Raw genomic sequence first — 72,089 nt, forward strand, 5'->3', positions numbered from 1 at the left:
TGGCTTCTTATTTGTGCTTTACAATGTATAAGATTTGAAGACTTCTATTTTTTTCAATGATTTTTTTAAAACCATCGCATCTCTCCTTTTTAATTGTCCTTATATTTTTATCTTTTTAAACATTTAAGTGTTAAACTGTTTTTCTTACATGCTGAGGATTTTGATGGGGAAGAGTTACTTCTTTTATTGCTGTCACTATAAAGATAGCCTGGACACTCGAGGGTTAATCCTGCTGATTGACATGCTGGGTAGCCAGGATTTTGTGTTTCATGCCATCTAAGGGCCTCTGGAATAATTGGTTGTCCTATCTCATCAGCATCAATGGAGTAAGGAGGGAAACATAACATCTAGGCTGTGAGGGTGTTTTTGTTTTTTTTTTTTTCCCCTCTCCTTTCCTTGTCCTCTTCTTGATGATAAGGACACAGAGATAGTTAGAGGAGTGGATGGAGGAGGGGGGAATCAGGAGAGAGATTAAAAGAATATGATGAGAAAAGGATGTCTCCTTGTAGCCATTGCCATTCTATGCGGAGAAATCAGTTTTGATCTCAAATCCCAATCTCAGTTGCCTTGAGCAAGGACCTTAAACTCCTTGACACTAAATATTACTATTAATTAAATTGACTCCAAACATATCTATTGGTCCAGGGTCCTATACGAAATAAATAACATACTTGGAAAAGTTCAAGTGTGTTTGTGTTCAGCAGAATTACTTCAGGATAAATTCACATTTAGTAATTAACATTAATATTGAACAGCACTTTGGTTAGCAATTTTCTTCATAAGTGTTAATAATTTTACTAGTGTGATTTTCAAATGATAACCTCATGTAGCAATATATATTTCCAATTACAGGACAAAGGTAGTTTGGTAATTAGACTTCTTTGGTTTTCCACTTAATCACGTGGCTCAAAACATGTGAAGAAACATTTAAAGTGAACTTTCTTGCTTCTTAGAGTGAACAGCCTGGCTCAGTTTCTCTTACCTCTTCTGTTTATATCAAAGAGATTAACAGATCTATATTTAATGATATTCTAAATATGAACAATACATTGCAATTTCTTACCTCCTCTATTACATTGTCCTTCACATAAATTCATCTTTGGCCATATAAATATATATAATTAAACATTCTAAAGGATCAATTCCTAAGAAATACATAACCCTGAGAAAGAGAAAAAAGTCACTAGTTCACAGCTGAGAATCATCATGTTGCTGAGCCTCAAACTGTCTACTTTAGACTCAGCTTGAGTGTCATCATCTTTGGGATACTTCTCTGATGATCTTCCCTTTCCGCTATCTCAGCCAAGCCACCAGGTAGAATCAATAGCTTCTATTTTTGAGCATTCATGGGAAGCTTTCCAAACATCTGTCAGATCATTTATCATTATAGTTGGACATCAAGTACTAGAAAAAAATGCTCTGGATCTAAAGGTAATTTAGAAAAACACACTGCCCTCCATGAACTCTTCTTATCGGGGAGACTGATGAATAATTGTATCACAGGTAACAAGGAGTTTGTAGGACTGTATGAATTAGTAAATGAAATAATCTGGTGAAAGTTCCAAAATCAAATAATTTGCCCTGCATTTCTTAATAATAGAAAGTTAATATATATTTTCTGCTTCCTAGTTATCAGTTATCTTGTTACATGAGATAAACTAGTACCTTACAGAACATCATTTCAATTATTTCAACAACTGCAAAGTCAGGAAAATAATACCTGCTACTTTAATCTTTGGGGGAAAATGGAGACCCAGAGGTATTACAGGTTTTCCATATTCACACAATGACATTTAACACAGATTTGCCTCATGATGGAGCCTTAGATGCTAAACAAGGCATGAACTCTAATGCAACCTAACACAGGTTCATTTGAATTTTTACAATGACAATTTTTATGAGGATACATAAGAAAATAATAGAATATATATTGATATCATTTGTTGTCATTACAGAAAGGAGATATGTGGTCTCTTAAGGAGTTAATTTCCTACAGATTAACCTTAACGTTCTCCCTTCTCAAATAAATCACATGGTATAGGTTAAAGAGAAAGTGAGAAGAAATATCTGTCAATGTACATTTTTGCTATCTACCCAAATGGGTATTTGTTAAATACCCATTTAAATGTGTATTTAAATATACATATATAATGGTATATCAATAAATAAAATTTAAAAATAGAAAGAATAAAGGTAAACCCATAATACATTATTTCTTTGTAGATTTCTATGTAGTTTATATGGTCTACACGTTGAATGAACACAAAACTGTGTAATGTAACCAAAACCTTTTTTTTTTTAAGTAAGGGTTATCTATTTGTGTATGATAGAGGTTTCTTTTAATAACCTATCTCACTAAAGTTTTCTAATCTGAGCAAATTAGCCCCCATCCCGTGTTGCATATTTTTCTTTGCACTAAAAATCATAAAAGATCAAGAAAACAGTTTATCTTTTGTTATTAATGAGGTCTTCTTTGTAAGACAACATCATTTCTGTTCTGGTCACTGCATTATTACAATAGTCAGCATATCAAGGTGCCATCTTATTTTAAAATTCCACATAGTTCAGAGAAAAAACAGAAAGTTCTGGTGTTTTGATGAGTGTGATACCACTTTTTCCTTTCAGTTTTATTGAGATATAATTGGCATACAGCACTGTATAAGTTTAAGGTGTACAGCATAATGACTTGATATATGCATTGCAAAATGGTTATCACAGTTAAAGAACCCTTCTTTTTCTATGTGGAAGAAAGAAAGGAAGGAAGAATGGAATTAGTTAAGGAGTAAGAAAGGAAAAATAGAGAAGAAAAAAATTAATGCTGGATTCTTTTACAGATGATCAAAAGCCAAAATTTCTATTTGAAAGGGTATGAGTTATCTATTGATGTGGTAAATTACCCCAAACTCAGTAGCCTAAAACAACAAATATTTATTTTCTCATTTAATTTCTGAAGCTCTTAAATCTTCTAGGAGTTGTTTGGTTGGGTGGTTCTAGTATAGTGTCTCTCATGCGGTTGCCCTCAAAATGTCACTTAGGGTTGTAGTAGTATCTTAAAATGGCAGTCTCCATCGTCACTTTACCTGGGTTCAAATAACAGTTTAATATCACTAATTGTGTGAACCTGAAATATTAATTTTCTTGAGGTCTTAGGAATTACTAGATACTGTCACTTAATTGGGAAATTAATTCATGAAAATCTTGTTAGTACTAAGTGACATCATATATAAAAACAAGCAGCTCAATGCCTATAATATAGCAACTGTTCAACGAATGTCAGTTTTTATTATTGATACTATGAGATTTAGTATGAAGTAGATAGGAAAACAGCCATGGGAGCAAGGAACATTTTATTCATTTTAGCAAATGTGTAAAGGATATCTCTCTCTTGCGGTGACAGAAATGTCCTGGGCATTGTGGATAGAGTCACAAATGAGATATGTGTCCTCTTTCCCTTTAATGTTCATCTTACCTGAAATATAAGCTCTAGAAAAAGGGCGAAAAGTGAGGATTATTGTGGAGAAGGGAAGGGCATCATGCTCTACAAATCAACAGAAGAGAATCTAATCTAGTCTGGAGGCTTAAAAAAAGAACTCCCAGAAGAAGAAATGTTTTAAGTTGAGTGTTAAAGGATAGTAAGGCAAATTGCTGTGGGCAGAACATGAAAGGCAGTAATATTATGCTGTTCAAAGGCTCAGGGAAAAAAAAAAAGATAGTATACCATGATAAAGGAACTGAAAATGTCTAGGGATTATAGGGTTAGAGAAATCCCCAGGTGGTCGGCAAGACTGAACAGGCACTTCAAGTCCAAATGGAAGGTTATGTGAGTGTGTGCATATGTGTGTGCCCTAAAGGGGATTTTTAAATGTAATGATACATTTTTTTTATGACTATCAAGTAAAGACTATAAGAAATATGGAGATGATGTAATAGGAGATAGATCACAGATCAAATCACAAAGGGCTAACATTGCCCTGAGACAAAATCTGTCCTGAGAAAACATCATACTTTCTTCTAAATATCTAAAAACACAAATTTGGGAGTGACAGTCACTATTCTGTGGTCAGGCAGGAACCACAAGGTTATACTGGTTCCCTACTCTCTACTGGGTTTTATCATAGCTAAGGGAGGCAGGACAATGAGATGAAAACTCGAAACTCTACTTCACAATATGCCTCACTGGTAGCACACCTTGACATCCAGGAGGAAATATATTCTCTTCTCCCCAAATGTACAAGAGAAGGGACATGATAACAGACTTTAAGAATATCACTGGCTCATAAAACTGCAAAGTGGTGCAATGTGATTCAAGTCAAGGTCGTCATGATTCTAAAACTTGTGATCTTTTGCTGTTCTATGTTACCTCACCCATTTCAACAAGCTCTTATCCTGAAAAATGATCAACATGACTCTACCTATCCATTCTGCCACTGTTCTCCTAAGATTATATTCCCAGTTGTCAAGTGTTAAATAGAATAAAGGCTTCAAGAGAAGGACTACTAATTCATTAACAAGCAATCCCTCTGGAAAACACTCATATCATTGTTTGAGGATGGAATTTGTCAGACTTAATTCTATGAGAATGTGTCTGTGTGGTATTTGTGACCAGAGTATTGGATACATGCCAATATCACTTTCTTTTGGTACTTACAAACAGTTTAAACCAAATCATCAAATAAAGTCTTCTGTAGACATCTCACTCAAGATTGTATTTCTTAGTATAAATATCATACAGCACACATTGTTGTATAAATTACTAGTTCTGAACTTAATTTTAAAAAGCAAAAAATTGAAGAGGAAGCAACTTTGAGACATGATAAGGATAAAATGGTCAAGGCATTCTGAACATCTACAGTGTGTTAAATACTTTGTATTATTTTATTGCAGATCCTTTATTTCTCGGAAAATATGACTCATTTTTAAATTGCTACACAGATACAGAAACTGAGACTTAGATAATAGCTTAGTAGACAATACGCCCAAGATTCACACCTATGGCATGACATCTTCAAATTCCATGCGGTCTCCCCAATCTAAAACATAGTTACCATGCACACAGTAACAAAACAAGTACAGATAAACTTGCATTTTAAGGTCTTGCATATGTGAGACACTGTGCTTTTCATTATCATCACAGCCATCAAACTTATTGCATAGAATTCTCACCTCAATTTTATAGATGAGGAAACCTCGAAACAGTTTAGCGCACCTGTTCAGATGCCCATAGCCAGGAAAAGGCAGCAGGACATAAACTCATGCCTGCTTGTAAAGCCTGTCTACAACTTTTCTGCTGCTCCAAAATTTGAACTGAGCATCTGACATTGTTTCAAAATCAAGATACAAATTCGTCACAGCATTATCTTCTAGAGGTCAGAGTTGTCTTCTTCACTGAAAATTGAGATCCTGCCTCAAAACTAATTGTGATCCCATCTGTGTTTTTCATGGAAGTCTGTATTTGGCTAAACTAGTAAGAAACTTGGAGAAGGAAATGGCAAACCACTCCAGTGTTCTTTGCCTGGAGAATCCCAGGGACGGGGGAGCCTTGTGGGCTGCTGTCTGTGGGGTCGCACAGAGTCGGACATGACTGAAGCGACTTAGCAGCAGCAGCAGCAGCAGTAAGAAACTTACTTTGTTTTTGAGGAATATGCTGAGCTTTCATTCTAATGTATGTTCTCCAGTATGTTCTTCTGGACTCTGATACTTAGACCAACTTCAGAGGAAACTCCCAGCCACTATCCTGGTGTACTTGGCTTTATTTGATGGCTTAAATAAGAATTTTAGCCTACCCAATTGCTCTGACTCCCTATAGTCTGTCTTAAGGAAATATTAAGGCCTCTTGCCTTCTCCATAAGCTAAGGACCAGACAGAAAAGCAAAGAATGTTTTCTAAGAAGCCACTGGAGGTTTCCCAAAGAATTAAGAGTTGTCCTTGGATTGGGCTACTTTTGCTAAATATACTGCCAGACCACCAAAAGACAGAGGGCAAGTTTAAGCTGAGAATAGTTATGACTGGTTTTCAAGGCCAAATTGAGGTATTTTTGCTGGGAAGGATAGTCACTCAGCAATGTTTGAAGGAAGTGTGTGGTCATGTGATTTTCAGGCAGATGGTGGGAAGGGAAATGTCTCCAATTGAAAGAAAGATAGAAAGAAAGTGAAGTCGCTCAGTCATGTCTGACTCTTTGCGGCCCCATGGACTGTAGCCTACCAGGCTCCTCTGTCCATGGGATTTTCCAGGCAATAGTACTGGAGTGGATAGCCATTTCCTTCTCCAGGGAATCTTCCTGACCCAGGGATCGAACCCACATCTCCCACATTGTAGACACTTTACCGTCTGAGCCACCAGAGAAGTCCTAATGAAGGATTATAGCATATTTGTATTTAAATGCTCATATCTATATAAATGTCTGACTCACAGTAGGTCCTCAGTAGAAGATGGCTTTAATTAAACACTATTCTGTAGACTATAAAGGGGAAACTGCATGGTAAGTTATCTTCAGCCTTTTGCTATCTATACTTCTTGAACATGGTGAACCACAACATATGTTTTGTGACTAAAGGGAAATGGATGATTTGGAAAGAAAAATGGTGATAAGTGCCCTTAGGAATCTCCCTGGATATGTTAACATTGGGCTGCAATGTGATTTAACAAATATATTGGATTCTCTCTGATTTGTTAATAACCACAGTGACTCTGGTTATATATATGTATGGCTTCCCAGGTAGCGCTAGTGATAAAGAACCCACCTGCCTGTGAAAGAAACAGAAGAAACTGGGGTTTGATCTCTGGATTGGGAAGATTCCCTGGAGTAGGAAACAGTAACCCACTACCATATTCTTGAGTGGAGAATCCCATGAACAGAGGAGCATGGAAGGCTATGGTCCATAGGGTCTCAAAGAGTGGGACATGCCTGAAGCAACTTAGCATGCACACATGTATGTGTGTGTGTGTGTGTGTGTGTGTGTGTGGCTTGTAATGTCCAGAAACAAACATGTTCATGGATATACTACAAGAGAACCGAGCATTCAGATCCCTGTTTCTTATCAGACATAGTTCAGACCATCAAATCAATCTCCCTGCTGGTTACTTGATTCCAAGGATGCTCCTAGGAGTCTCTGTCATGAATAGATTTAGCTTACATTAAAAAAATTTAGTCATTGAATCCAAGCTCTGACTTTGAGGCAGCTAGTTCAGGCTTTTCCTTAATGGACCACAATGAAGGTATCAGCTTAGTTATGGTTTTTTCAATTCAGTTTTATCCATACCCTCATTCATTTACTCATTATTTTAACAAATAATTTTTGGCACCTAATATATGAAAGATTCTTATCACTCATTGATGAAAAAGTAGGGTCTAACAAGAAAAGAACAGCCAAATTTCAGGAAATTCTCTAGTATCTTGAACACTGTAGGTAACATAGAATGTATGATTTGTTTCTGTAATGTTGACTGTATGAAGAGACAATGTAGTTTCATTCATGTACACACAAAGATGCGCAGACCCCAAGATCACGTTATCCAGCCTTCTCACATTATAGTTAAGTTCAGGACTCAGACCAAACATCTTCTGCATCTCACATCATGAAGAGTTCTTTTTTCATCTCCTTAGGTATGGGCTTTCCTGATAGCTCAGTTGGTAAAGAATCTTCCTGCAGTGCAGGAGACCATGGTTTTGATTCCCGGGTCAGGAAAATCTGCTGGAGAAGGGATAGGCTCCCCACTCCAGTATTCTTGGGCTTCCCTTGTGGATCAGCTGGCAAAGAATCCACCTATATGTGGGAGACCTGTGTTTGATCCCTTGGTTGGGAAGATCCCCTGGAGAAGGGAACAGCTACCCACTCCAGTATTCTGGCGTGGTGAATTCCATGGACTGTGTAGTCCATTGGATCACAAAGAGTTGGACACGACTGAGTGACTTTCACTTAGGTATAAAGGATTAGTTTTCTTCAAGAGATGACCATGCCTCCTTGAACCTAGTCTACTAGTCTTAAGCAAAATCCCCAGGTGAAATATGTATGTTTTATTATACTCATGAGAGAACAGAAGATCACTTATATGAATGTCTACCTAATCATGCACGGGCTTGGACTGTTTTAAAAGGAAGTGGTTTTTGTCTTCCATGGTAACATACCCTGGTGGTGGGATCTACTGGACTGTGAATAGCAGATCAATGGTATCATACTGGCCTATTCATGCATAAGAGCAGGGTCATAGAGACTATCTTTGTGATAGATGTGCCCTTTTGAAAATCAGTGCTTGTTATGGCAGTTTAATTGATTTCAAGAGAAAAAGTTCACTTGCTTTAGTGAAGTGAAGTTTAGCTTGAGAGAGAAATTTGAAAAGGAATGATAGAAGAACAAGTAGAAGGAGGTGGGGGAAAAGAAGAAGAAGGAAAAAGGGAAGAGGAAGGGAAGAAGCAGGAGAAGAACAAGAAGAAATGAACAAGGTTTATTAAAAGAACACAATCACAAGTCTGCCCTTCTGGTTCTCAGATATTGTTTTTACCTGTAGAGATAGCTGATTTTCCCACAAGAGTATCTCAAATTTATAAATATTTCTCAATACACATTTAAAAACTCATTTAAATTGCGACATACTTTTTTATGATTAAGGGAAATGTTGGTGAATGATAAATTCTTGGTGACTATGATGACTAAAGTATATGTGCAGTCTTGAATATATATGATATATATATTTATATATTTTCTCATCTTCAGGTAAACCCATTTTTAAAACATTTTGTGAAAGTAGAATATATATACAGAAAAGCATGCATATTATAAATGTGCAACACCATACATTTTCACTAAACACACTCATACAGACAGCATTAACATTAAGAAACAAATATTGCCTGCATGCTAGAATCATTATCCAGTGTGCTTGCTTCCCGTTTCTAAACCCTTCAGAGCTACCACCATTCTGACCTCTTTTGCATTTTATAAGAATAGAATCATATATACATTATCTTTAGGCCATAGTTGCTTGTGTCTGGTTTCATCAAACATTATGTTTGTGAGATTCATCTATATGTCTCTGTGGGCTCATGAATTGTTGATTTTCATTGTCATACTTTTCATTATGGCAGTTGACATAGCCGTAATTCAATTATTTTAATATATTCAAAATAAAATCTGTGGCAAATTCATTTATTTCCTATAAATTATGACCTACATATTAGAGACTAAAATGATGTTTTTATGATCATAGTACTATTAAAGAGTTAAAAAAAACATATCTAAATTTTAGAAATAGAGTTAAACTACAACCAGGCTCCCTACCTTTCAGGTAAATCATCTTCTGCAAAAATACAGTTTCACTTTTAGAAGTTACTTTTTCTACTTACCTTGCAGAATTCTTAGATAAAGCAAAACCTAAAATGGATCATGAAATACCTTTACAATCAAACATGTTTCACTCCATTTTCAGATAAGTGTATGAAATGAAGGGTTTAGTTGTTTGCAAGGGCATCACTTGGTTAAAATAAGGCGACAACCTAAGTTGCTTTTCCCCATGCATGTATGTCTAGTCGCTCAGTAATGTCTGACTTTTTTGCAACCCCATGGACTGTAGACCGCCAGGCTCCTCTATCCATGGGATTTCCCAGGCAAGAGTACTGGAGTGGGATGCCATTTCCTCCTATAGGAGATCTTCCCGACCGAGGGATCGAACCCACATTTCCTACATCTCTTGCATTGCAGGCAGATTCTTTACCACTGAGCCGCTTTTCCCCAGTGACATTCAAACTCATCTATGCTCATATTTCACATAGAAGCTGAATGATATAATAGATTAAACTCAATGAGTTTAAATTAAATTCACTGCAGGCAAACACATTTTCCTTCCCAATATTACTCTTTCCTTATAGCACAGTGCTAAGCTCACTGCTGACCACATTAATTCTAAATGATGAAACTGAAATCATGTAACTTTTGGTGGATAAGTATGGTAGGCTGAATAATGATCACCAAAATATGACTATGTCCTAATCCTCAGAGGCTGTGAAGATGCTGTATGTCATTTGGGGGGATTAAGTTTTCAGATGGAATTAAGGATGATGATCAGCTGACCTTGAAATAGGAAGATTACCCTGAATTGTTCAAGAAGATCCAAGGTAATCACAGTAGCCCTTATAAATGGAAGAGGGAGGCAGAGAAGGAAGTTAGAATCAGAGAAATATTTGAAGATGCTAGACTTCTGGCTTTAAAGACAGAGAAAGGGAGGAAAATGGGTATTCTCCCTAGGCCACTAGAAGAAACATACCCATGCTGGCACCTTGATTTAGCCCAGTGTGACCTAATTTTGGATTTCTGAGTTCTTTTATCTATAAGACAATAAACTTGTGTCACTGACTTTGTGGTAATTTGGTACAACAAAATAGCAAATTAATGTAATAGGTGTGAGTAATTGACTCACAAAATTCTTTTTTTTCCTGAACCAGGGGAAAATAAGAGTGGAGGGGATGGGCAATAGATAAATCTTGTCTTTTTTTCTCAGAATGTAATGATTGTTTTACCTTCTTCTACAAAGCAAGTAGCAGATGATTCTTTAGCACATGCTTCTCTTTAATTCTTGAGTAAGGTGGCATTTTTTAAATGAATGCAAATCTACTTCTGTCTCAGCCTAGAGAAAATGTATGCATGACTTGAAAATCAAATGTGGACATGGGCAAAACAAAGGTTTTTTTTTTTTTTTCTTCGTCCTTGTCCCAAATAAGCATTTTTTGATATACTTACTAAAGATATAAGATCAAGTTGATAGGGGTGGGAGAGATACCTCTCTGACTCTGGGACCCCCAGGTGCCTGCTAATGTAGGATTTGCCTTCAAGGCCACTTCTCCAGAATACATCCCAGAGAGTATGTTAAATATAGTTTCTCTACTTAAGTTTAATTATAACTGTTTTCTCATGTTCCCATAAGAAACATTTCAGAATGTGAAAATCTGGTGCATATGGAAATAGGAAATTCATAGGAACTTCTGGGTACCTTGCCTTCACAGTACTATAAGGAGCCTGTTTCATTTTGAATGCCAAAATTGTTCCAACAAATCTGGAGTTTTGTCACTGAGTGAAAAATTAGAGTTAAATACTCTGAGCTGGGAATGACATTGAAACACATAGATGGAAGTAACCAAAGAAGGAAGTGGATCTATTCATAAATTATAATAGACTACAAAGGCTTTTAAACTCAGCTTAAAAAAAAATGGCTTGGAATTTTTTAGGACTCCTCCTGTCAAAGGCTGGCTGAAATTTGCAGAATGGCTTAATATACTTTTGTAATTCTAATAGCCATAGGAATAAACACCTGTGGCAGAGCAAAGGCTGCTAACACCAAGGAGAAGGGCCCATTCATGTACATAGGCTCATCGCTCATCACATTATTCTTGGTTTTATTCTCGGGCTTATTCTCATCCCTCATTAATAGACTCATACACGATTCTGGTATGCTTCTGTCCACATCAATCTTTGCAAATGATATTCTAAAGAGTCATTGTGCTGGACTCCAGATGAATGTGCCAGAGAGGGAAGTGTTAAGGGGAGGGTATAAGATACTTTAGAAAAATAACAAATTCCCAACTTTGAATATCACGAGGCCAGTTTCCTTTTTTCCTTCCTATCAGGGAAGAACTCTGTCTTGAAAAACTTAAGAAAGTGAATCGAGGCAAATTAGAATTCAATGAGCACACACTACATGTCAGTATTCATGCTTGCTGAATTTATCCTTAATCTTGTAGCACTCTGGGTTAGCATTATCACCCATTTTCCCAAAGAGGTATACATGCAGAAGACTTCACCTACTCCCAGTGACTGCACTAGTGAATTGTAGAGCTTGACAAAGAACCCAAGAATTCCAAATCTCAAAGCATGAATGTCTACCTAACTTATCACTTTGACTTAAATGTGTCTGTGATTTTATCACACAGAGATGATCACAGATCTATACCATTCATTCACAACATACATGTAACATCTATAATGCACACAGATCTATGACATCCATTTCCTTTTGTGTTTTCTAGTTTCTGATGATTTTCTTTATATTATTCACTTGTATAATTAGATATTATGTATTTATTTAAATATTCTTTGCACCTCAGCTAGCATCAAGGACAGTGCCTACCACAAAGTCAATATTTGGTGACATTTGCTGACCAGAACAAAAAGAGTCTTATTTATAAATATGAATGATCCAAGGATTTCAGGTATAACTGCATTACTGGACTGACAGGGCTTGTTTCCTCTACACAGTCTATGATCAAATATTGTGGTTGAGAATGTGAAGCCTGGAATTCCTTGGGTTGAGTAAGATTTCCCTTTCTCATGCTTACTCATTGGATTCTGATAGGCAACATCCATATCCTCTCTCTGCCTCTGTTCACATCTGTAAAGGTTTGCAACTTGAAAGTTCTATAGAAAAGGGACTTACTGTATTACTACCATCATATCCATGTCTCATTCAAGTCTCACTGATTATCTCACCATGTTCTTCATGACAAAAGCATGCAATGAACCATCACACACTGTACCTTGCCATGCTTTCCTAGGGACCTTCAAGGTGGAATTGTCCCAAGAAGAGCTGTCATGGGTTTAGGGCCACATAGCTAGTGAATCTAACTTAAAATTCTGTGCTCTGCTTCCTCCTTTTTTAAAAAATTTTGAAGATGGGAAGTCCCAGAGGAGTTTTCTTGCTCCCCAATATGTGATAAAGCAGATCACGCTGCCTGGAGTGTGCAGGCAAGGGCATTGAGTGTAGCCAGGGAGGCAGGCTGCACAGACAAGTGTTTGTGGTAAGGCCAAGAGTGGCCCAAATATTACAGTAAGCATTGGAGATTTAGATTTGATCACTGTAATCAAGGTATCTGTTTATAAATTCTCAAAACAGCATTTGGAAAGTGTGCACTTTGTTGACTAACTCAAAGTAATATCTTTTGATCCCTAGAGAGTTTCGTTTAAGGTCTCCCAAACTCTCTCCCCATAGCTATGTTTCCTACTTCATGTGCTTCTTTATTGCTTTCCTCATCTATCAAATAATTACTTTTGAAAAATATATTACTTATCTCTCTCTGCCTAACATTATTAACAAAACTTAACATGTTAAAGCAATGTATATTAATTATCTTATACATGTTTGTGGGCTAGCAGTCAAAGCACAGCTTAGCCAGGTCTTCTTTTTCATGTTTCTCAAGGTTAAAAATCAAGGTTTTGGCCATGGATGCAATCTTAGCTAAGGCTGGACTGGGAAAGGATCCATGTACAGGCTCAAGGGGTTATGGGCGGCATTCAGCTTCTTGTGGGCTGCTGGATTGGGAGACTCAGTCTCCTGCATGTACTCTGGTTAACTGCAATACACCCTGGTTCCTTGCCACAGGGGCCCTCCCAGCATAGCTTTTTGCTTCCTCCAAGTGAGAAAAAGAAAGTCTGTCAGCAGCAAGGGAACAAACTGTATATAATATTATCATGGATGTGATATCTCATTGTCTTTGTCCTATTGTATTTGTTAGGAGCAAGTCATAGACCTTGCTCACACACTGGGGAGGGGATTACACAAGTCATAAATACTAGGAGGTGGAGGTCATAGGAGCTGTCTTGGAATCTATTTGCCTTAAAAGGCAAGAAGAAAAGCAATTTTTGAATATAAGCACACAGAGCATTAGAAATTAACAAGGTATTTGTACACAAGATGGAGGAAGATCCCATTTGAATCTGACTCTGGCATTTATATATTATTTTGTGTCTCTTTTATTTAACTAATGAGCACAATATTTATCAGTCTGTGTAACAAATCAGACTCATCAAATCCTCTAGCACTTGCCTCATGAATACAGGTAGTGCTGTGGTAGAGTCTGCCTGCCAATGTAGGAGATGCAAGAGATGCAGGTTCTATCCCTGTGCCAGGAAGATCCCCTGGAGGAGGAAATGGCAACCCACTCCAGTATTCTTGTCTGAAAAATTCCATGGACAGAGGAGCCTATAGCCCATGGGGTCACAAAGAGTTGGACATGACTGAGCACGCATGCTCACTTAGTCACTTACTGATCAGTTCACTCGAGCAAAGGAAATAAGGAAGATACCCTTTCTTCCTGGACACAAAGCAGATAATGGTGTGATCCAGATTTGGAGAGAACATATCTAGGATTTAATCTCATCTTAAGCATTTATTATTTTGGTGTCCTTATTTTATACATGCACATTATACAGATATGAGCATGAAAACTCGTAGTATTAAAATAGGGGGAAATGTGCTAGGCATTATTGTTGGGAAATTTAATTATGAGATTCCTCTAATACTAAGTATTAAGCACTAGTTATTCAATGTTGCTAAGAAGAAGATGGAAACTCAAAGTGTGGCTTTAGATTAAATGATTTGACTCAAGTTTTTTTTTTTTTTTTAGTATGTTTGACCATGGTTTCTTGGGTTCCAGAAGACAATTACTTCAGCTCTCTAAGGAGCTTTCTAACTGCAGCTGCTAAGACATTTGTGTGGTTTGGGACTATGTTTTGGAAGAATTTCTGAAGAGTACAACCACAATATAAAAATATATTCATTTTATTTTCTTCAACTATCCAACAACAACGGGAATATGGGGCTTATTTCACTTGTACTTAGAATGTAAAATTCAAGTGGGAGACCTAAGTGAAAATGGGAACAATTTTGGTCATAAAAAATATCCTGTGTCATACAAGAGGCAGATTCATTCACCATACTTGACTGTCACATTAAATTCTGAGCTTGAGAATTAAATGTGATTAAACCTGATTCTAAGACTTGGTACTAAGCATTAGATCTCAGAATTCTCCTCTAGGCAAGGAGGCAGATCTTATTTTCTCAGAACACCAGGCAAAAGCAGAAGGAAAAGAGAATAAGAATAAGGGGCAAAAGAAAGAGAAGAAGGAAAAATAGAAAGCCGTACTCTGGCTTCAGTATACAATTGTTATAAAATCTCCTCTCCTTCTCCAAAACACATATCTTCTGTAGGACATGCTCCATTTTTGTGGTTCTCCATGGCAGGGATTTCAAAGTGAATGATGAAATAGAAGAGAGTATTATGTTGAGATACGGGCTACGTAGACCCAGGTTCCAGCTTTGCTCCTGCTAAACTGAGTCACCTGGCATGGTGTATTGGACCTTTCTAAATGTCAGTTATGAAGTGAGTAAAGTATACACATTGCTCAGTTGTGTCTGACTCATCGTAACCCCACGGACTGTAGTCCATCAGACTCCTCTGTCCATGGAATTCTCCAAGCAAGAATACTAGAGTGGGTTGCCATTCCCTTCTCCAGGGATTGAACCGGGGTTTCCTGCATTGCAGTCAGATTCTTTACCATGTGAGCCACCAGGGAAGTCCAGAGGTCAGTTATCACTGATGGCAAATAGGATGGGGTGAAGTACACATTAAGAGTGGCAAAGGATGGATCTTGTATATCTTTTGCAATAGTTGAGCACATCTATCTAGAAAGCCATGTTATGACAGAGTTTGACCCACACAGAAATGCAACGAGGGAGATTTCAGGGGCCAATTAATGATGCAAGAGCATGGGTGGAGCAGCCAAGAAGCATCTTGCTGGATAGATGTTTGCCATCCCAACACTTCACTCTCTTCCAGATTGAATATTCTAAATGACTATGACTCACTTTCCCTTGCTCTTGAATAAAGTAATTTATTTTGGAATTTGAGAGCAAGTTTAGCCAAAGCTGGAGCAATATTTAGGCACTGTCTCTCTCCTTTTTTTTTTTTTTTAACACTAGCCATAAATTTCACAGCAGCGAAGACTATGTTCTTTTGGTTCTACATTGAATCCACAGAGACTAGCCAAGTATTGGCACACAGTAGGTATACATTAAACACATTGTCGAACCACTGAATTCTGCAGTACTGCTTCTGAGAAAAACACATACTGCACTCCATCTCACACTGGGTTCTCCTGAAAGAGGTAGTTCTTAAACTTGTCAGACTAGAGTGTATTCAAGACAAAAAATCAACAAATCAAAACACAAAACATGCATTATAAAGTTGATTCATCAGGAATAAATGGCATTAAAACAAATAAGGGGGAAGGAAACAGAGTCCAGGGATGTTTATTTTTTTTAATCCTACGACTATTTATAGGGTCTTCTCTAGGTAAAGTAGAAGAAGGCAATGCCAACCCACTCCAGTACTCTTGCCTGGAAAATCCCATGGATGGAGGATCCTGGTGGGCTGCAGTCCATGTGGTCGCTAGGAGTCGGACACGACTGAGCGACTTTACTTTCACTTTTCACTTTCATGCATTGGCGAAGGAAATGGCAACCCACTCCAGTGTTCTTGCCTGGACAATCCCAGGGATGGGGGAGCCTGGTGGGCTGCTGTCTATGGGGTCACACAGAGTCGGACACAACTGAAGCAACTTAGCATAGGTAAAGAATCCGCCTGCCAATGCAGGAGACACGGGTTTGATCCCTGGGTTGGAAAGATCCCCTAGAGGAGGGCATGGCAACCCACTCCAGTGTTCTTGTCTGGAGAATCCAATGGGCAGAGGAGCCTGGGAGGCTACAGTCTATGGGGTTGCAAAGAGTAGGATACAACTGAACATGTGTGCATGCATATGCATGGACTTTTGTAAACAAGTGTCTAACAAGCTCATTCACTCCCTGAGCACCCTAACTTCATAACAGACAGTGTCTTCCCTCACCAGCTCCCAGATCATTTTAGTCCTCTCCTCATAGCTCAGGGTCACAAAGCTGGTGCATCTGGAAGATAAGCTTATAAAGGTAGAGAAAAAGACATAGTGTAATCATGTCAGCCTGTCAGAATATCAAGCTCAAAGGAACAAAAGACAGAGTGTCCAGTTTTAATTGGCCCATAAGCAGTTTTGTTTTTTTCCACTCTCAAAATGCCCTCAAGAAAAATAATTCCTAGTTTTGGGCTGCTATTATTAAAACACTAAAAAAAAATGAGCATTTCCTGTTTATTGAAGATTTATAATGTGCATAAATCTTGCATTTTTACCCTGACCTTCACAACAGTTCTTTCTGGAATATTTTCCAACTCAGTCTACATTCCTAAGTGTCTGTGTTTAAAAGGGTCCTCCAGTTCTCTATATAATGGCTGGACTTCTATTACAGGGCATTAGTTTTACATTAAGAACTATTAGGATCCTGTGGATGACCCCATTATAACCAGTTTCTGCCATTCACATCAGCACCTGCAGGAGACTGATGTGATCATAGGCAGACAATGTCTGGCTTTAACATCAAATAAATGATGGTTCACACCAAGTGACTTTGGCATCTAGGGTGCTCACAGATATCTTCTTAATGGTCCCATGTTTTTCCATTTGAAAAACATAGTTGGAAAGATCATTGTTTTTGAAATTAATTAATTCACAATTTTTATCTATGTGATCCTGAACCAGTTATTTAAACTCTTTTACCACTGCTTCCTCATCTATAAAGTGGGGGAATTAGCATTTACCTTTGAAGATTGTAGTAAAAAATAAATAATTTTCACCAGCAATGTGCACGTGCTCCATTTCTTCCACATTCTTGCAAATGCTTGTTTGTTTTATATATATATATATATATATATATCTGCTAAGTTGTTTCAGTCGTGTCTGACTCTGTGCGACCCCAGAGACGGCAGCCCACCAGGCTCCCCCATCCCTGGGATTGTCCAGGCAAGAACACTGGAGTGGGTTGCCATTTCCTTCTCCAATGCATGAAAGTGAGAAGTGAAAGTGAAGTCACTCAGTCGTGTCTGACTCTAAGCGACTCCATGGACTGCAGCCTACCAGGCTCCTCCATCCATGGGATTTTCCAGGCAAGAGTGCTGGAGTGGGGTGCCATTGCCTTCTCCATATATATATATATATATATATATATATATATATATATATATTATAATAGCTGTCCTGACAAGGGTGAGGTGATATCTTATTGAGGTTTTGATTTGCACTTTCCTGGATTAATGACATTGACTGTTTCTTCAGGTATCTATTAGTAATTTGTATGTCTTCTTGGGGAAATATCTATTCAAGGTCTTAGCTCATTTTTTAAATTGGGTCTTTTTTCTGTTGAGTTGTAGAATTCCTTATATAGTTTGGATATTATTAATTATTTGAAATTATATAATTAACTGCTTATCAGACATACGGTTTAAAAACATTTTCTCCCATTCCACAGGTTTCTTCTTTGCTTTGTTGATTATTTCCTTTACTGTGCAGAAGTAATTGTATAGATTTTATGGAAAACAGTATGGAGATAACTCAAAAATTAAAGATGGAACTGCTATAGGATCATGCAATCACACTTCTGATTATTTATTCAAAAACTTTGAAATCAGAATCTCAAAGATGTATTAACACGTCCATATTTATTGCAGCAGTATTCGTAATAGTCAAAATATGGAAACAGTCTATAAATCCATTGACAGATGAACAGAATAATTATGGTATAAACACATAGAGGAATACTGTAGAAACTTAAAAAAGAAGGTCTCCAATATGCTGCAACATGGATGAACCTTGGAGACATTATGCTAAGTAAAATAAGCCAATCACAGAAAGACAAATATTGGATGATTCCACTTAACACAAGATATCAAAAACAGTCAAATTGATAGAATCAAAGAGTGGAATAGAGGTTACTAGGGGCCAGAGAGAAGAGTGAATGGGGAATTACTAGTCGATAAACATAAAGTTGCAGTTAAGGGAGATAAGCTCTAGAGGTCTGTTGTAACACGTACCGTAGTGTGCACTTAAAATGTTAAGAGTGCAGATCTCATGTTTCTATTCTTTTCACACTAAAATAAATGGTTTTAGTTAGATATATTAAGACATATCATGTACTTAGAATACTGTCTGATATACAGTTGTTGTTGGTATTTACTTGCTAAGTTGTGTCTGACTCTTTTGCAACCCCATAGACTGTAGCCCACCAGGCTCTGTTCATGGCATTTCCTAGGCAAGAATACTAGAGTGGGGTTGCCATTTCCTTCTCCAGAGATCTTAGTGACCCAGGGATTGAACCCACATCTCCATCACTGACAGGCGGATCCCATACCACTGAGCCACCACAGAAATCCCTAATGCAGAGTTAGTAGACATTAAATAATAATTATATCAAAATGCACTATGTCTGTCAATGCAGTAGAAAGCATCCTTTATGCTGCCTGGAAAGAACCAGCTGATGGATAGAAAATGCCAAGTGATACTGACAACTACTATCATGTATGAAATTATTAGCTTGTATAAAAGGCCCATTGAATTTTTTCTGTGAAAATTAAGTTAGCAATACAGAAAGAAATGGGAAAGATTGCAAAAATGACCTCTGACTTCAGCCATTTACAGTCAGTAAGCCTAATGAACATGATTGAAGACTCATGTGTTTATGCTGATTTTACTTCCTCTGCAACATCTACAGGTTTTAAAAATAACCCTTCCATCTTTTCATTGAGAGTGCTATGCTAATTATTATGCAGGTTTATCACATGCTTAAATAGCATCAGCGGTGAATGCTCATAAAATGTTTATTAAGAAATATAGAAGTATTGAAAACATTAAAACATTGGCTTCAAACATTAAAATATATTTCTAGGAGCTCTTTGGCCAGGATTTTATTTAAAAGTTTTCAAAGTTTTGTGCTGGGAAAATCCCTAGGCAGTAATTTTATTGTTGGAAGTCATTTAAACTAATATTTGATATTTTACAATCTCTTCATGATCCATTATGATTTGTAGCCTTTGACTATTTTACTGTAAACTCCATTCTCATTAGTAACTGCTGCAATTCCAAAATATACTTTCAGTAATTTAGAAAATGTCTGCAGTAACATTCACTAAAGGCATTTACATTAACATTCCTTATAACATTAAGACAAAGTATGGTCTCTTGAAAATAAATTTAACCAAATGGAGAGGTTTTTGAAAATCAATGTATATATTCTAGGAGTGGACTGTGGAAATAGGTTCTGAGGTCACTACAATGACCCATAAAATTTTGAAGTACTATTTGGCCAATAGTCTTCATTACTCACACTTTCTATGAATGTGTGAGAAACTGAGGAAAGCAATCCAAAAACAAAGGATTATGTACAACTCTTTATTTAAAAACTCCTGTGTCTTTTTTAAAACTCTGTATGTTAGATATAAAAACTCATTATGTCATTTTCATCAAACTGGCTTAAGGAAAAAGGGATTTATTGGTTATTGTAACTGAAATTTCAGCAGACGTTCTGCCTCCCATCATTGATATGGGGTCTTAGGAAATTATACAAAGTTTGTGACTTACTTTGATAGGCATTCAAAAACTTAAATGGGTTGGTAATTGGAGAATGGGATGAATAGATGGTTGGATGTATGAAAAACCAACTATGGCATAATGCTAATTTTAGAACATTGGTGGCAGGTAATTAGGTGATTTTGGTAAAATAGCTTCATCTTTTCTTTATATATAAAAACATTTCATGACAAAATGTTGTAGAAATTGTTACCACCCTAGTTTCTCCCTCTCGGCTCTCCTTACTGTGTTGGTGTATCCAAAAAAGTACTAGCCTAAGTGCTTTCAGGTAATTTTGGCAGCAACAGTATGAAGTCATTCCTGTCAGATTCAAAGAAAACATTTTACTGAGTTTGGTTGGCAATGGCCAGATCACATACCCACACCTGAACAAATGACTGGGGTGAGGAGGTTGCAAAGTTCTGATTAGCTAGGAAAGAATCACATGCTCCACTTGTGAAGATGGGCTGAGACTCCTCCCAGAATGTAGGGCTGAGAATTCGAAACAGGGGCTTTGGGTGGCTTAAAATTTCAATTCCTGAAAAATCATTCAAATGTGATATGTAGACCAGCAAATGCATGATGAAATGTAATTCCTGATGTTAGAATGAAAACACCTGCCTAGTCACTAAAAATTATCTATCCTTTTAACAAGTTATGTGTTGTAATGCAAATTAATATAATCGTAGGCATTTTCATTTGCTTTTGGAAGGCAGTGGTGCTCCTAGAAAAGCTGCAGTAGATGAAAACAAGAGTATTCCAAGATTTTTGTGTATAAACACTGGCTCAGAGAAGGAAAAAAGAACGCAGTGAAACACGGTTGGGTTCACTGAATTTATGTAACAACTAAGCCGATTATTCCTAAACATCTTTATCTCTCGTCTGCTCTTCAGTGAACACTCTTCTTAAAGTTTTGTTTTTAGAAATAGAGCCTGACTCCCAAGTACCACTCAGGTGTGCAGAAAGGTTTTTTGACAAGACTTCTAGGATGAAAATTTATGTTGGAAAGTTGTAGCTTCATAATTCCTACAGTACTGGCTGACCAACTTACAATCTTTGACATCAGTTACCACAACAAATAAAATATAACCTGAATTCCTGAAAAAGAAATGTGGCTGACTCTCTGTTATAAGATACAGGTTTGAATCAAGATTAACTTGGGCAAAAAAGCTAAAAGTAAGTATTCTGATTTTAATGAAAGTTGTACCTCAGATGATTATTAGGAAATCAAGGAAATTTTGTATAGAGGTTATAGAACCTCGTATGGAACTATATTATATTACTTTAGGTATACAACACACGTGCATGGTAAGACACTTCAGTTGTGTCTGACGCTTTGCGAACCTATGGACCATAGTCCGTCAGACTCCTCTGTCCATGGGATTCTCCGGGTAAGAATACTGGAGTGGGTTGTTGTGCCCTTCTCCAGGGGGTCTTCCCAACTCAGGGATCAAACCTGTGTCTCTTATTCCTGTGTTGGCAGACAGATTCTTTACCACTATCGCCACCTGGAAACAGGTGTGCATTAAATATAGATACAGATGTGAATAAAGATATAGATACAGATAGGCAAAGAAATTGACATTCTAAGCCTTGAAGTATAAAGAGTTAATTTAGTTGTTTCATTGATATTGGGATTTGTGTTGACATTTTAATCATGAATTATGCCTCTGCATCAGTCCTGTGAACAAGCCTTGATAAATAAATTTAACCTCATTTTGCAAATGAAGAAACTGAAGCCTTGCAAGTTGCAGTATCTTGCTGAATTCTACTACCACTAGTATAGAGTAGTAAGCTGGATTTAAACTAAAATCTGAATAATTTAGGGGATCAAAAGACTATGGACATAGGTTGTAGGTATTTCATTAAAGAAAATCACCCCAATTTTCAATATATACAACAGATTTTCTCTGACACCAAATGGAAAATTAATTTGAAGAAGAGTCCAAGTCAATTATTGTGTGTCTTTTGACTCCAAGGCCTCGCACCCCCATGACCCTGAAGCATGGCTGTTAAGAAGATTGCCCTCTTTGGAGCCATGGGAGGACCGGGCTCACCACCTGGTCAGGCGGTGCAGGTAGGCTCTGAGATGATAGTGCTGGTGTGGAACACCTCCTCCAGGCTGCCTGCAGAGGGTCCCAGCCAGCCCACGTGATAGAGGGTGATGTCCAGCAGGTGGCTGACATGGCTAGACTGAGGCTGGAAAGAACGCCATCATCACGCCGCTGGGCACCAGCAGTGATCTCAGTCCTGCCACAGTGATATCTGAGGGTGTCTGGAACATTGTGGGGCCATAAGGGCCCATGACATGGACCTTGGCCTTCCTACTGTGGGACCCATGCAAGGTGCCCCCAAGACTGCAAGATATGACCAATGACCACAGTCGGATGCACAAGATACCGCAGGAGTCAGCCTGAGTTTCATGGCTATGATGCTGCCACCTGAAGGAGAACAGCTGCTGAGTGGGGCCCCTACTCAGTGACCCTGGATGAATGAGGGCCCTCAAGGTCATCTCCAAACATGAATTGGGCCATTTCAGGCTGTGCTGACTCACTGCCAATGAGCACAATGGGAACAGCAACTGCTACTCCCACCAGTACCAACTCTTTCTTGCAGGACAGCACCCAATCAGTCTTGAACCAAGAGCTTCAAATTAAAAAAAAAGAAAAGAAGAGACCCAAAATGCAGTTAGTACCTTCCTTTTGTAACTAGTACCTAGACAAAGCATACTCTTAAATCTCATGCTATTCAGTAGCCCCAGAAATATAATATCTATTGATAATAGATTTTGCCAATTTATTACAGTCAATTTATCACCATGATTAACGATATTAAATGTGGTATCCCATGCATTAAATGAGCCCTCCAGATGATCAGAATGAAGCCTGTGGGAGGAGGAACACACTCTATTAGTTATCTTTTTCTGACACAGTGCTGGCATCAATATCTTCAGAGTATTTGCTGCCATGCACGGCTTCGCTTCATCTGCACCAAAACACTTATTTTTCTTTCTTTATGCTCAGTTTGGTTCTTAGTTCAGCTAGACATTTTTTTTTTTTCTTTCTTCCCCAGCAATAGACATCAGTGGATTGGTTACAGAATTAAGTCTCAGAAGCACAAGTACAATACTTTTTCATTGAATCCACAAGACAGAAATATTCATAGCAGTTAATAGATTTCTCCAAATTTTACATGTAGTCTGGCTCTAATCCACACAGTCAAAGGCTTTCCTGTAATTAGTAAAGCAGAAGTAGATGCTTTTTCTGGAATTCCATTGCTTCCTCTATGATCCAGGGAATGTTGGCGATTTGATCTCTGGTTCCTCTGCTTTTTTTAAACCCAGCTTGTACATCTAGATATTCTCGGTTCACGTACTGTTGAAGCCTAGCTTGAAGGATTTTGAAGTAGCCTTACTAGCATGTGAAATGAGCACAATTTCTGGTAGTTTGAACATTGTTTCGGCACTTCCCTTTTTTGGGATTGGAATGAAAACTGATCTTTTCCATTCCTGTGGCCACTGCTGAGTTTTCCAAATTTTCCAAATTTGCTGACATATTGAGTGCAACACTTTAACTGGTGCTGGAGAAGACACTTGAGAGTTTCTTGGACTGCAAGGAGAACAAACCAGTCAATCCTAAAGGAAATCAATCCTGACTATTCATTGGAAGGACTGATGCTGAAGCTGAAGCTCCAATACATTGGCTACCTGATGCAAAGAGACAACTCATTTGGAAAAGACCATGATGCTGGGAAAGATTGAAGGCAAAAGGAGAAGAGGGTGGCAGAGGATGAGATGGTTGGAAGGCATCACCAATTCAATGGAAATTAATTTGAGAAAACTCCAGGAGATAGTGAAGGACAGGGAAGCCTGGCATAGTGCAGGCCATGGGGTCACAGAGTCAGACACTACTAAGGGACTGAAAACAAAGTCTGGCTGTGACCACTCTTTATAGTCATACTTGGTCACTTAGATTTAGGATGCAGCCCTCAGGCAAAATTTGAAGAAGCAATACATGTTTTTTGTTCTCAATTTTGCCTTGCTCCAGCAACACACTTTCTCAACTGTTTCATTTCAAATGAGTTTTAACTAAGGGCCCTTTTCTATATGCAGACAGTGGAAGAGCAGATGGCACTTTTTCCAGAGTATCTTAGCCAAGATCCCACTCTGGAAACACAGGCCGTTCTTGTTCAATAGCCCTCAAAAAAATTGGTACAGTTCATCTCACTTGATTTCATGTCAACTATGACTTAGAAAAGCCTTGAACACAAGTTCATTTTTCATTTTTGGTAATAGTGACCACTGAGTTCTAACTTTACACTAGGTTTTTAACATTCTTTATGTCAAATGTGACTGGAAATCTACTAAGTAGACACTCTTAATACCTCCATTTTATTTTCCTCTCAGTCTCATTATTTAGCTTCAAAGAGATTGAAAAAAAAACAAAAACAAAAAACCCTAGATTCTAATTGATCTCTTAATGATTAAGTGAGCTCAGACAAATAAATATTTTACTTTGAAATCTTTGCAATGGGGATATATGACAAGAATTAGGAAAAGCCAAAACATCAAGCTAATACTTCTGTTTTCCCTTCTTTTACCCAAAGCAGATATTGTTAATCATGTACTGCACTCTTTCTCTCCTAATAGTACTTAAAGACACATAGCTCTTTGGGAAGTTATTCTTACTTTACAGACCTTGAAAAGTTAGATAACATATATTTACATACCCAATACTTGGCTACCTTAGACATCTCTTCCAAAATCTCACATTCTGGATTTCAAGGTATGTCTGCCTCTTAGCTTGTTTACTAATTGAAATCTGTCATTATATATGAAGGGGCTTCTCTGGTGGCTTAGACAGTAAGGAATCTACTTGCAAAGCAGGAGACCCAGGTTCAATCCCTAGGTTGAGAAGATGCCCTGGAGAAGGGAATCACTACCCACCCCATTATTCTTGCCTGGAAAATCTCATGGACAGAGAAACCCGGCAGACTACTGTCCATGGGGTCGCAAAAACGTTGGCCATGAATGCCGTCAAATGTCTTTCACCTGTCTTGTCACTGTGATGGGTGTTTAAGTTGTGTGTGTGCCAAGTTACTCAGTTGTGACTGACTGTGACGCTGTGGGCTGCAGCCCACCAGGCTCCTCTGTCCATGAGGATTCGCCAGACAGGAATAATGGGGGAGGGTTGCCTCCTCCAGGGGATCCTCCTGACCCAGTGATCGAACCCAGATCTTTTTATGTCTCTTGCGTTGGCAGGTGGGTTCTTTATCACTACCACCATGCAAAAGTCAATAAAAGTCTCTTGCCTCAAAGGTATATCTAGTTATGACTTTCTTTAAACAGCTGATTTTCATTAAGGCAGGAGCATGTTTGAATTTACTCTTTAAATTTATGTGAGGAGAGAAAAATCTTTGCTCATTTGAATTTTGAAGCATATATTTCCTCAGTGAAAGATTTTCATGAAGGCAGACACAGCAGGCAGAACCGCTGCCCCAAAAGATATTTTTGACTTCACCCCTCATGTCAAGCATGACTGAAGTGAAGACCTTCATGCTTGCAGCTACATTTTTTTTTTTCTGCTAACAGTCTTTCTCCTTAAGTACTGTGACTGCGTATCTCCATTTCCTGCCTTAAGGATTCTGAAAGCATCCATCTGTCCCTCTGCTTCATTCCCTATTCACTGTGCCCTTAACACTACCACCAAACTTGGTCAATTTATAGCAGAATTGCATAGAATCCACGCTCAGAATAGTCCCTGCAATTGAGTGACAAAAGGCTAAATTAGTTCATCTCTTGTTTCTCTGTTTGGCTTAAACCCAGAAGTTTTCTGGGTACCCAGAATCTCAGGAGTAAGGTCCTAGAACTGAAACCCAACCCAAGGGCGGTGCTTAGCAAAAATATGGGGTTGCCAAAGCTTAGTTCAGGCTTAGCAAAAAGCTGTCAAAACAAAGGTCATTTGGAAGAGTTAGAGATGAGAGACAAAAAAAACCTATTGGAGTGGGACAGATGCTTGAGAGTAGTTGAAGCAGTAGGTGATGGGAAGAAATCCAGTCAGGCAAACAAAATATTAAGTAGGTGGCAAAAGAGGATATAGCAACAGCAGCCAGCGTGGTAAGCAAAAGGAAAAACTTTTGGTAAGTCACTTACTGTATTTATTGAGCTTGTATGTTTTCATTTTTTCCTACTGTATGGTAAGCTCCTTTAGGGCAAGAGGTATTAATATATCTAGTCCACTTTTAAACTCTATTGCTATGAATTAAATTTCTATTACTATGTTCCCATGTAAATGCTTCATAGATGTTTGATAAATTTACATAAGAAATAAATGAATGGTTGGATTCCATCATTAAACCATCTTCAGACTCCCATATTTCCTTCTTTATGTTATCTTTCAAGTTTTTACCACTTCAATAATTTTAGGATTTCCTTTTCATGAAGCTTATTTTACTCTTTAAATTTTGTGTAAAAAGGATTATTTTTATTATGAGAATGATAAAGAAAATTAACATAGTCTATGTATCAGGGCAACCTAATACAAATACTAATACAAAAACAAATGGTCAGAGGAATATTTTAAGATTAAAATTAACAAAATGAATGGGAGATTGTGAAAGATGAATGGTGGCAACTGCTGAGAAGCACAGCATTATGTTATCAAAGTACTCAGACTTGTGACTTATTATCCAATGCCAAATGTTAACTGCAAAGATGCCAAAGTATTTAAAAAGTATGGCACATTTAAAGGCCAGTCTTATCTATATTACTTGGGCACATTTAAAAAAATTATCAGTCATTTTCAAAATCTCAAGGGCCATTAATGCATTTAAAATGTATTAAGGAAGTGGCTTGGTACAGTGACTTTGACAGTTTATAAGACGTCTTATAACTGGGGATATATAATAATTTTTCTTTAACACACACAAAAGGCTTCGAATAAATTGCCTTGCCCAGTGGCTAGAATACAGTGAAAGTGAAAGTGGCTCAGTCATGTCTGACTCTTTGTGAGCCCCTGGGACAGTACAGTCCATGGGATTCTCCAAGTCAGAATACTGGAATGGGTAGCCTTTCCATTCTCCAAGGAATCTTCCCAACACAGGGATTGAACCCAGGTCTCCCTCACTGCAGGTGGATTCTTTACCAGCTGACTCACAAAGGAAGCCCAAGAATACTGGAATGGATAGCCTATCCCTTCTCCAGTGGGTCTTCCCAACCCAGGAGTCAAATGGGGGTCTCTTCCACTGCAGGCAGATTCTTTACCAGCTGAACTATGGTCGGTATTCTGCATCTTTTTAGATATTCAAGAATGTAGATATTCAGGAGTTACAGGTAGATGCCTTGGAAAGTGGTTGAAACCGTTAATGTTAACATAATGATCAGGTGTGGAGTTCAAAAGCAGACCTCCAAACTTGAGGAAGATAGTCCCAAAAATTACACAGGAATATAGCATCCTACCTGAGTATATAAATGAAGCAGTACCCTGTCCTGTGGCAACCCACTCCAGTGTTCTTGCCTGGAGAATCCCAGGGACGGTGGAGCCTGGTGAGCTGCCGTCTATGGGGTTGCACAGAATCGGACACACCTAAAGTGACTTAGCAGTAGCAGCAGCACCCTAAATTTATGGTTATTGACACTAGAGGATTGGATTAGAAGATAAATATTCATTTCATACCAAATTGCAAAAATACAGTGCCCTATGATTAGGTTTCCTAGAAATAATTAGGAGAGAGCCTGATTGCCATGTAAAGGGCCAAGTCCAAGAATTTATGAATAGGAGTATTTTTTTAGTCACTCTTTAAATTTATTTGTAAATGAAGGATGATTACAGTATTGTGCTGGTTTCCGCCATACATCAACATGAACCACCCATAGGTACACATGTGTCCCCTCCCTCGTGAGCCTCCCTCCCACCTACCCTTTCCCATGCTTCTAGGTTGTTACAGAGCCCTGATTTGAATCCCTGGGTCATACAGCAAATTCCCACTGGCTCTTTATTTTACATATTTTAGTATATATGTTTCCATACTCCTCTCCCCATTCATCCCACCCTCCTTCCTATCCACCCCTTGTGTCCATAAGTTTATTCTTTATGTTGTGTCTCCATTGCTGCCCTGCAAATAGGTTCATCAGTATCATCTTTCTAGATTTCATATATATATAGATATAGATATAGATATACAATATTTGTTTTTCTCCTTGTGACTTACTTCACTCTGTGTAATAAGCTCTAGTTTCATCCACCTCATTAGCACTTGCTCAAATACATTTGAATAGGAGAATCTTTGAAAGTGAAAATCACTTAGTTGTGTCCGACTCTTTGTGACCCCATGGAATTAGTCCATGGAATTCTTCAGGCCAGAATACTGGAGTGGATAGCTGTTCCCTTCTCCAGGGGATCTTCCCAACCCAGGGATCAAACCCAGGTCTCCTGCATTGCAGACAGATTTTTTACCAGCTGAGCCACTAGGGAAGCCCAGGAGAATCTTTAGCAACATAAAATTAAGCTGTCGAAACACATTGGTATACAGAATTGATTCCTCTGGATTCCAGTTCAGAAGAATAAACGTTATATCTAATTAAGTCTGCACAATAATTCTGTGAGTATCTCCATTTTAGAGCTAAAGAAACTGACTTATACACCAAAGGAAACACAGTGGCTTAAGAATCCCGTAGTTCCATCTATTCATTATGTACCTGTAATTATGTCCCTTTCTCTCTGCATTTCATTATTCCTATCTGTAAATGGAAGAAAAATAAAATTCACATCTCAAAAAAGTATTCATCCTGATCTATCACTAAATATAGGACTAGGAGTACACGCAAAAAAGGGAAAGAGAGAAATGGATGATTCAATATAATAATTGTATCCCTCAATTAATTGGTTATAAATGTAAGTTCCCTGTATAAAAACAAGTTTAATGTTGGAATTTTGAGCACTAAAATCCTGTTTCTATCTTTTTCTTCAAGTAAATCCACACACAAATGCTGGGGATTTAGTATAGACCATACAACACAAGTTTGCTCTTGCCCCCTGCTGAAAATTTGCTTCATTTCTGATCTTGTCTGCAGTCTGTACCATTTATCTCAGTGACAGCAAAAGAAACTTGGGATTAGCTGTTAACCAGTAAACAGTATAGCCCCCAAGCTTCTTGGCAGTGCCACCTGGAAATACAAATAATCACAGACTCCCTAGAGTAGGAGACCATGTCCTTGGTCAATGAGGTGAGAAGAGGACAGAGGGTAATGAGCAGACGGCCTAGTATTTTTCTTATTTTATTCCCCTGCTGTTCTAATGTGAAGCCAGGTTAAGGACATAGGACACATTTTAGAGATTAGTTATAGTTAAAATTATAACAGCCAATAAGATTTAATGCTTAAATTAGGCCCATATCATTTATTAATTTATTCATTCATCCATTCAGTCATTTGAAAAAATATCTACTGAGCACCTTCTTTGTGTCAAGTTTGGTCAACAGCCACGAAGGACACAGAAACAAATAGGGTTTCTGGCTTCAAGAAGCTCATACCATAGAAGGGCTGTGCACAGTAAACATTTATCCATTTTTTCACAAATAGTTTTATGTGCCTAATAAATCATAAATGGTCAGTGTACAAGCTCTGAACAAAAGAGACCACGTGGAGTTTGGAGTATGAATTCCTACCTAATGAAGCTATCAGTTTGTGGAATGTTATGAGGAGTCTACACTGGTTTTCCATCAGCTCCTTTCAGTTCAATTCAGTTCAGTTCAGTCTCTCAGTTGTGTCCGATTCTTTGTGACGCCATGAATCGCAGCACGCCAGTCCTCCCTGTCCATCACCAATTCCCGGAGTTCACTCAAACTCATGTCCATTGAGTCGATGATGCCATCCAGCCATCTCATCCTCTGTCATCCCCTTCTCCTCCTGCCCCCAATCCCTCCCAGCATCAGGGGCTTTTCCAATGAGTCAACTCTTTGCATGAGGTGGCCAAAGTACTGGAGTTTCAGCTTCAGCTTGTCAAATTCATCCTCATCCTCAGGGCCTTGGCTTTTGCTGTCCCCCTTATCTGGATTGCCATTCTCCACCTCTTCATGTGATTGGCTCTTCTCTCATATTTAGATCTCAATGCAAATCTTACCTTCTCAGGGATTAGATTCCTGGCCAGCCAATGCAAAGCAAACGTTGCCCCTTCCCTTGATTGTTCTCATTAAACTTGGTTTCCTTGTTTTCAAAGCATTTAATATAAGAAGTGTCATGTTTATGTATTTTTTGTCAGTTTATTTATATGTGTTCCCTATAAATACATGTTGCTTGAATGGATGGCTTGAATAAATGAATAGTTCAATAAGGACATGGGAAAGGAGCATCTTATCCTGCCTACGAGAGAAAGGAAGACCTCATGCAAAAGAGTGTCATCTTCCATGAGAAAAAGTTATGTTAAACCAGAAACTGGCCAAAATAAAGGTATTTCCAGGCTATAGAAGCACAATGTTCAAAGGCATCACATACGAGGCAGTGTGTGTCAAGGTGTCAAGTGTCCCTGGACTTGTGATTATATGTTTGGAAGTGACAAAGGAGGCTGGATAGAAGGCAGTGGGAAGACCATGACGACACCAATTTGCTAAGCAGCCTGGACTTCATCCTGAGAAGAACAGGGAGCCACTGAATCATTTTAGATGAGGTAGCACAAACACAAGACTTGCATTTCACAACAACTGATGTAGTAGTAAGAGGAGTTTCCTAGGTGGCACTAGTGGTTAAGAACCCACCTGCCAATGCAGAAGACATAAGAGATGAGAGTTCGATCCCTGGGTTGGGAAGATCCCCTGGAGGAGGGCATGGCATCCCATTGCAGTATTCTTGCCTGGAGAATCCCATGGATAGAGGAGCCTGGTGGGCAATGGTCCATAGCGTCTCAAAGAGTCAAACACGACTGAAGCCACTTAGTATGCCTTCATGCAAGGAGAGGTATGTTGCTAGAAGGTAAACATGCAACAGGTGACTTTAAGTCTCTTTAAATTGTACTTGAAGCTAATGCCAAGGGAATGAATTAAAACTCTAGAATGGTGGAGATAAGAAAATGTGAATTCATTTATTAAGAATGTAGATATTATGTCAAATGGTAACATTGTGGGAGTGAAAGAGAATAATGATGACCACAATTCTACCTGGAGTATTGTGTAGTCATTTGGGACATTATAGTTCATAAGCCATGGGATTAGAGTAAATGAAAGAAAGCAGATATTGGGATTGCGGAAAAGAAATTATTCAGTAGAAACTTGCTCTCTTTCCAGTGGCCTTAGGATATTAAAAAGAAACTGGCATACATTTATCAAAACTGTAGAGAGTTCATATTTGGAATTAAATTTGGAGTGAGTATGATAATTCAGTTTACCCATTGAAAGACAAAATAGATTCTCAGGGTGCTTTAAATCTCAAACTGTCCCTTAAGTATGATGGCAATACATTCTTATTACCTAAAGATTCTTATCACTTAATTTATCACTATTTTAGAAAAGGTCTGGTTAGGTCAATTTATCTCTAATTCTGAAAGTCAGTAATTGAGTAGGAATTTTATTTCTGCGTCAACAATCATCATATGAAGGATTGACTAAAAATATACTTATCAGTGGAAATTATAAGGGTTATGGCAACAGGCAAACCTGGGTTTAAACTGTGCTTCTCTTTCTGTCACTAGATAGATCTTCTTGGACAGGTTTGTTTGTTTTTTCCTTTTAAACTCCTCTGTGCATGTATTTTTTTCATTTTAGCACAAGAGAGATAGTAATGAATTTAGAGTATTGGTACAGGAAACCCTGATAGCATATATATGGCCCGATGCAGAGTGAGATAGTCAATAATGATTCTTAATTAATTTCATGATCATAATGATGTCATCATGTGGTTCAGACCAAAATCTTCCTTGGAATAATAAAAGTCAGCTCTTCTGGCTTTTAACAACAGCATAGCAGGGCGTTTCTATTCCAGTCCTCATTCACAGAGATGGGCCCTTTGCCTTTTGCAAAAGGGAATGCCAGAATGAAAAGGCTGAATGACTTTTATTTTCCTATTTCTGTATAGCACGAATGGTGTAATGTTATCAGTAGAGATAATACTGCCTGTAAATAGCCCTGAGTGAATTTGGTTGGCAAAATCGCGGGTGAAGATTGACAGGATCTTAAACAGCAGTAGTCAGGGAGGCCGGGGCTGGAGTATTGACAGCGGGTGATTTCGTGAGTAATGAAGAAGGTTATATGATTAAGTTTCCCAAAGCGTGCAGCGCCTGCCGTGAGCACTTGCTGCCGATCACCACCCTTCTGTGCTGCTGACTAGCCTCACTGCTTTCCAGGCAGGATCAATAGGATTAGAGGATTTGCACAGAAAGCTTGCCTGTGGCTTCTTGTTAAGGGTGTAGGGTGCCTTATAGCTCTCCTCTCTGGCGGTTTGCAACCATTCCATGTATTAATCGCATACAGAGTCATCTTTTGGCTCTACTTTATGACTGTTTTTCTTCTATTACTTTTTTTTTTTTTTTTAGAACTTCAGACTTACCTTTACCCCCCCTAAAAATAAGATAATGCCCAAGACAGCACCCAATATGGCCAAATCCTATGCATTCTTCTTCAAGGCATAGCTCTTTTTCACCTCTACCAGGGAGCCTTGAGGTCTTGGTTAGAATGACACATTGTGTTCCTAATTCTTTGTACATTTGCCACCTGGCAAATCACCTGCCCATACTTGTTTTCCTCACTAGATTGTTAACTTCTCTGACAACAGTTGTGTTTTATTAATCTTTGTAACCTCTCTACCTGATTATATATATCCCATAGCATATGTTCAATGAGCATTTGCTCATTTTTTAAACCATATGCTAAATACTGTAAATGAAATTAATTTATTCATTGGTGAAAGAAGAAATATCTCAGTACCAACCCCATGGAGTTGTTGTGATGATAAAGTAAGCTTCAGAGAGGTTTTTAAAAACAGGAGCTAATGACAGAGGTAAGCAGTGAGACCAGTATTCAAATATCAGATCAGATCAGATCAGTAGCTCAGTCGTGTCCGACTCTTTGCGACCCCATGAATCGCAGCACGCCAGGCCTCCCTGTCCATCACCAACACCCAGAGTTCACTGAGACTCACGTCCATCGAATCAGTGATGCCATCCAGCCATCTCATCCTCTGTAGTCCCATTCTCCTCCTGCCCCCAATCCCTCCCAGCATCAGGGTCTTTTCCAATGAATCAACTCTTCCCATGAGGTGGCCAAAGTACTGGAGTTTCAGCTTTAGCATCATTCCTTCCAAAGAAATCCCAAGACTGATCTCCCTTAGAATGGACTGGTTGGATCTCCTTGCAGTCCAAGGGACTCTCAAGAGTCTGCTCCAACACCACAGTTCAAAAGCATCAATCCTTCGGCACTCAGCCTTCTTCACAGTCCAACTCTCACATCCATACATGACCACAGGAAAAACCATAGCCTTGACTAGACAAACTTTTTTTGGCAAAGTAATGTCTCTGCTTTTGAATATGCTATCTAGGTTGGTCATAACTTTCCTTCCAAGGAGTAAGCGTCTTTTAATTTCATGGCTGCAGTCACATTCTGTAGTAATTTTGGAGCCCAGAAAAATAAAGTCTGACACTGTTTCCACTGTTTCCCCATCTATTTCCCATGAAGTGGTGGGACCAGATGCCATGATCTTCGTTTTCTGAATGTTGAGCTTTAAGCCAACTTTTTCACTCTCCTCTTTCACTTTCATCAAGAGGCTTTTGAGTTCCTCTTCACTTTCTGCTATAAGGGTGGTGTCATCTGCATATCTGAGGTTATTGATATTTCTCCCAGCAATCTTGATTCCAGCTTGTGTTTCTTCCAGTCCAGCGTTTCTCATGATGTACTCTGCGTATAAGTTAAATAAACAGGGTGACAATATACAGCCTTGACGAACTCCTTTTCCTATTTGGAACCAGTCTGTTGTTCCACGTCCAGTTCTAACTGTTGCTTCCTGACCTGCATACAAATTTCTCAAGAGGCAGGTCAGGTGGTCTGGTATTCCCATCTCTTTCAGAATTTTCCACAGTTTATTGTGATCCACACAGTCAAAGGCTTTGGCATAGTCAATAAAGCAGAAATAGATGTTTTTCTGGAACTCTCTTACTTTTTCTATGATCCAGCGGATGTTGGCAATTTGATCTCTGGTTCCTCTGCCTTTTCTAAAACCAGCTTGAACATCTGGAAGTTCACGGTTCACATATTGCTGAAGCCTGGCTTGGAGAATTTTGATAATTACTTTACTAGCGTGTGAGATGAGTGCAATTGTGCTGTCGTTTGAGCATTCTTTGGCATTGCCTTTCTTTGGGATTGGAATGAAAACTGACCTTTTCCAGTCCTGTGGCCACTGCTGAGTTTTCAAATTTGCTTGTATATTTAGTGCAGCACTTTCACAGCATCATCAGCTCAACTGGAATTCCATTACCTCCACTAGCTTTGCTCGTAGTGATGCTTTCTAAGGCCCACTTGACTTCACATTCCAGGATGTCTGGCTCTAGGTCAGTGATCACACCATCGTGATTATCTGGGTCATGAAGATCTGGGTCTTGTGAATTCAAAGTCTGTACAATTGACCATTTTCTTCTAATCTTTCTGAAAAAGCCACATTGCATGACTTAAGTATAATACATTTATATATTTTTAAATCTTCTTTTTAAAATATTTAAAACAGTCCGCATTACACTCCTCTGAGACCTAATTTACCTACCTCTGAATTAGGTAAATAGCTGTTCTTCTGCACGCCTGTAAAGGTCAATGACTTGTCCCATGGTTAAGTAAACCAGAAGACAAGGCAAGTTGAGAAAAGATGAGTGACTGTGAATTAGTCTAATCATTCCATCTCATTCTGCCTCTGCCTGGGAAAAGGCTGTCTTCATATAAACACGGCACTGGTAGTGTTAGGGGAAGCACGCTGATTGAAACCGCCCACCCTGACCAGGCACCATAGTAACCATTTGCATGAGTTGTTTTATGACAGGAGATCCTGATAAGGAATAGGGAACTAATAAGCCACCACCAACCGGAAGAGTTCTTGAAAGGTCTAAAGGAGACACTGCGTGTCTGTCCACTTCCCAGAATCCCTCTCGCCAGCATCCATCTTGGCTGAGTGATGCGTGCACCACCAGGAAAGACTCTGAATTAGAATGATTGGCCAAAGATCACCCGTAAACTAGCCCATCACCATAAAACCTGAGATGCGGCAGAGCAGTTCTCCTGGGTTCCCTTACCCTACTGTTCTCCACCCTGGAGCCCTTTCTCAATAAAATCTCTTGCTTTGTCAGCACATGTGTCTCCTCGGACAACTCATTTCCGAGTGTTAGACAAGAGCCCAGTTTCGGGCCCTGGAAGTGGTCCCACTTCCTGAAACAATAGCAGATATGTGTCAGTGTCTCAAATTGCATTCCCCTCTTTCTTGCATATCCCTAGGTATTGATGTTCATTATGCTTAGGCATCGTGGGCCAAGTCTGATTACTCTCACAACATCCCTTCCCCAGATAGTCCAAATTCAGCAACCCAGTTGCCTGCATTTTCTCTGGATGCTTGCTGAGCCTTCCACTGTCTTCTTAAGTGCCTGGCAGGTAATCACAGGTAGAGAGAGATGAAAATAATGTTTGTTTGTTTGTTTTTTTAACTCATACACCTATATTATTTTAAAGCTTCAGTCTTAGAGAGGGAGGAAAGTACACTTAAGCATTTATAATTCAGCAGACAGGGCTTATCTGGTGGCTCACTGGTAAAGAATCCACCTGCCAATGTAGGAGATGCGGGTTCGATGCCTGGGTCAGGAAGATCCCCTGGAGAAGGAAATGGCAACCCACTCCAGTATTCTTGCCTGGAGAATTCCATGGACAGAGGAGCCTGGTGCTACAGTCCATGGAGCTGCAAGTCAGACATGACTAAGCAGCTAAACAACAAAAATCCAGCAGACAACCCTCATCACACACCCCAATCTATTTTATGCATTGTATTTCCTATGTTTGTTCCAAGGATAAGAGTTTCTGCATAACTGTGTCCGATATTTGTATCAGATTGATCAGTTAATTAGCAATGGCAAACATTTACTATGAGAGATTAAATGAATTTTATAAGCAAATCCCTCTTATTAACATTACAGGTTTATAATAAATACACAACCAAACCTATCTCTTCTGAAATTGTTTTGGCTTAATGAAACAGTGTCTGTCACAACTCCGAAAATTCTGTAATATCCAAATTAATGTGTAAACAAGATCCAGTATTTTTATTTTGTCAACTATAAAAAATCAATATTTAACTCACAGAAACATTTAGAAAACAGTATTTGCTGCAACAAAGTCTGTTGTATTCATTTGTATTCTAGACCTCCAAGGCAAGGTCTAGAAAATGCCTAATATTTATTTGTATGTATGCGTGTTTGAATATTTGCATTTTGTAGGGAAAGAAGTAGTTACTGAATAACATATAACATAAATAAGTATACAAATAATGTTTCATATTTTAAAATAAATAAAAATTAATGAATGGAGAATTAATGTAGACATATGATGATATAGAAGGGAGTTTGACCTGATAATATGATATTTGAGCAGACATCCAAGTGAATTGAGGAATGTGGGCCATGAAACTATTTGGAGAAATATTTCTCCACTGAAATAAATAAAGTTGGAGGTAGATATTTAGAGAAGAGAGAGAAAGTGTGAGTCTGAAGTGATACTCTTTCATTTTCTCTTTTATTTAAGTAGAATTGTCACATAGGTCATCTAGTGTGTACTCTTCAGAAGTAGGGATGGTTACCGGCTCTCCTCCTCCCTCCTCTCCCCAACCCCTGACATAGTTAGGGAACATTGTTCTGGACTGCTTTAGTGCTGGTGGGCTTAACCAAGTGAGAAGAACTTGATTGGTCTCTGACAGAGGAAAAGGACTGTGTTAGAACTGGGTCTGTGTCCATTTCTAGAGCATACAGTCAAATGAAATATTGGATTCTACCAGAGGTCATGGATACTAAGTGCTGTGCTTAGTCACTCAGTCATGTCCAACTCTTTGTGACCCCATGGACTGCAGGCTGCCAGGCTCCTCTGTCCATGGGGATTCTCCAGGCAAGAATACTGGAGTGGGTTGCCATGTCCTCTTCCAGCATGGATAATATAGTGGGACTATATTGCGGAATTCAACTCCTATTGAATTCTTTTTACTTTCACTTGTAGAGTTGCATATAACGTATGATATCTATCAATTCAACATAAAGTTGACTTTTGAGAAAAGCGAATTAGAACTGTACAGGTCCACTTATAGACAGATGTGTTTTTTTTTTTAATAGTAAATGTTACAGTACTGCCCAGTCTGTGGTTGGTTGAATCCACAGATATGGAGGAGGCATGAATACAGAGGGCCTACTATGGTTTACATGTGGATTAACCCTCGTGTCGGGCAAGGGTCAACTGTATAATCATGTTTTGTTTTAATGAACTTACATGTAATTTCTTATAAGTAAAATTATTTTCAGTGTTGGTGATTGTCTACTACACAGGGTTAATAGCATCCTTCCAAGATTTATGTCCTTTTGCAAACCTCAGAGTGTAACCTTATTTGAAAATAGGGTGTTTGTAGATATGATTTAGTTAATATGAGGTCATACTGGACTAGGATGGGCCTTTAATCCAACAAGACTTATAAGAAGAGTCAAAGAGTCACAGGCTCACGTGTTGGTGTGGAGTCAGAGACTGGAGTTACATAGCTGCATGCCAGGGAGCGTTAGGAATTGTCAGCAGTCACTGGAAGCTAGAAGAGAAGCATGGGCAGATCCCCCGCTGACATGTGAAGAAGGAACCAAACTTACCCATACCTTGATTTCGAGCTTCTTTCCTTCTAAACTGTGAAAGAATGTGTTTCTGTTGTGTTGTGACTCCCACATTTGTGGTACTTTTTTACAGTGGCACTGAGAAACAAATATTCTATTACCGGGTCTTAGGCTAGCTGTCTTCACCAGGACTATTTCGTATGGTGTGTTGTTCCCACCCATATACAAAAGTATAAAGTTATATATATGCTATTTATTTAACAAATGTTGGACACCTATCATAATCTTCGCAGTCAGCTAGGTGTTAGGAATACAGGTGTGAATGAGAGAAATGAAGTAATGCCCCTATGGAGATTGATTATACAGTAATGTTTACCCATTCTTGTTACAGTAGTAGATTGCAGGACTTTTGACTTTGGAATGCAGAAAACTGGAAGACAAGAAGGAGCTTGGCAAGAATTATTAAAACCACATGAAAGTATCAGGATTATATAGAGTACAATGGCTTCCTATACAAATAAATATTTATAATTAAACTAATAACCCAGAACTCAATAATGGTAGGATTCTGACAAAAAAAATTTATTTCCTCATCCTTAGTTCAGTTCAGTTGCTCAGTCGTGTCGACTCTTTGCAACCCCATGGACTGCAGCACACCAGGCCTCCCTGTCCATCACCAACTCCTGAAGTTTACTCAAATTTATGTCCACTGAGGCAGTGATGCCATCCAACCATCTCATCCTCTGTCATCCCCTTCTCCTCCTGCCCTCAATCTTTCCCAGCAATCAGGGTCTTTACCAATGAGTCAGTTCTTCACATCAGGTGGCCAAAGTATTGGAATTTCAGCTTCAGCATCAATCCATCCAATGAATATTTAGGACTGATTTCTTTTAGGATGGACTGGTTGGATCTCCTTGCAGTCCAAGGAACTCTCAAGAGTCTTCTCCAACACCACACTTCAAAGCATCAATTATTCGGCACTCAGCTTTCTTTATAGTCTAACTCTCACATCCATACATGACCACTGGAAAAACCATAGCCTTGCATACTAGTAAAGAATTGCTCAAAATTCTCCAAGCCAGGCTTCAGCAATATGCGAACTGTGAACTTCCTGATGTTCAAGCTGGTTTTAGAAAAGGCAGAGGAACCAGAGATCAAATTGCCAACATCCACTGGATCATCGAAAAGCAAGTGAGTTCCAGAAAAACATCTATTTCTGCTTTATTGACTATACCAAAGCCTTTGACTGTGTGGATCACAATAAACTGTAGAAAATTCTGAAAGAGATGGGAATACCAGACCACCTGACCTGCCTCTTGAGAAATTTGTATGCAGGTCAGGAAGCAACAGTTAGAACTGGACATGGAACAACAGACTGGTTCCAAATAGGAAAAGGAGTAAGTCAAGTCTGTATATTGTTACCCTGCTTATTTAACTTCTATGCAGAGTACATCATGAGAAACACTGTGCTGGAAGAAGCACAAGCTGGAATCAAGATTGCCGGGAGAAATATCAATAACCTCAGATATGCAGATGACACCACCCTTATGGCAGAAAGTGAAGAGGAACTAAAAAGCCTCTTGATGAGTGTAAGAGGAGAGTGAAAAAGTTGGCTTAAAGCTCAACATTCAGAAAATGAAGATCATGGCATTCGGTCCATCACTTCATGGGAAATAGATGAGGAAACAGTGGAAACAGTGTCAGACTTTATTTTTGGGGGCTCCAAAATCACTGTGGATGGTGACTGGAGCCATGAAATTAAAGACGCTTACCCTTGGAAGGAAAGTTATGACCAACCTAGATAGCATATTCAAAAGCAGAGACATTACTTTGCCAACAAAGGTCTGTCTAGTCAAGGCTATGGTTTTTCCTGTGGTCATGTATGGATGTGTGAGTTGGACTGTGAAGAAGGCTGAGCGCCGAAGAATTGACGCTTTTGAACTGTGGTGTTGGAGAAAACTCTTGAGAGTCCCTAGTCAAGGCTATGGTTTTTCCTGTGGTCATGTATGGATTTGAGAGTTGGACTGTGAAGAAGGCTGAGCGCCGAAGAATTGATGCTTTTGAACTGTGGTGTTGGAGCAGACTCTTGAGAGTCCCTTGGACTGCAAGGAGATCCAACCAGTCCATTCTGAAGATCAGCCCCAGGATTTCTTTGGAAGGAATGATGCTAAAGCTGAAACTCCAGTACTTTGGCCACCTCATGCGAAGAGTTGACTCATTGGAAAAGACTCTGATGCTGGGAGGGATTGCGGGCAGGAGGAGAAGGGGATGACAGAGGATGAGATGGCTGGATGGCATCACTGACTCTATGGACGTGAGTCTCAGTGAACTCCAGGAGTTGGTGATGAACAGGGAGGCCTGGCATGCTGCGATTCATGGGGTCGCAAAGAGTCAGACAAGACTGAGCGACTGAACTGAATTGAACTGACCAGATGGACCTTTATTGGCAAAGTAATATCTCTGCCTTTTAATATGCTGTCTAGTTTGGTCATAATTTTCCTTCCAAGTAGTAAGCGTCTTTTATTTTCATGGCTGCAATCACCATCTGCAGTGATTTTGCAGAGCCCAAAAATAAAGACAGCTACTGTTTCCACTGTTTCCCCATCTATTTCCCATGAAGTGATGGGACCAGATGCCATGATCTTCGTTTTCTGAATGTTGAGCTTTAAGCCAACCTTTTTCACTCTCCTCTTTCACTTTCATCAAGAGGCTTTTGAGTTCCTCTTCACTTTCTGCCATAAGGGTGATGTCATCTGCATATCTAAGGTTATTGATATTTCTCCCAGAAATCTTTATTTCAGCTTGTGTTTCCTCCAGCCCAGCATTTCTCATAATGTACTCTGCATATAAATTAAATAAGCAGGGTAACAATATATAGCCTTGACGTACTCCTTTTCCTATTTGGAACCAGTCTGTTGTTCCATGTCCAGTTCTAACTGTTGCTTCCTGACCTGCATATAGGTTTCTCAAGAGTCAGGTCAGGTGGTCTGGTATTCCCATCTCTTTCAGAATTTTCCACAGTTTATTGTGATCCACACAGTCAAAGGCTTTGGCATAGTCAATAAAGCAGAAATTGATGTTTTTCTGGAACTCTCTTGCTTTTTCCATGATCCAGCGGATGTTGGCAATTTGATCTCTGGTTCCTGTGCCTTTTCTAAAACCAGTTTGAACATCTGGAAGTTCACGGTTCACATATTGCTGAAGCCTGGCTTGGAGAATTTTGAGAATTACTTTACTAGCGTGTGAGATGAGTGCAATTGTGCTGTCGTTTGAGCATTCTTTGGCATTGCCTTTCTTTGGGATTGGAATGAAAACTGACCTTTTCCAGTCCTGTGGCCACTGCTGAGTTTTCCAGATTTGCTGGCATAATGAGTGCAGCACTTTCACAGCATCATCTTTCAGGATTTGAAATAGCTCCACCGGAATTCCATCACCTCTGCTAGCTTTGTTCGTAGTGATGCTTTCTAAGGCCCACTTGACTTCACATTCCAGGATGTCTGGCTCTAAGTGAGTGATCACACCATCATGATTATCTTGGTCGTGAAGATCTTTTTTGTACAGTTCTTCTGTGTATTCTTGCCACCTGTTCTTAATATCTTCTGCTTCTGTTAGGTCCATACCGTTTCTGTCCTTTATTGAGCCCATCTTTGCATGAAATGTTCCCTTGGTATCTCTAATTTTCTTGAAGAGATCTCTAGTCTTTCCCATTTTACTCTTTTTGTCTGTTTCTTTGCACTGATCACTGAGGAAGGCTTTCTTATCTCTCCTTGTTATTCTTTGGAACTCTGCATTCACTCTGTCTATAATTCTGTTTTCTGTTTATGTTGGACACTTTCATTCTCACCTCCATTTTGTTTAATAATAATTTTTATCTTTCCTCCTTCTTTTTATTTCACTGTGATATATCGAATCTAATTTACTCAAATATATTTTATTCTACTTCTCTTCTGCTGGATCTGTGCTGTGGCTTAATTCGTGCTTGTAAATCTTAGTTTTTATTGGTTTATTTGCCTCTTTTCTTCATAGAATTTTTTTTGTTTGTTTTTATTCTTTCTTTTTTAAAAGTTTAAGTCAAACATGCTAGTCTACAGTCTTTTTGTTGCTATAAAAAATAGTTGTATTATCTAATATTCTTGAGATACTAATCCTCCCATATGTTATATCTGTTTATCCTCATTTGTGGCAGATGGTTATCTCATCTGTTTTGTAATGAGAGAGTGTGTGCTCATCTATACAGGGCTTTTTCAGTGAGAACAACCTAAACTTTTTAAGAGTGAACTTTAAGTGAGGTTTACATTTGTTTTATCAGGCATCCTAAAATTATCACCAATCTATGACCATGTTTTATGCTAATTTCTTAACTCCTGCATCCTGTACCATATGGGCAGTATACATTTAGCCTGTGTGAAACGTAGCCCACTCTATTTCTCAAGTGAGAGATACATGGGATGTGTTTATGTGTGTGTGTGTCCATACATGTGTGTTTTCCTAGAACCCAAATGGAAACAGACAAGCTGCCTTTCCCATCTCTCTGTATGTTAGAGATAAGTTTCCCAAATTGAGCGATCGAAAGTTCTGAACATTATGTGTAGGCTTAGTCACAGTTTCTTCAAACTTCTTGGTCCAGGACTTTATCAGTCTGCTTCCACTTTTCCATCCTCCTCCTCCTTTTTCCTCTTCTTTTCCCTCTTCTCCTCCTTTTCCTCTTTCTTCTTCTTCCTCTTCTTCCAATAGCAGACTTCCTCCAAGGGCAAACACTATGCTAATTCATATGATTAATGCTGTTTTTTCATCTTTAATTCTTACCATCAAAAGATTTAGTTTATTCTTTCACAGTATGCATTCACATTTGTACTCCTGCTACATATTATTTAACTTTTCTAAGAATTTATTTCTTGAGAGATTTAGATTAACTTAGTTTGTCATATTCCTCTGCTATTAATTTGACATATTATTTTTCATTTAATCCTCTACAAAATCTTATGAGATAGGTAAATTGTCTCCACTTGATTCCTCAATTTTTTTAATCTAAAAATAAATGTGAGTAAGTAGAACAAAAACAAACTCACAGATTTAGAGAATGAACTTATGATTGTCAGGGGGAAGGATGGGGAGAAGGGATAATTAGAGAGTTTAGGATGGACATGTACATACTGCAATATTTAAAATGGATAGCCATCACTTCTTGGCCTTTTGGCTAAGATCAAGTGTAAAATGGATAATCAACAAGGACCTACTGTACAGCATATGGAACTCTTCTCAGTGTGATGTGGCAGCCTGGATGGGAGGGGAGTAAGGGAGAATGGATACATGAATATGCATGACTGTGTCCCTTTGCTGTTTGCTTGAAACTATCACAGAGATCAAATTGCCAACATCTGCTGGATCATCAAAAAAGCAAGAGAGTGCCAGAAAAACATCTATTTCTGCTTTATTGACTATACCAAAGCCTTTGACTGTGTGGATCACAATAAACTGTGGAAAATTCTGAGAGAGATGGGAATACCAGACCACCTGACCTGCCTCTTGACAAACCTATATGCAGGTCAGGAAGCAACAGTTAGAACTTGACATGGAACAACAGACTGGTTCCAATTAGGAAAAGGAGTACGTCAAGGCTATATATTGTCACCCTGCTTATTTAACTTATATGCAGAGTATATCATGAGAAACGCTGGGCTGGAAGAAGCACAAGCTGGAATCAAGATTGCCAGGAGAAATATCAATAACCTCAGATATGCAGATGACACCACCCTTAAGGCAGAAAGTAAGTGAAAGAGGAGAGTGAAAAAGTTGGCCTTAAGGTCAACATTCAGAAAACTAAGATCATGGCATCTGGTCCCATCACTTCATGGGGACTAGATGGGGAAACAGTGTCAGATTTAATTTTGGGGGCTCCAAAATCACTGCAGATGGTGATTGCAGCCATGAACTTAAAAAACGCTTACTCCTTGGAAGGAAAGTTATGACCAACCTAGATAGCATATTAAAAAGCAGAGACATTACTTTGTCAACAAAGGTCTGTGTAGTCAAGGCTATGGTTTTTCCAAGTCATGTATGGATGTGAGAGTTGAACTGTGAAGAAGGCTGAGCGCCGAAGAATTGATGCTTTTTAACTGTGGTGCTGGAGAAGACTCTTGAGAGTCCCTTGGACTGCAAGGAGGTCCAACCAGTCCATTCTAAAGGAGATCAGTCCTACGTGTTCATTGGAAGGACTGATGCTAAAGCTGAAATTCAATACTTTGGCCACCTCCTGCGACAGAGGATGAGATGGCTGGATGGCATCACCGACTCGATGGACATGAGTTTGAGTGAACTCCGGGAGTTGGTGATGGACAGGGAGGCCTGGTGTGCTGTGATTCATGGGGTCGCAAACAGTTGGACACAACTGAGCGGCTGAACTGAATTGAACTGAAACTATCACAACTTTGTTAATCAGTTATACTTCAGTACAAAATTAAAAGTTTAAAAAAAGAAAAACTAAGATAATTTTTCCAAGTATCACAATGAGAAAGTGGCAAATTTGAGACTGGTACTCTAATCCACTAGACCAGAGTGTTCAGGCTTTTACTCATATAGTTACATGTCTCCCACTGGAAAGGAACAAACTTATAGGCATAGAGTTTTAGGTTATAAACCTGGTAGACTCTATGGATCTTTCCCAGATTATATGATACAAATGAGAACATTGATACCCAGTAAGGAGAAATTATCTACCCCTTGTCCAAAATAGGAATTTTAAAACCCAAAATTGAATGGATTTCCTTTTACTTGAAGTGCAGTGAGCCCTCTCCCCACCTGCGGCCACACAGGCACATCTTATTTGCAGTTGAAAAAGAATGGATTTGCTGTGAAATACGATTTAGACACTAGAGATTTATGCCACCTGCCTCTGCAGAGTCTCATGAGAAGGATTGAAAGGCATCATCACAACCTCCCTAAGTGCATGTTTCAGCTCTCGGATGTCAACACTCGAAGCTCCCAACAGACAACATAGGGGAAATTATAGGCACGAAATGTCTTTTCTTGGACGGTACCCATTCTATGTCATTCCTAAAGGCCTTACAAATATCTTTGGGTGCAATTGGAAATATCAGTAAAAGAGACTGGCAGTGTAGAAATTGAAAATAATAGTGTAGGCATAATACACATCCTCAAAGTGTGTGGCTCATGTTTTTCTGAGAAAAACAAATGTAGTTTTACTTTTCTATGCGTGGACTTATTATTCATGGTGGACACAGAAAGTCTTAATAATAACATATGAACAAAAAGTGAACAGTGTCTAAACTAGAAATGCTAGAGCTTTGGAAAAACAATGCAGTCAAATAGAAGATTCATTAATAATAATATTTATATTAATAATACTTTTTATAATATTCCCACTTATTTTATTAAGGTTTTATTAGAACAGAGCTTTTAAAAATTGCACCTATGTCACTTAATCCTTGAGATGATCCAGTCAGGGGGCAGAATATAGATTTATAAGTTTATTTTTCAGATGAAGGAGCTTAAGTTTATAAAGGTTGGCATCATCTCATATAGGTGGTAATTAAGCCAGGTCTGGAATCCAGGACTTTGTGTTGTGCAAAAACTGATTCCCAATTCACAACTTCTGTGTTCCAACAGACCCACAGTAATCCCATCTATATCTGCTAGTCTACACACTCATATTCACACACAAACACACCATTCTTTCATTCATTACTTTATCCATTCAACAAATTATTGCCAAGCACCTACTGTTTGTCAGATTGCTAGGTAAATTACGTGTATTTTACATATATTATTCAGTCCTTACTACCACTCTGGAAGTTACTGTTCATATTCTAATTCTATTTTTGCAAAAATTGAATTCAGAGAGTCCTGAGGTTTCATCACAGAGCTAGAAACAGTGAGGATTCTAGATGATGCTCTAGAAAAGGAGACATTTTAAGATGTCCCCCCACTCCCTAGTAGAGAAGTTGCCTGGGTTAAATGACATAAAGTGTTTTGAAGCTTGTTGCTATCATTATATCATATTTATAATGTGGTTCCCAGAGCTCATAGTCACACTTAGACCACAATACATACTTATAGTAAGTTCATCTTCCCCATTTTCCATTCACAGCCTGACATAAACATGCTGTGTTCAGACTAAAACAGATCATATAAATTCTGCTTAACAAATTTTATTTAGGATATTTTGGCAAGTTCCAGACATAGGTCATTTGAGAAACACTACTTGCCTTCAAGGTCCTTCTTGTGTAGAAAAGGTGAGAGAGAGGGACAATGATATGAGGACAGGAAGACAGTGAGTCAGCAGCTATGTTTTATTCCTTCCTGATTCTATAGATCCTCAGCCACCATGCCTCCACCTAGCAGTCAGTCCGTAAATACTTTGTAAATGATTGAACGGATAAATGCATCATATTCAGATGAATTTTGTATTTTTTTTCACGTATTTAGTGAATTGCTAATGGATTCAATGGCCTTAAGTAAATTATATTTTATCTTCATTCATAAAATGAGGTTTTGAAATAGATGGTTTCTAATATCTTGTACAGTTTTAAGGTTTGCATTTCCCTTTTGTCCTAGATTTCTGTGCTTCAGAAGTATCAATTCTCTCAAGTTCTCAAATATACAAAGCTCTCTCTCATTGTAAAGAGTTCCTTTTGCCTAAACATCCATACACCTTTTAGAATCCATTTCTATTAGCTTCTTTTTGTTGCTCTAACAAATGATCACAAACTTGTTGGCTTAGAACTATAGAAATGAATTATCTCACAGACCTGGAGATCAGAGAATCAAGGTATTGGCAGGGCATTTCTTCTGATGCCTCTAGAGTCCTTTTCCAGCTTCTAGAGACTGCTTACACTCCTTGGTTCATGGCTCTCTTCCCTTGTCAAAGTCAGCAGTCTCAACACTGTGTTTCCCTCAGTCTTCACATGGCCTTGTCTACTTCTGTTATCATAGACCTTCTCTCTTTCTGCTTTCATCATCACATTGCCTTTTCTGATTCCAACCTTTCTGCCTCTTATAAGAACTCTTCTGATTACATTGGATCCAACATGATGATCCAGGAAAATCACCCAGTCTCAAGATCTTTAATTTAATCCTATTGCCAAGTATAGTAACATATTTACAGATCCAGTCATTAGTAAGCAACTACCTGTGGGTTCATTGTTCACTGTACCACTGCGTTCTTAACTCCTTCCCTTCTTCTTGTTAACTCCTGCTCATTTTACAGGTCTCAGTTCAGGTGTCACATCAGGGAAGATGCTTTCCATCACCTCTGGTATCAAAGAAATATTGTCACATATTCTTCCAAAACTACCTTTCTCTCATGTATGCTGCTACTCCTGCTAAGTCGCTTCAGTCATGTCCAACTCTGTGCAACCCCACAGATGGCAGCCCACCAGGCTCCCCCATCCTTGGGATTCTCTAGGCAAGAACACTGAAGTGGGTTGCCATTTCCTTCTGCAATGCATAAAAGTGAAAAGTCAAAGTGAAGTCACTCAGTTGAGTCCGACTCTTAGCAACCCCATGGACTGCAGCCTACCAGGCTCCTCCATCCATGGGATTTTCCAGGCAAGAGTACTGGAGTGGGGTCTGCTTAGTTTTCTATACATTGAGAAGAGTGAATACACGGCCAAATGTCTCTCTCTCTCTGGATTATAAGCTTCAGGAGATAATGGATGTGTTTAGTTTTATTCACTGCATATTCCATGCACAGTGCCTGGGACATGATAAGTTCTCAGTAATTATTCCTTGTTTGAATGAATGAGCCCAGAACAACTGTGCTCTAACTTTTAGGAAAGTCTCATTCCCACTCCCCCCAGTCCAGAGGTGAGAGGTCAGGTTTCAAAGGCAACAAAGAACTATCCATAAGCCCTTGTCAAATTGTATGCAGGTATACCTTGTATTGGGGCTTCCTAGGTGGCAGTAGTGGTAAAGAACCTGCCTGCCAATGCAGGAGATGTAAGACATATGAGTTCAATCCATGGATCAAGAAGATCCACTGGAGTAGAAAATGGCAACCCATTCCAGTATTCTTGCCTGGAGAATCCCATGGACAGAGGAGCCTGACAGGCTACAGTCCACAGGGTTGCAAAGAGCAAGACACAACTGAAGCAACTTCTTATATTCCTTGTTTTATTGTGCTTGAAAGATATTGCATTTTTTGTTTTACAAATTGAGATTTGTGGCAACTGTGCTAGTGTATTAATGCCATTTTTCCAAAAGTATTTGCTCATTTAATGCTTCCATATTACATTTTGGTAATCCTCACAATATTTCCCACTTTTTCATTATCATTATATTTGTTGTGATCTGTGACCAGCCATCTTCGTTCAGTTCAGTTCAGTTCAGTCACTCAGTCATGTCCAACTCTTTGCGACCCCATGGATTGCAGCACACCAGGCCTCCCTGTCCATCACCAACTCCCAGAGTTTACTCAAACTCATGTCCATTGAGTTGGAGATATGATCCAACCATCTCATCCTCTGTCATCCCCTTCTCCTCCTGCCTTCAATCTTTCCCAGCATCAGGGTCTTTTCAAATGAGTCAGCTCTTCGCATCAGGTGGCCAAAGTATTGGAGTTTCAGCTTCAACATGGTTCCTTCTAATGAACACCCAGGACTGATCTCCTTTAGGGTGGACTGGTTGGATCTCCTTGGGACTCTCAAGAGTCTTCAACAGTTCAAAAGCATCAATACTTTGGCGCTCAGCTTTCTTTATAGTCCAACTCTCACATCCACACATGACCACTGGAATAACCATAGCCTTGACTAGAGGGACCTTTGTTGGCAAAGTAATGTCTCTGCTTTTTTAGTATGCTGTCTAGGTTGGTCATAACTTTTCTTCCAAGGAGTAAGTGTCTTTTAATTTCATGGCTGCACTCACCATATGCAGTGATACTGGAGCCCCCCAAAATAAAGTCTGCCACTGTTTCCACTGTTTCTCCATATATTTGCCATGAAGTGATGGGACCAGATGCCATAATCTTAGTTTTCTGAATGTTGGGCTTTAAGCCAACTTTTTCACTCTTTGTTACTTTGTTACTTTTTTGCCATCTTTGTTACTATTGCAAAAAGATTACTACTTGCAGAAACCTCAGATGATGCTTAGCATTTTTTAGCGATAAAGTATTTTAAATTAGGGTATGCACATTTTTTATATAGAATGACACTTAATAGGCTATACTGTAGTGTAAATATAACTTTTATATGCACTGGGAAACCAAAAAAATTGTGACTAGCTTTACTGCAATATTCACTTATTTTGTGGAACCAAATTTGCAATATTTCCATGGTATTCCTGTATCAAGAACTTATCCACTCATTTCATTAAGATATGTAGTTGTTTCACTCCACATTTTCATAAAAAGTATTTCAACCAAAAAAGCATTAAATTATTCTTCTACAACTTACCTTGCCCTCTATATAGACATGAATTAAGTGAGTTAAATGAAATAAATACAGCTTCTAGCTATGGTATGTAAGTCTACAACATTAAAAATGCACATTATTCTGTCTCAGCTTTTAAAAAACATGCAGCTGCTTTTTGCTCCTAGTTGTCCTTCTCTTTTTCCTTGTATGTGATGATGGCTACAGCAAGTTGAGAAACAGATTCCTGTAAGCATTATGCATTATTTAGTGTGAATTTACATACTGTTCTGTTTTAACTGCTTTACAAGTGTCCTATAAATACAGGGAATTATTTGACTGTCTAGGCAGAAATGAAAAGCAAATTTGGGAAAGGACTTGGCAGGAATATACAGGGTCCGTTTCTAAAATGCAACATTTCTTCCCTTGTCCTCTGTTAATTACAAATTCTATTCTTTGTATGTTGATTTAAATATTCTAAATTGACTAAAATTGTGCATCACACTCCCATTTTATAAATATTAAGTATTTTATATCAGTATAATATTTAAACTGAGATATTTCATAAAAAGTTGCAGATTGCCAAACCTCTCAGTAATCTACATCTTTAGTATTTTGTGTTTGTGTTAAATAGCATAAGCAAATACTTTTCATGGAAATTATCTTTCAAAAAGTAGCTTATAGCAAGGCTGAAGTAGGTAAGCATAGTAAGACTTTTCATACGTGATAAATACATTAGAGAAAAATGATGTTGGATTACAGAGGGCTTTAAATGCCACCCTAAAAGTGATTGTCTATTTTCTAATGAAAATAAGGTTTTATTGAGTATTTAGATGGCAAAAGAACTGAGCTTTGGAAAGAAAAATAGCATTGGCGGTGTAAAAGAAAGTTTGAATGAAAGAAAAGAGGATACCATTTGGGAGATCATTACAAGCATCCATGATAAATACAGTAACACTGTGATCTCATTAGCAGCAGTAGGATGGAAAAGAGTAAATGTTTGGGGTGAAAATACTTGACTTTTTAAAAAAAAAATTATGTATTAATTTTTGGCTGTGCTGAGTCTTTGCTGTTGCATATGGGTTTTCTCTGGTTGTGGTGTGCGGGGGCTACTCTTCCTTGTGGTATACAAGCTTCTCACTGTGGTATACAAGTTTCTCATTGTGGTGGCTTCTCTTATGGCAGAGTACGGGCTCTAGAGCATATGGGCTTCAGCAGTTGCAGCTTGTGGGCTCAGTAGTTATGGCACAGGGGCTCTAGAGTGCTGGATTAGTAGTTTGGCACACAGGCTTAGTTGCATTATGGCATGTGGAATCTTCTGGGACCAGGGATCAAACCCATATCCCCTACATTGGCAGGTGGATTCTTAACCACTAGACCACCAAAGAAGTCCTGAAAACATTTGATTCTATGTAAAAGAAAACTCAGTACCACTTTAAGTCAATGGGAGCAAATTAAAAAAAATTTCAAATTAGACTCAATTACCTGGACCAATTGATTCTAAAGATGATGAAGATATATCTGGGAAATTGGTTTTTAGTATAAAGTCAGGTTGTAGAAAGAATATTAATACATATAGGAAGCAAATATTTCTAGTGTTTAGCATTGAAGACATCTTGCTACCTTATTTGAGGTTTCTGTCTGTTCCCTTTGTCTTAATTCCCTAAAAGTGGCATCATTCTATCCGTGGCTGAATGTAAATAAAAGCTGTTTAATGCCCGTTTCACATGATGGTAGATGACATTCTCTTCCCATTATGTGCCACGAAGAGAGCTTCAGTTCTATGTATCATTTTTAAAGCAAATATGGTATGAAATAAACTCAAAAGCCTAATGGAAAATTCAAAGTTTGTTCTCATGGTTTCTCGAAAGAAAGGGAAAAAAGGAATATTTCCCTATTCTTCTCATATATCTTTGAAAGTGAAAATAAAGTCACTCAGTCGTGTCCGACTCTTTGTGAGCCCCTTGGACTTTAGCCTTCCAGTCTCCTCTGTCCATTGGATTTTCCATGTAAGAATACTGGAGTGGGTTGCCATTTCCTTCTCCAGGGAATCTTCCCAATCCAGGGATTGAACACAGGTCTCCCACGTTGCAGGCAGACTCTACCATCTGAGCCGCCAGAGAAGCCACAAAGTGGAATGGGTAGCCTTCTCCAGGGGATCTTCCTGACCCAGGGATCGAACTCAGGTCTCCTGCATTGCAGGCAGATTCTTTACCATCTGAAGCATCAGGGAAACCCTACATATCTTTAGATAACTTAAAGTTTATAATTTTACAATAATTTTCTATGTGTCATGTTGGTTTTTAATTCCTTAATTAAAAAATCCCTTGATTGAGTTGCTGTGACTGTAGGTAGGTAGAACAAAAATAGAAGAATGATGATTGTAAATGTAGTAGAAGTCCACATTTCCAAGTTCAAATTATATTTAGCATCAGTTACAGAATTTTCCTATCACATCAAAATGGCTAGTATTGAAAGTCCAACACAGGGTTATCTCCTGCGTCAGGGAGAGATGGGAAGGGAGTCTTGTACAGATCCAGTGCTGTATTTAGCATTCTATTGGAATCCTTGGACGATTAGAAGGTTGAGACATTTAGTGGAACAATTTAACATATTAGTTTTTTGTTTGGGCAAAAATGAAATGAAAACCATTCAATGGGGAATGTCTTGAGCACAGCCTGAATGGCGTGGAGCATATATATATTTTTTTTTCCTTCAGCAGGGAAAGTATCTCTCAGGTGGTCAAGGACTTCCATAGGAATAGACTTTTTTAGTCTGGAATGGAGATTAGTATCACAACTATTTAATATGGACTAACATCAACACCCATAGCAACAGCAGTAGCAAAAGGCATAAATCATTACTGACATGGAGTAAAAGCAACAGCCAAAGCCAGAAGAGAGCAAAATTTCACTTCTTTTCTAGAGATTGGGACAATAGCCATAAGAATGTAATGCCAATTTATATACGACACACTTAGAGCTTCCTGAAATTATCTGGCAGCAATTTCAGGAGCAAGACAGTTTCCACAGTTTTGAGAGATAACTAGAAATGAAGAAGTGTTTTATTACAAATTTGGTAAACTTTTTGGATGTTTCGGGCTCCTGTTACTAAGGAAATGTATCACCATGTTTCCCCCCCTTTTTTTTTCTCTCTCTCTCTCTTTCTTTCATTCACCTCAGTTGTTTGCACATTGAAATGACTCCAAGAGGAAGATAATAGTAGGAATTTGGGGAAGGGAAGCATTCTCAAATGTCAAAGCTCTCTTTGAGGGCATCCTTTGTGCATTCTATTCAATGGTGAAAGCCCAAGGCTTTACTCGTGCTGAGCCGCTTCAGTTGTGTCCGACTCTGTGCAATCCTATGAACTGTAGCCCACAAGTCTCATCTGTGGGATCCTCCAGGCAAGAGTACTGGAGTGGATTGCCATGCCCTCCTCCAGGGGATCTTCTCAACCCAGGAATCGAACCGCTGTCTTCTGCATCTCCTGCATTGCAGGCAGATTCTTTACCCACTGAACCACCTGGGGAGCCCAAGGCTTAACTCAGATCCTGTCAAAAAGAGTTCTCCATCTGAGAGGGAAGCCAGACCGAGAAGTGCATGCACTGGCCATCTAAAAGTGATGTGTGGTGAAGAGATGGGAAGTGATCCTTCCATCACCTTTGCCCCATGACATTATAATTCTAAAAGAAATCAGTCACGTTCCTTTCTAGAATCCAGTCATCATTTTATCTATAATTTTATCCCAATGACCTTCAATATGTCTGCCACAGAATTGCACCTACTGTTAAATGCATAATTTGTTCACTAATCCATTTAGTGAACAAATGGGGCAATTAAATGGTTTTGAATATTAAGTAGGATTTTTTTAAAGCATGGAATGCTTAGCACTTAACCAAATAAATGTTGCTAGAAAATATAAATGTCTGTGAGGATATGGGCTGTGCCAAACTTCACTATCTCATACAATATGCGGCGCAGTCACCACATAAATGACCGCTAGAATGAAGTGAACCCAGCTGAATTGGGTACAAGAGTTGTTCGGTTGTAGGAACACTCTAAACTGCTCGTAGCAGTCTTGCCGATGTGTATTACTGGTGTTGCTGGGTATATAAAATTTAGATGACAATAAAAATAGTCTAGGAGGCCCTAAAGAGATGTGTGCTTCGTTTTAAAGTCCTCTGGGTTTCAAGTGAATAAAATTGTTTGGGTAATCGCAAGAGAGGATTTTCTTGTAAACACCAGGGACTATTCAGTTTAATTGTGTTGCATCTGGTGCTGACTCTGTTTTGGGTTTTCTGTTTTGTTTCCCAAAATATTCTTCTTTTATGTATTGTGTGCCTTGGATAAGACCAAAGGATTCACTGTTGTTCTTCATCTTTTGTTATGTAGGTAAATGTTCCCTCTATAACTCTATTATCTATTTGTTTTCAACTATAATGATTTTAGTACGTTTTGATTATATACTACATTTATTTAACGCTTATACTCAAATGAGGTCAAAATCATAATTCCCCAAATACATGATTGGAAACTGAGACTCATGTTAAGAGATTTACCTAGGGTCATATAATTATATAGTAAATAATGTGTGTGTGTGTGTGTGTGTGTGTGTGCACTCAGTCATGGCTAGCTCTTGAGGCCCCATGGACTGTAGCCCACCAGTCTCCTCTGTCCATGGGATTCTCCAGGCAAGAGTACTGGAGTGGGTTGCCATTTCCTTCTCCAGGGGATCATCCCAACCCAGGATGGAACACACATCTCTTACGTCTCCTGCATTGGCAGGAGGATTCTTTATCAGTGTAACACCTGGGAAGCCCAGTAAATAGTGACATCATCTTAAATACCAAAGGTCATATTATTTATCTACTAAAACAAATTTTTCTCAACCATCATCACCTCTTTACCTCTTCATTATATTTGTCATGTATACTGACCATATATATCATTTACCTACATTGATTATTAATTATTTTATTAATTTTATATAATTACTTTAATTTATGTTTATGTTACCACCATGGATGTAAAATCAATATTAATGGCCAGAAACAGTATAAATACTAATACAATAAAAGGAAAATAATGTGATTATATTCTTATTAGATATTAATGTTTATGGAAAGGCTCTGAACTTGACACCTGTTGTCAAAGTCTAGACTTGTATAAATGTAGTTTAAGAAATATTAGATACATGTTATCATCACTGACATGATCTAATCAAGAATAAAATGTAATTGAAATGGGAGTATTTCACTATATGATTTCATATCACTTAATGCTATATTTATAAGCCAAAGGGCTCTCATATCTAAAAACTGTGACTTCTGGCCCTACACTTTGGAAAACATGGGAGTTTTACATCTAACTTTTAAATAAAGCACTTAGGGGAGCTAAGGATTGTTTGATTCAAATAGAGAATAGATCACAAAACCTCCATTTAGGAAAAAACATCTCGCTAATTCTGCCATCCAAATTGTTGATGTTTTTGTACTACCAGCCAACTTCTGGACATTGTGTTTTTCTCTTAAACTGACATAAAAAAAAAAAAATAGACACAGCAATGCATGAACATTGATGGCGTTTAACCCATTTCTGACAAAGTTGCAAGAATCATAAACTTTCTTCCACTCATAGTTCATACGTGTCAGATATATTTTCCTTGGTAAATCCTCCTTTTCTCTTCCTAGTAAGTTTGACTTCGTTATTTCAATAGCCTCAGTTACAGCCTGGGCTTCCCAGGTGGCTCAGTGGTAAAGCATCTGTGTGACAATGCAGGAAAGGTGGGTTAGATCCCTGAGCCGGAAAGAACCCCTGGAGGAGGAAGTGACAACCCTCTTCAGTATTCTTGCCTGGGAAATCCCATGGACAGAGGAGCCTGGGGGGCTACAGTCTACGGGGTCTCAAACAGCTGGGCACAACTGAGCATGCATGCAGGCTACAGCCTGCAATTTCACTTGTTACATTATTTGATAAATGTGAAAATATGTTAATTAGTTTTACATGATTTTACATTTACAGAGAACATTCCCCAAATCTACCAAAGTTGAAATCTTCAAATTTTGATACAGTCTCTGAGTAGGCCACTCTGGATTTATCTTATATCACCTAAGACAAGAATCCTCTCATGTCCAATAAGCAGCCTTCCTGAATTAGAAAATGAACTCTTGCTTTAAAATGCTTTATTTTAGGACATTTAGAGAGAATTTAAAGATCAACTCTTTTAAAAATATATTTTATTGAGGTATGATTGATGCACAGTGTGGTGTTAATTTCTGCTCTACAACCAAGTGATTCCGTTCTACATATATACATTCTTATTCACAGTTGTCTCCATGCAGTTGGTCACAGGATACTGGATATAGTTCCCTGTCCTACACAGTGGGACGTTGCTGTTTATCCATTCTATATATAATAGTCTGCATCTGCTAACCCCAAACTCCCACCTCTCCCTTGGCAACCACAAATCTGTTCTCTGTGTTTGTGAGTCTGTTTCTGTTTCCTAGAAAAATTTACTTCTGTTATCTAAATATCAACTCTTTAGCAGACTTAAAGGCCCTTTTATTCTCTAGTCTCCCAAGAGCATTGTGATTTGCTTGCTCTGAATTCTAGTCACACAAACCCTTCCTAGGTTTTTGTCATTTGGGTTTCTTTTTGCTGCGCAACTTTTTTAAAAATTTATTTGGTCTGGAATTCATGCTACTACCCTTTTCTTATTCTACTTATCAATTATTACTACCTGGAGGAAACAGTCTCTGATGGCATAGACTAAGTCAGGTCCTTGGTATATTTTTATACCACTCTGCGTATCTCCTCCATTGGGGACATTAAAGCTGCAATCAACTAATTGTGTAACTTTAAATTAATGTGTTTTTCTCCTAATAGATTGTAAGTCCATGGAAGCAAGACCAGGATTGTTAATTCTACTACTACATCCCTAGTGCTAGGCACAGTGTCCAGTGCCTAGCATATGCTCATTAGTTATTAGATAGAAATGAACGCACACGTGGATATAAATTGAGTGGATGGAGCTATGTCTCTTTAGGGATTCATATCTAGGGAAGAAAGAGCATTTTCCAGATAACCACAATGGGTCTCACATCCAACAAACCAGACATTCATTAAAGCACAGTAAAAAGTGGCATATTTGAGGGCACGTAGGTGGGACACAGGCAGCTATGTTGGAACTGCAGTTCATTTTGCTTTTTAAAAATTTCCTCCTCTTTTAGGGTAGCACCTGTGAACTGTTCATGCTAATTAGCATCACCTGGTGGTGATTGCTTAAGGCGAGCCTATGAATTAAGATCTTGATTGGATGACTGTTCAAGATCTTTTTCCAAACATTTTCTTTTTCCATTGAAAATAATCTGTGACTTTTTTTTTTCACTCTCTCCTTTATGAAGCTTAATGGTCTGCTTTATGTATTTCCTTTGAATCCTCACTAAGGACGCTATCAGTCAAAATCATTTGGCAAAACACGATGTTGGCCATGGAACAGCAAGAGAGGTTTCAAGGTGAAGGAAGGCAGTCATGGGGTTTCCAGACCCCGATGCCTGTCATTACTGTGCCCTTCACCCTCTCGGCCGCTCCTGCATGGCACCCCTCCCCTTGCCGATTTGCAACTTGCTCACCCGCTTATCTCAGATACCCATGTGTTTTGGACATGAGGTGAGGAGGTGGAGGAGGGGGAATGGGAGGTAATAGCAGGTTTGGGAGTGTAGGGGAATTGCAAAGCAAGAAAATAGATGAGAGCAGCAGGAGGCAGTGGGAAGGCCTGCTGAGAGTGGAGACAGGCAGCATTTATATCCCAACCTTATGTCTCCCAGGCCAGTTTTGGCTCTGTGTTCTTCCTTACCATGCTGGTGTTCCCTCTGTCTGGAATGTCCTTGTCGCTTGGAATATGCATACTGTCCTCTACGAACCGACTCACACATCTCTTGAAACCCCGAAATTAATCAGTCCTGCTCCTGTGTACCATTTTGTTTCAACATCAGTTTTAACATGTGTGTTTGCATATCTCACTCCTGGTGGACTGTGAGTGCCAAGGAAGTAAGGGTTCTGGTTTATTCACATACTTATTCACATTCTAGGAAAGTGCCCGGCTTAGGGTAGATGCTGAATAAATATTTGTGGAAAAAAAGAAAGGAAAACAGTGGGAGTGAGGGAGGAAGAAAGGAAGGAAAGAGAAAGAAAACTATTTATGACATATTAAAACAGAAAGAGAAAAGCCTATTACAACAACACTGAAGCAGTAGAATGGGATTTTAGAGTCAGACAAAAGGCCCAGTTCTTACTATTTTAGGTCTTAGGAAATTTCTCCAAATATCTAAGTCTTTACCACCTATATTGTATAGGAAATCATACATGAAACACCTCATGTAGTGTATTAGACATATTTAGGACTCATTACCTCCTATTCCTATGCTTAAAATTCTCCAAGCCAGGCTTCAGCAATATGTGAACTGTGAACTTCCTGATGTTCAAGCTGGTTTTAGAAAAGGCAGAGGAACCAGAGATCAAATTTCCAACATCTGCTGGATCATGGAAAAAGCAAGAGAGTTCCAGAAAAACATCTATTTCTACTTTATTGACTATGCCAAAGCCTTTGACTGTGTGGATCAAAAGAAACTGTGGAAAATTCTGAAAGAGATGGGAATACCAGACCACCTGATCTGCCTCTTGAGAAATTTGTATGCAGGTCAGGAAGCAACAGTTAGAACTGGATATGGTACAACAGACTGGTGCCAAATAGGAAAAGAAGTAAGTCAAGGCTGTATATTATCACCCTATTTATTTAACTTATATGCGGAGTACATCATGAGAGATGCTGGACTGGAAGAAACACAAGCTGGAATCAAGATTGCTGGGAGAAATATCAATAACCTCAGACATGCAGATGACATCACCCTTATGGCAGAAAGTGAAGAGGAACTCAAAAGCCTCTTGATGAAAGTGAAAGAGGAGAGTGAAAAAGTTGGCTTAAAGCTCAACATTCAGAAAACGAAGATCATGGCATCTGGTCCCATCACTTCATGGGAAATAAATGGGGAAACAGTGGAAACAGTATCACACTTTATTTTTCTGGGCTCCAAAATCACTACAGATGGTGACTGCAGCCATGAAATTAAAAGACGCTTACTCCTTGGAAGGAAAGTTATGACCAACCTAGATAGCATATTCAAGGGCAGAGACATTACTTTGCCAACAAAGGTCCGTCTAGTCAAGGCTATGGTTTTTCCTGTGGTCATGTATGGATGTGAGAGTTGGACTGTGAAGAAGGCTGAGTGCCAAAGAATTGATGCTTTTGAACTGTGGTGTTGGAGAAGACTCTTGAGAGTCCCTTGAACTGCAAGGAGATCCAAGCAGTCCATTCTGAAGGAGATCAGCCCTGGGATTTCTTTGGAAGGAATGATGCTAAAGCTGAAACTCCAGTACTTTGGCCACCTCATGTGAAGAGTTGACTCATTGGAAAAGACTCTGATGCTGGGAGGATTGGGGGCAAGAGGAGAAGGGGAAGACAGAGCATGAGATGGCTGGATGGCATCACTGACTCGATGGATGTGAGTCTGAGTGAACTCCGGGAGTTGGTAATGGACAGGGAGGCCTGGCATGCTGCAATTCATGGGGTCGGGAAGAGTCGGACACAACTGAGCGACTGATCTGATCTGGTCTCTGACCTCCTATTCCTACCATTTCTTCCATAAATATATTTGACTTGAAATGATGAATATGCTCATTGTTTATGACTTGGGTGATAGAAATTATATTTTTAATGCTTTTATCCCCCCCACCCCCCAATAACACCCACACTAAGTGGTTGTACAACTTATCACTGAAAGAAAAGCAGTCCATGCATATCATCATTTACATTGGTGGTCTATCTTGACAATTTTGATAGTGTCTTCCAAAATTGACTCAAGATCAGAACATATAAGGAGTCCCCTAAATTCCTGGATGAGATTTGCAGGTTTCTCACCCAGCAGTCAGCGGGTCCTGTATTCCTTGCAGAATTCCAAAACCACCCAGTTTCTTCCACTGATAGGAGTACTCCCACTAATTCTCAACTTTCCTGTTGCCACTGAGCTTCAGAAGTGGAAGAATGAACACTGGTCACAGTGCCAATGTGAATAGGAAACTTTCTCTGTACAGTCTCTGACTTCTGCTTCTTCTCATCACTGTAATTGGGATAAAAATAATACTCTTGTCTACTTCAAATGAGAAACAAGTATTCACAATATGAGCCACATGTTCTGGCACACAGTCAGTTCAGTGGATTCAGCCACTCAGTCCTGTCCAACTCTGTGCAACCCCATAGACTGTAGCACGCCAAGCCTCCCTGTCCATCACCAACTCCTGAAGTTTGCCCAATCTCATGTCCGTTGAGTCAGTGATGCCATCCAACCATCTCATCCTCTGTTGTCCCCTTCTCCTCCTCCTGTCTTCAATCTTTCCCAGCATCAGGCTCTTACCGAATCAGCTCTTCGCATCAGGTGGCCAAAGTATTGGAGTTTCAGCTTCAGCATCAGTCCTTCCAATGAATATTCAGGACTGATCTCCTTTAGGATGGACTGGTTGGATCTCCCTGCAGTCCAAGGGACTCTCCAAAGTCTTCTCCAACACCACAGTTCAAAAGCATCAATCCTTCGGCGCTCAGCTTTCTTTATAGTCCAATTCTCACATCTATACATGACGACTGTAAAAACTGTAGCCTTGACTAGATGGACCTTTGTTGGCAAAGTAAAGTCTCTGCTTTTTAATATGCTGTCTAGGTAGGTCATAGCTTTTCTTCCAAGAAGCAAGTGTCTTTTAATTTCATGGCTGCACTCACCATCTGCAGTAATTTTGGACCAAAAAAATAAAGTTTGTCACTGTTTCCACTGTTTCCCCATATATTTGCCATGAAGTGATGGGACCAGATGCCATGATCTTACTGTGGCACACTGTAGGTACACAGTAAATCAAAACTTCTCTGATCTGACCTCTGATAACATCTGCTCTGAGCTGCCACCATGATGTGTTCATAACCCATCTCCTCCTGTCTTTCAATCCTTTGAAAAGCATTTCCATGTGTACATTTGAAAAGGCAAGGTGGGTTTTTTTAAGTATTAGAAAATACACACATACTAAGTGTAAGAAGAGTCTGAAAGTGGTTATAATAAAACTACTTATTCACAGATTTCATAAAGATCCCCAAATAATTCCTGCTCTTAAGGCCACCAGTGGGACAGCTATGGGAAAATGCTGATTTTTTGTGTGTGTGTGTGAAATCACATAAAGGTCAAGATAACAAAAGAAGACAACAGTACTCCTAAAAGATGGTAAGAATAATCCTGACACTAAAACGTGTGATTTGTTGAATATTACCTGTAAAATTGAATATCCAAAGGGAAAGAGATTTTCTACCTATTAACTGTGTGAGACAGAGGGGAATTATAATGTATAGGTGGTGCCAGGCAGTCAGTTAAGTGTTCTGATGCACTAAATCATTTAATTCTTGCAAAAACCTTGTAAAATATAAATGATCATTCACAAATTAATAACTAAGGAACATACTTAAGTAAGTTAAATCTGTGTCCACATTCAAATGATAGGATGTGCCACCACCGGCATTTGAACCCTAATTTTTTGTTAATACTGTAAAGCATGCAGCCAAACCAAATATTTAAATGCTGGACTGCTGTAAGATGTGAATACATCCACCTATTTCACAGGTGAATTATTTGAATTTTTTGAAGAAAATATTTTATAAGACAAGCAAATGCATTCTTAGATGAAAATATACCAGAGAGTTGTCATTTCTTTAATACACACCCCCCAACATGATAAATTCTTTACAAAACAGAAAATCCTTTTATATGAAATATCCCAAATCCAACCTCATCCCAGATTGATTTAATCTATCCCACCCTATAGTCCTATAGTACATTTTACCCTTTTATAATATGATTACCATCTAGATATTAATAATGTTTTTATCTATAAATGCTACTGCTAAGTTTATTAGATTTTCAGCTTTTAGAGCATAGATTTTAGGGTGAATCATATGAACGTGACAATTTTACATCAAAATTATGAAATAAAAATTTTAATAGGTCATATTTCTATATCCTACTTAATTTTGTATCCATCACAAACCCTGAATGATACCTAATGTCTTTTTAAAAATCTGTTTAATGAATGCATACTCTGTGTCAGGAAACCCACCTGACATTTTAAGCAATATGCCATTTATCATCAATATATTACCTGGTGCTTTATTATAACGATTTTATAGATAATAACTGTGTAGCTCACGATATTCAGGTAGAAATAAAAAATATAGTTTTAGATATTTACTGAAAGTCTATTAGCTTTTGTCTTACTCTCACATTTATTCCATTTCCACTGTTGGAGCTTGCTAGATACATCTTCATTTAATGAAGCAAAACCTTATTAAGGTAAAGCAAAAGTGGAAATTGTTTTGTGAACTTCAGAATGTCATTTTTACTTATATTTGCTGAGATCTGAGACACGATTGTTAAATCATACCAAATTTAGTTCCAATATACAAGTACCAGGTAAAAACTGCCATTGTTCCTTATCCTCTCAGATAGAAAATCTCATTTTAACACTATTTATCTTAAATTTACTCACATAGGACCTTGGTTGCATGTTAATACATGCCTATTTGATCAATTTTAATCAGAATGGGTAGCATCATTCTGCCTTCTGGTCCCACAGTGGAGTATGTATTTATTATGCAAGGGACATGGTCTTGCCTTCACACTTCTATTGCAACTGTTGGATCACGTGTCCCAGAAGGCTGTTTCAAGGGTTAAAGGAAGGCTTCTGGTGAAAGAATTATCTAAAGATACATCCTAGTTTTCCTCCCCAGTGCTGCACAGCACACAAAATATGACCTTCTCAGCAGATCTTGCTTTTTTCTTATTTGTTTTAAAATTTATGTGTTGAATGGAAACAATGGAGAGGGGAGGAAACGAAGGGAGAGAGAAAGGGAGAAGGATGGGAGAATGGGGGAAGAAAGGGAGATTTTTAAGGATGGAGAGTATTGGCACTGATAAATCATCGAATTGCATTTGCCCTCTAGATGCCTGATCCTAACCCAATGTTGAGTGTTCAGACTACAAGATAGTAACCAGCTATGTAAAAATAATATGTGATAAAAGAACTATCAAAATATATGAATACTAAAAATGTACAGACTGAACATTTTCAACTCTAATTATGCAGGTATACAAATCAGCAAAAGAGGTTATTTTGGGGACTGCATTTCATTGACTTCAGATTAGCAAAGATTTGAAAAGGCATTCATCAACTGTGACATCGTGCCTGTCTTTTTCATCCCTGAAAGACCGTTTTGTGAGACACTGTTATGATTCAAATGTCATTCACACTGGAGTAGCAGGAACAAAGCAGGATTTCCAATAGAAGAAGATCTAATTAAGAGAATAATATTTGCTTATTGTCAGTGCCTAATTAGTTTCCCTGGTATTCATGTTTATAAAGGTGGCTCTGTTATAATTACAGTTCAACAAGAGGCAGTTATGTAATGGTTCTCATTGTAAAAAAAAAAAAAAAAATACAGCTGAGATACTTGAAGGTCTTATCCCTTCTTCCTTTACACTTACCAACTCACACACAATAGAGACATCAAATGGTTACATTTTACTCATTACCTTTTTCTTCACAGTATAAGATGTGCTAATAAGTTCAGTGAGGGGAAAAAGGACTATTCTTTTACCATTCAATGAATCCAACTTCTGCAGCATATGTGTGTGAATTTGGGGGGTTATTAGAAGTTCACTGCATGTTTTCTTGCATTTTAAAAATGATGCTTCTCTCTTGCTTTCTTTCATGTGTGCACTTTCTGGAAGGGTAGTAGAAATAGACCGAGATGAAAATAACATAGACAAGGTGCCAATGCATCCAAAAGAGCCCACTTTTATTATTTTTATTTTTTAATTGGAGGATAATTGCTTTACAATGTGTCAGTTTCTGCTGTGCAACAGCATGCATCAGCTCTAAGTATACATATATCCCCTCCCTCTTGAGCTTCCCTCCCACTGTCCCACCCCTCCACCCTAGACGATCCCACTTTAATGATACTCTGTGTTAATGAGGGAGGTAAATTGGGATCAAAATAATCAAATGATTTTCTGTGCTTATGTCTCAAAAGAGAATTTTGATCATGCCCATTTACTGCTACTTGCCATTAAGGAAATACGTTAAATTTGATCAAGAACATATCATAACCTCCACTATATCTGATCCCTACAAACTCTTAATCTCTCTCCCACAGTTTTTATAATACCCTAACCTAAAACAGTTTAGTATACCTGCAGAAGAGACTAATGTTAGGTGCTGTTAGAGATAAGTCACACGCTTTCAGTGGCTTAATAAAGTAGAACTTCATTTTTGGTTTTATTCATGAAACTATCAATGAAGATGTTCCTGGTCACTAGATGACTTATCGTCACATGATGATTCAAGTCTCAGTTGATTCCAGTCTCCAGAGTCAGATTTCTCTTCTCACCAAGACAGAAACAATGGGCAAGAAGCATACTTACAATTCTGGCCTGACAGTGACATATGTACTTAAGCTCACTTTCCATTGGTAAGAATGAAGTCACAAGACACATGTCTGGGAACTACACTTTGTTGCTGGGCAACCTCTTCCCAGTGACAATTTCAGATTATGAAAAAGGAAGCACACATTTTCTTGCAAAGCCCATTGTCCTTTCTACATGATTCCTATGGAGCATGCTGCTTCATTACTCTTTGCCATTTCATTTGGTGAATTCTCACTCAGCCTTCAAGCTATGTTCAGGCATAATTTCTCTTTATAGTCATCTGTGATCTGCCCAGACAAGATAAGAAATTGCCTCTTCCTTATAGCTATAACATCCGTAAATATTCCTAGTAGAGTAGGTAAAATGTTTGTGCATAACTATTTTAATTGTCTGTCTTGTATGGTCATTTCTGGTATCATTTCTATTCTTTTGCTCTCACTCTCCCCCAGTTGCTTGATTTTCCTTCATTGCACTTTAATTATTATTTATGTTTTGATGAATTTATGTTTTGATCTATATTTCTAACATAATACTTTCTCCAGATCTTAAGGTGAATTAGGATTTTCAGACAAATGGAATAATAGGGGAACAATGTATACGTACATATCTAACTCATGAGTTTTATTATAAAGTATTGACTAAACTATTTATAGAGGCCAAAAAGTCCTATACTGCCACTTGCAAGCTGGAGACCTGGAAAGATTTTGGTATACAGTCACCCCTCAGTACCTGTAAAGGACTGGTTCCTGGACCTCATGGATACGAAAATCCATGGATGCTTAACTCCCATATATAAAATGGGTCAGCACCGTTGACTCTCTGTATCTGCAGTTTTCTCATGTGCAAAGTCTAACCAGCACATGTGAGAGAGCTGACAACAATTGAAGTCCTGAGAGCCAGAAAACCAACATATTCAGTCTGGATCTTAATGCCTGAATGTTAGGAACATCTAGGGCAGAGAAGATTGAAGTCCCAGCTCCAGTGGCCAGGCAGAGAACAAACTCAACCTTCCTCTTCCTTTGTGTTCTATCAGGCCTTTGATCCATTGAGTGATGTCCTCCCACATTAGGGAGAAACATCTGCTATACTCAGTCCACCAAGTCAAATGCTAATATTTTCCAGAAGCATTCTCACAGACCCCAGTATGGTGTTTAACTAGCACTCGGGATATCCCTTACCCAGTCAGTGGATCTATGCATTTCACCATCAACATAAAGCAATACCTACTTGGAGATTTTTAATGTGAATGTATATTGTCACCTGTTGCTGCATTGCAGACCACCCCACAACTTACTGGCATGAAACAACCATTGTAGTATGTTCATGATTTTGAACTTCAGGATTCCAGACAGAGCTAAGGAGAGTATGTCATCTATGCTCCACATGGAGTGGAACTAAGTTATGGTGCCCAGAATTTCTATAGGTGGTTTAGTTTAATTAACTGGGTCTATGTATTTGGGCCTTCAGTTCTGATGGTCAGCTGGATTATGTGGTTCTTCTTCTTCCTGTTATATTTGCTGTTTGGAATAGCCAAGTTGCCTTCTTCGCCCTCAGAACCAATATATGCACAGGGATGTCTGGGACTCTCTCTCTCTCTCAACCACTTGGTTTAATTTTGTGGAGCTTTTCCTGGAGGTAAAAAGAAGTTTCATTTTAGAGCCAAACAAGTCCTTACTCCTTAACAATTCCTCTAAATTATTCTCAAAGCTCAACAGTTACTTATTTTAACATAATAAGCTCAAAGATGGAGAAGGAAATGGCAACCCACTCCAGTGTTCTTGCCTGGAGAATCCCAGGGACCGGGGAGCCTGGTAGGTCTATGGGGTCGCACAGAGTCGGACACAACTGAAGTGACTTGGCGGCAGCAGCAGCAAGCTCAAAGAACCTAATTCCCATGTTCTTAATGTTTTGCCTACCATTTCCCAGCCAGATCCATGAGTCAATAACCTACACTTTCTTTTTTGCACATTTCTTTGTGCAGCAGTGTTGCTAAATATTTTGCCTCTGTGTAACAAGTATGTCCTTTTCTCAAGTCTTCAATAGCATTTCTCTCATTGTTCTTCAGGACCTCCTCAACAGTCTTCTGAAGGAACATCTGGCTTCTACTCACTATTTCAAAGTCAAGGCCACCAGTCTGAAATTTTTATTATGGTGGCATATCACTTCCAGATAACACATTTTGTTGTGGGTGACTATTGCTGTGTTATAAAGTGCCCCAGACTTAGTGCATGACAGCAACCTTTTTCATATGCTCATTATTTTGTTTTAATTAGAAATTTTACATAGGGCACATGGTGATGGACTTTTCTCTGCTTTGCAATTACTTGGACTCTTAGCTGAGGTGACTCAATTAGCTGGAGAGAGCAGAGACAGCTTGATGAGTCCCAAGCCTTTAACCATCTGACTTCAGTGCATTCTTTGGTCTCAATTTATTTCTATCTAACTACACAAAGATCCCTTCTTATCTCACTGTGTATATCCTTGTTTTATCCTAGTGCCCTGGACTTCCTTTATATTACTCTTTTTACTTAAAAAAAAAAAAGAAAGAAAGAAAAAACCTTCTTATTCGATCCTTTATCCAATGAAACTGAAATCTATGTGAAGGGAGCAATCACACATCACTCTAATTCACCATTCTATCTCTACCTCTAATACATTGCTTGTTACATGGCAGGTACTCACTAAATGTTTAATAGATTTTGAAGCCATCGATTGCTTTTTAGTTCCCACTGGCAAACAGAATGATCTCAGTGGCAGTTCATCTCAGTGACAAAGATGTGTATTTGTCCAGATCTAAACATACACAGAATTTACTGAAGATATGTTAAGACTGGTTAGCCAGAGGGAAACTCAAGTCATGATTGAGATTTTAACCATTAAGATAGTACTCAGAATATAATCTAAAAACATTGTAAGGCTAGAAAGAATGAATCACAGTATCAAAAGGTGAGATGAAACTGACATTCCAAAAAATGAAAACAGACAAAACACTAGAGCAAACAGTTTAATACTAAGGCAATAGATGGATACATTGACCCAGCTTTTTTGCTTGGGGAGAGGACCTTCATAGATATGACAGCACTTCAGGGATTTTCTGAGACTGTCCCCATTCAGTTGCAGACATCGTGAACAGCCTAGCATTTACAATATCATCTCTTTTGTGCAAATATCTCTGTAAATGAGTAACCAGGATGTCATCCCCGCTTGTCTTTGTGTGCATTCACTAGAACTCTTCTGGGCTTTAAACTGATGTTGGGATGTAGTTGGAACTGGACAGAAGTGAGTAAATTAAAAAGATGTCAATAACATTATAAGTGAGGAAGAATAATGGATAATGATATTTAAATTAAGTCTAAACCATTGTTAGTTTTCTAAAATTATTGAAAAACATTTATGTTTATTAATTATGGTCAGGTCAATTTAAAGATTCCATCAAGACTTCCAGTAGTTAAGTTGTCTGCCACTAACATGATCTCCCAGGGGCTACAACTCACATACTTGAAAATCTTAGAGACTATCATTCCTAATTAGCCTAACTAGAACACACTTCTATCCAGGTAAGTTCCCCAAACATGACTTAACTAGCGATTACTCCTAGTCGATTTCCTCTGTCTCCCCTCTCAAATTCTGAGCTCCAAGAGCACAGAGGTAGCAGTTTTCTTACCCAACTTTATCATCACTGAGTCGAGTTCCTGTCACTGTGCATTGATTTAATCACTAGTGATATGAGTTGAATTCTATTGATTCTCCCTTCCACTCCCAAAGAGTTAGAAGATACTAAACATAGTATATAGAAATAGGCCCTCTGTTTCTTCTCCTATCAACATTGTTTTACACTATTTTCTCAAGTCTATTCAGTGTCAATGTTTCAGGCTTCTAGCTCAATATAGAACTAATATTCAAAGTCCAATTGGATCATTAATTCTCCATTCCATTTATTTCTATAGTAACTATAGACTATTTATGATATGAGTTTTTTTTTTTTTTATCCTAAACAAAATGTAGTTGAATAGAAAAATCGCATTTCCTTAGTATCTGGCAATACCATGCATAAACATGATGTACACCTGAAATCTGGCAAAAATCACATTTCCCATAGTATCTGGTAATACCATGCATAAACATGATGTACACTTGAGATCTCTAGATATTATATTTAACTTAGACTTGAGGTCCTAAGTCTTAATGACCAGGCTTTCTGAGATGTTCATCCTGGATATAATCCTCAAATTTGGATCAAATAACATTTGCCATTCCTTTCTTTAAAAGTAATAATGGCCAAATTTTAGAGATATTTTATTCTGATCTTAGTAGCCAGGAAAGAAAAACAGAGAAGAAAAAGCAAACACATTTGAAGCCTGTGCTCTACAAATGTTATACATAATAGTAGCACCTCAATGCAGTACATACCCCAACTGATCAACAGTGATTGTGTAAGTTTTAGTATTAATAGTGTAGCCTTGAGCACATGAGAGTAACTGAAAAAATTAAAGTTCAGCTTCTGACAGTCCTTTGTCTTTCTACATGTGGTGAAGACAATCATTATGAACTTGGGGTCATTCTCTAGATCTGATGGACTGCTCTTTCATAGACTGGCACTTACATAATCACAACTGCACCTTGAGGTACTTAAGCTCCTTGAAATACATATATACGTATATCGCTATTTGTTAAATAAGTGAAATGTCTGCAGACATCTACTGCTCTTAGATGATGGGATTATATCTTGTGGTAGAGGCTATTTCAGGTATCTCTGTAGCAAAAAAAAAAAAAATTCTAGACCAAGTTCTGCAGCAACTGACACTGTCTCCTGATCCTCAGCTCAGAGGACAACTGTGTTCTCTCAGTTATCACTCTCTTCCAAATGGTTGTAATCTCACATTTGCAATCACATCTCTAAATATCTGGGTCACAGTGAGAAGCAGCTGATACAGATAAATTGCAAAGATAACCTTTTGCTGAGATTGTTAGCGTGATTGATAGGTATCATTACACAAATTAGAAATCATTAGTTTTTTTATTGGTAAAATGGGATTTCCCCAACAAGCCACACCAACAAGGAGAGGAAGAAAAGGTCCCCAAGGGACAATGGGTCATCCCATGCGTGGACTTCTGAGAGTTTCAGTGTATCATGCTAAAGTGAAGGAAGCATGGGCAAGAGAAATAGAGGTATAGAGCTGTGGTTCTCAGGCTTAAGCATCATCAGAATTACTTGGAGGCATGAGCAGGTCTTACACTGGGCCTCAGAATCTGCATTTCTGACAGATTCCTGAACAATCCTAGACTGCTGATTTAGGGCAACTCTGAAAGCCACTGTTTGAGAATAATGCTTGATATAGGCTCTAGAGTCACACCCCCTAGGACTGAAACCTCCCACTTTCCTTGAAGGCTTCATGTAAGTTTATTCACCACTTTGAGCCACAGTTTCTTCATCTCCTAAATAGTAATTAAAATAGAGTAAGTGATGGCAAGCAGAAAGTCCACATACTCTAAAGAATATTTATAGAAGGTCCATGGTTTCCTTAAATGGCAAGTATCCAAGTGCTAGTTGCAGGTGAACAGTGAAGGGACTCAGCTATACATACACATATATCAATTCTCTCCCTTCAGGTTCTGTTTTCAATATAGCAGTGTGTACATGACCTTCCCAAACTCCCTAACTATCCCTTCTCCCTGGCAACCATAAACTCACTTTCTAAGTCTGTAAATCTCTTTCTGTTTTGTAACTTCATTTGTATCATTTCTTTTTAGATTCTATATATAAAGGATGTCATATGAAATTTCTCCTTCTCTGTCTTATTTCATGAGTATGACACTCTCTAGGTCTGTCCATGTTGCTGCAAATTGCATTATTTAATTCTTTTTAATGGCTGAGTAATATTCCATTGAATATATATACCACCTCTTCTTTATCCATTCCTCTGTCAGTGGACATTTAGGTTACGTGAATGCCTTTTCTAAGCTGAGGGCTTTCCCATACATTATATAGTCTCAACTTACTCATTGTAAAGTTGAGATGAATAATTACTATTTTCATCTTCACTTCAGTTCAGTTGCTCAGTTGTATCTGACTCTTTGCGACCCCATGAATCACAGCATGCCAGGTCTCTCTGTCCATCAGCAACTCCCAGAGTTCACTCAAACGCATGTCCATCGAGTCGGTGATGCCATCCAGCCATCTCATCCTCTGTCATCCCCTTCTCCTTCTGCCCCCAATCCCTCCCAGCATTAGGGTCTTTTCAACTGAGTCAACTCTTCACATGAGGTGGCCAAAGTATTGGAGTTTCAGCTTCAGCATCAGTCCTTCCAATGAACACCCAGGACTGATCTCCTTTAGAATGGACTGTTTGGATCTCCTTGCAGTCCAAAGGACTCTCAAGAGTCTTCTCCAACACCACAGTTCAAAAGCATCAATTCTTTGGTGCTCAGCTTTCTTCACAGCCCAACTCTCACATCCATACATGACCACTGGAAAAACCATAGCCTTAACTAGACAGGCCTTTGTTGGCAAAGTAATATCTCTGCTTTTCAATAAGCTATCTAGGTTGGTCATAACTTTCCTTCCAAGGAGCAAGTGTCTTTTAATTTCATGGCTGCAATCACCATCTTCAATGATTTTGGAGCCCCAAAAAATTAAGTCTGACACTGTTTCCACTGTTTCCCCAACTATTTCCCATGAAGTGATGAGACCAGATGCCATGATCTTCGTTTTCTGAATGTTGAGCTTTAAGCCCACTTTTTCACTCTCCTCTTTCACTTTCATCAAGAGGCTTTTGAGTTCCTCTTCACTTTCTGCCATAAGGGTGGTGTCATCTGCATATCTGAGGTTATTGATATATCTCCCAGCAATCTTGATTCCAGCTTGTGCTTCTTCCAGCGCAGCGTTTCTCATGATGTACTCTGCATATAAGTTAAATAAGCAGGGTGACAATGTACAGCCTTGACGTACTCCTTTTCCTATTTGGAACCAGGATGTTGTTCCATGTCCAGTTCTAACTGTTGCTTCCTGACCTGCATATATAGAGAAGGAAATCTGGACTTAGGCTAAGTTCTTCAAGATTACCCAGATAGTAAATATGAATGCCAGGATTTGAACCCAAATTGTCTGATGCCCAAAATTTGCTCCATTACTTCCTACTTTCCTCCTGATTAATACTTGGTAGACTTTTGCTTGACAGCTGAAACATCGCTGAGGACCACTAAGAAAAGCTGGTTCATCTCTGGTTAGAAACCCATTTCTCTACAAATATAACTTAATTTCTTGGGCAGGTCAAGTCTTAGGTGCCTAGTCATCTGTGTTCTTGTAACATTGAATTTGCTTTCAGCTGTCATTTTTCGGAAACAAATATTAGAAAGCGAAATTTATACTTTGTCCTGGCAGAACTTTGTCTATTGTAGAAACTCTCAATAGTCCTCATGTGTGCATGGCCCAGTGTCTATCACATGACCAGTAGGGCTTGATATTGCCCACATCTGTAAACAGCTTCTGGCTAGCCTGTCCAGAGACAGTGGTTGGCCTCTACTGATATTTACTGAGAAGGTCTGATAATTATCTTGACTCTTCACAAATCTGACTCCCCTCCATGAAGACATATGATGGGGACGGATACTACTTCATCACTTTGCCAGTTTGAAGATGATTTTTCCTTACAATATGTCTTTGGTCTACAGAAGAAATATTGTTTCTCCCTAATAATTCTACCTTATCACATGAAAAACAAGAATACTCATCTTATGTGTGTGCATCAAAATGTGTATACCAGATTTTACTTATAATAAGGTGTCTTTGCATTGGGCTAATACTACAAGATTATTTTCTCCATTCTCATAATTAATGCTGCCATGACAACATTGTTTCCTGACATCATATTTCAGCCCTAATGTCTAGAAAGAATGAGGAAAACATTTTCAAATTCGGTGTTAAGAAGGAGTGGGGAAGGACTTCCCTGGCTGTCTGGGGTTTAAGATTCTGCCTTCAGGGCAGGGTATGCAGGTTTGATCCCTGCTTGAGGAGCTAAGGTTACACATGCCTCTCAGCCAAAAAAAAAAACAAAACAGAAGACAGGAACAATATTGTAACAAATTAAATAAAGACTTTAAAACAGCC

At 38.6% G+C, this 72,089-nt stretch overlaps 1 pseudogene; it reads left to right on the forward strand.

Annotated features, from left to right (window-relative positions):
* Positions 1-22,251: 22,251 nt before the first annotated feature.
* LOC102273991 (flavin reductase (NADPH) pseudogene) lies at positions 22,252-22,903 on the forward strand (annotated as a pseudogene).
* The last annotated feature ends 49,186 nt before the right edge of the window (positions 22,904-72,089 follow it).

This window comes from Bos mutus, chromosome 18 (genome assembly GCF_027580195.1).
Source record: "Bos mutus isolate GX-2022 chromosome 18, NWIPB_WYAK_1.1, whole genome shotgun sequence".
NCBI lineage: Eukaryota > Metazoa > Chordata > Mammalia > Artiodactyla > Bovidae > Bos > Bos mutus.